We start from the raw sequence: 72,089 nt of genomic DNA, 5'->3' as shown, positions 1-72,089 counted from the left end.
GGAGGACGGCAGCGATGGATGGGGTGGCGGACGGAGGCTGGTGTGGGGATGGGGTGTTCTAGCGCGGATGGTGTATGAATGGGAAAATGGAGGGAGAGGTACAGGGAACCATGTTTTTGGGACGCGCCTGTCTGAAATATGGGAAAGTTACGAACTTAGCCCCCGTTTAAAATTTGGACGTCTTGTCGGTTGGGGATAGGACGGTAATCTCACATCTCGCCAATATTTGCCCAGAGCGATTTCGGGCGAGGAGAGGGTGGTTGGCGCCCATGGTTGGCGCCCATGGTGTATGAATGGGGCTGACAGGTAGGGCGGTTGTGTCACGTCTGAGTGAAGTTACAAACCTGCCCCTATTGAAAATATTTGCCTACATCGATTTCGGCCGAGTCGAGTTTGTTTTGCCGCCCACCGTGTATGAATGGGGAATGGAGGGAGAAACAGAGGTCTTTCGGACGAGCTTGAATCAAATGTGTTTTGACGCCCATGTTTGACGCCCACCGTGTCGGAATGGGCTCAGAGGCGGTCGTGTCACGTCTAATTGAAGTTACTAACCTACCCCTATTTAGAGCAGTGGAAATCGGGCCGATGGATTGTCTGTGTAATGGGTAGACAGTAATTTCCATCTCCCAAACACTTGGCTTCGGGCAGCCGACGTGGGAGTGGACCTTTTGCTGCTTCTTTCGAATTTTGGGACAATAAGCATCCATGTTTACCCTGGCAACTAAATTCGAATCCACTTTGTATTCCTATATGAATCTTTATAAATCATTCTATGTGTTTTTATATATCTTCAAAAGGACGACAAAGATGTATTCCACTGTCATATATGAATATGGTTTACAAATGCCGATACTCAAATTCAGAAACTAGAATCCAGTTTAAGGTGAATTCGAATATTTGGAACACTTCATGTCCAACTCAAATGTCACACGCAACATAATGTGTACTCCCATTTAGATATGTACGCAAGCGATGTATCAAGATTCAAATACTGAGTCAATCAACCAAGAATGTACAGAACTAACAGACATATAAACACTTATAGAGTATATGGATCAATAATATCAACTAACATACATAAGCCAGGCCGCTGTACTTTTTTTTGGCTACAACAGCATCCTTTTTTTTAGCTAGCATCTTGGTCCTTTCTGATGCATGCCACTTATGGTCCATCTATACTACTACTATTGCTGAATGCACATTCAGCCCGATTGGCATATTTGTAGGCCTGGCACAGCAATCCAAATGAAATGTCTCCGAGTCTTATCAATTAATACAGACTTGTGCTCAAATAAAATTACAAACCAAAAAACAAAAAAACAATTATTACATGATCTCTAAAACAAATGGTTTGATTGATTACATGAACAGACAACACAAAGGTTATTCAACTATGGAAAGAACATTTCACCTATGATTTACCAAGTAGGAATTTAATTTCCTTTTTTCCTTCAGGACCTTAACAATCTGGTCAGTCTCAGCTTGCTTCGTTTTGAAATACACCAAATATTTAATGGTTGTCTTGAGTACTGCTTGTGATTGTGCTGTTTGCTTCCTCAACATGTCAACTTCATCTCTAAGTGCAGAAGCAGAATCTCTTTCTACCACTAGTTTAGCCTCTAGAGCATCAGCAGTTGGCAACTCATAATGCATGATTGGGCCGGTGCCACTGCTGTGGGATGATGCAACGTCCATGGGGACCTCGCTCTTTGATCTTGGGCTAACCTGTTTTGCCATTAAAGTTCTGATTGGATTCAGAAAAGTTGAAGTTAGCAAAACATCTCAACTGGGAGTTATAACAGCAAACCAGTTAAACAAACAAGGAATTAAAGAGTTTCAATTGGATGCTGAAAAGTACAGTAGTTATTAACATCATTGTAACCCGCTGTTGCAGCAGCAAAGCAGTTAAACAAACAAGTAGATATTTAAATTAAGGCAAACAGGTAATTATTAACAGTAAGTATCAAACACATAGATAGGCGCAATCTACAATATGATTAACAGGCTGTGCCATTATGTAATCAGTAGCAAACTAAATTAAGCCAAGCAACATAATTGAACAATTTTGCAATAAGTGGCTAACTAAAATTCCGAGAAGCAGGTAACTGAACTTACGCTAGTTCTTTGTACAGGCACACTGCAACTTCTTTTTCGCTTACAAGGTTGTACAAAGGAGTCCATGGCATCAATTGCTTGGATACGCAGTCCCAATACTTCTTTCTTCCCACACTGCATGGGTAAGTCGAATGGTTAATCTGGTAAGATGGTGCGTCCTTGATATGTTTTATGAGGACGTGTAGTCAGACTAGTTGTAGTCAAACACATCACACTGGCTTTTACTGTATATTTCATGCGATTACTTTTGGCATATCGAGATCTAAGCAATCTACAATAGGATGAAAAGACTGGCATCCTTCACATTATTGGCGAACTCAGTTCATAGAAACAAGCAATTCAACCATTCTGTGGGTAAATCAAAAGCGCCACTGGAATATTTTTCACTATCCAATTATACACGCAAAAAGGGGCGACGCCACCATAGGGGCTGGTATGGGCGGCCGCCTCAGGTGGCTGGAAAGTGTGCACCTAGTTTGAGTCGTCCAGGTTGGCCCACGCTAGTTTTGTTCGTCCCAACGCACGAGCAGGCAATGTAAAAAATGAAGAAAAATGTTTCAATTTGGATGTGCCAATAACATAAGTGCAAGGCAGGCCCTATAGCAGGCTCGCGGCCCATATGAGCGCCTCCCATATCGATCGATAGTAGGAAAAATCCCAATTCATTCGCTCCAGCCTCCAGTCTGGTTCGCTCCTAACCTAGCGCCGCTGGACAGACCAACACAACACTTCCTCGCGCCCTCGTTGGAGGGTGGTCGCCGGGCTTCAAGCGAACGGAAGGACAAGAAGATGAAGATCCAACCCTGGGTGTAGCCTGCGTGGGAGGCAGCGGCGGTAGCACGAGCATGGCATCGAGCTTGCGCAAACAGACAGTCACAGCTTGCAAGAGTAGCATGTGCAACGAGCAGGTACATCACATCCCTGATTATATCTAATTCAACTCTTCAATTTCTGGCCAATAGTTAAACCTGACGGTGTTGTAAAACTGCTTGTATGTAGGGAATCTATGAGAGAATGAAACCAATTTCTACTTATTTTATAACTCCCCCAATCAATACTGAACTGACTGAATCTGATGTATCTAATCAAGTTTCCGGTGCAAACATACAAGCTCATGTTGTTCTTGAGCCTGAAGTGTCTAATGAACAGACTGCTAATGAAGGATTTGATGCAAACATTTTACATGCTCCTGGTGATGAACATATAGTGTCTAATGAGGGATCTAATGCAAGCATTTTGCAAGCTCATTGAAGGATTTAGTGTCTAATGATGATCTACTATGTTGAGAGAGACAGAGGTTTGCAGGCATTGATGACAAGCAAATTATAGTGCATTTTCATAGCTTGAGGAAATGTCGAGGCCATCTACCAGAAAGTCCCCGTATCATGACAACATAGCATAAATACTTTTCTAATCTGTTGTTTGAAACTATTGGCATACTTGTGCAGGATAGATTTATTGATATGCAGTTTGCGCACTGGTTATACGTGCAATTACACTTTGATATTTTCAGCCAGAGAACGAATAATTCAAGCAGGTACAGACCATGTTTGTAGTCCTTGTACACCATGTTGCATTTTGTGTTTTTTGGTGCTTGCATCATTTAGTGTTTATAATCTGAACTACTTTGGATCATTAGCTGGTTTTCAAAGTGATTGTAGCTTCACATTTCTCAAGTTATGTTGATTTCTGGAGTGCAAGTGCCTTCGTATTTTTAAGTTAAATGTTCGCCCATGGTAACTTGAATTCATGGATCAGCCACTCCACACAAATCATACATGAATGCCAGTACGAATTAAATGAAATGCATGGACTTACGCTAGCTCGTTGTACAGGCTCACTGCAGCTCTGCTTGCGCTTGGGATGTTCCATGTACAAGTCCATGTTACCACTTGCTTGGATGTGCAGGCCTTGTGCTCCTTGCATCCCCCTCTGCATTTTTGACACGGCGAATGGTTGATCAAATAAGAGGAATCGACCTTGATGTTGTACCGGAGGACATATACTTGCAAGGTTATACGGGTGTGCAGGATGTGTACCAGATCCCGTAGCGCCGTCATGCTTCGCTAAAAAATGGATTTGCTTGTTTCAGGTGATATCTCCAAAAGAAATAAGAGTTAAAGTCAGAGTTGCATAGGCGTGTAATCTAAGAGACCAGTGAAAGGATATCCAAACATCGTCGGAACAATGCACAAGGGAGTGATGTGTGGATACCTAGTTCGGGCCGGCGTTTGGGCATGCTCGCCTAGCTAGAGTGCAGGTCACTTCAGAGCCGTTGAGGGTGATGCGCTGGCTGGCCGCGCACAGATGCAGATCTTGAGTGGCAGCGGAGCACTACGATGCGGTGGACGAGACCATTGGTGAAGCCCCAACGGCCTCGGGGGGCGGAGGTGTGATGATGTGCTCGGTGAAGTAGCCCCGGTGAGCTGGGAGACAGCGTCGGTGAAGCGCACCTGATGCGGTGGAACTCAGTGTTTGTGAGGCACGTCGGTTGCAGCGGCCGACGTTGTCGGTGGACCACCCGGTGCGGTGGATGAGGGCGTAGATGAGGTAGCTCCGGTGCGGTGGTGAAGCGCGACCGTCGTCTTCGTCGTCGTCGTACGACACAGAGGTGGGGAATGGTGGGGAAAGAGACGAGACGAGGGGCGATTCGAGGGATGGCGGCGAATTAGGGATTTGAGCAATCTGGGCGCGGAAGGGGACGGTGGAGAAGAGAGATTTTGCAGGGCTGGAATTGGGGCCGCCAGATATTTCAATCCGAAACGTGAAAGCGCGAACTTATATTGTCATCGTCCTTGGGGGGTGGGTGGCTGGGTGCTACGTGTCCGTCCGACACACGCGACCACCCCGACAGGACTATGCTTCGGTGCCTTAAGGCACCTGCCTTTGTGTCCATGACATGTGGGCCCAACGGGTGGCTGGCCCACATGTCAGTCACCCAAGGGCAGTTGCCTTTAAGGCACCAAAGCAGCGTCCACCCCGACACGACCCTAGTCTGCCTGGTGCGCCTACATTTGAGAATGCAAACGAAACGAATCTTCTTTCATTTGCAAACGAATCTGTATGTATTACCATGCCCGTGTTTTCCTTGCAATAATTAGTCATTCGAAACGAGATACTCCATCCGTTCACTTCTGTAAGTCGTTTCAGACAACTTAAAATGACTGTTTTGCATATTGTCTGAAATGTCTTCAAGGTCTTATAAAAGTGAACAGAGGGAGTACTATAAATTAATTAATGAGGAGTTATTTGAAAAAAAGTCGAAACGGTACCCACGCTAACGTGGATTAGAGTGTGTCACATAATTAGTTATTTGAATTAGAGTGTGTGTCACGTAGTTAGTTATTTGAATTAGAGTGTGTGTCACGTAGCGATCTCCAATTCTAACGTGGATTTCGCATTTCACTGTATCCATGCTACTTTTTAATACAATTTCATATGTATATGATGAACACCATTTTAGTGAGAAAACTTTTGGATGGATTCAAACATATGACCTACAAAATAGCACAACAAATTGAGTCAATGTCAACATTTCAAAACTTAGTATGGCACGAATTCGAAATAATTACCCGTATGCCTTGTCCTCGGTTCAAATCTTACAATGTACACCGAATTGAAACATTGATATTAAGTCTCGTACTATGTACCTTCAAATGTTGTTTTTAGCCCCCCCCCACCACGCACAAACGCTACATACTTCCTGTATCGGTCAATCTTCCTCTCCTAACCACCTTAGCAAGCTATCGGTTTCCAACACACGTTCATTCTTTTTCTCCATGTTTCGATCTCTAAGTCTCTCAACTACACAACCCCTTTTCCCACTCCTGTTACCAAATGTATTTACCTCACACACCCGCCATTGCAACCCATGCCGAGCTCTCTCTTTCTATCCCCCCTCTCCCTCTCACCCTCTCACGCTAAATACATGCATTGCCTATCTAGCCCCCCAACCTCTCGTGCGCACGCACGCACGTTGTATACTAGGTCACTCCCTCGAGACTGTCTCACTCTTTCTTCCGCACGGCGGGCCACACTCGCTCAATCTCGCTCTCTTTATCTGAGTCTCGTTTAACCTCGTTTTCTTTCACACACAAATGATATATCTCCCTGTTCGGGCCTCGATCGACACACTCTATACTCTCTCACGCAGATTGTCTATCTAGGTCAGTCCATCCAAGCCGCCGCCACTCTTTCAACCTCATGGTGGGCCACGCTCACTCAATCTCTCTCTCTCTCTATATATATATATCCGCATGTCTCGATTGACCTCGCTCTTTCTCGGACAAAAACGATATATCACCATGTTTGAGCCCAATTCGACCTATTCACATTGTATACTCTCTCACACACATCGTCTATCTAGGTCACACTCTCCAACCCATCTCACTCTTTCGATAGCACGGCCCCTATGTGATCGGTTGACCTTGCTTCCTCCCACGCACAAAATATATCTACACGTCTGTGACTGTATCATCTCTCAAGCTCTATCTTACAGCCCTCACCCTTACCAAAAGCTCAATCAGACAATATCTCTCCGGAGCATATATATTTGTTCAATGAATGTCGGATTACACTCACTTTGTCTCTCTATCTATATGTCTCTCGATTGACCTCGCTTTCTCACACCGTATCTTCCACGCGTTGAAGCTACTACCTCTCCATCCCTCGCAAAGCCATAGCTATTTACATTGCGAGGGGCACTCCAACCTTGGATAAATTTGTGTAGGCATTTATTCCGGTCGGTTTAGATTATATTTTCGTAGCATTAGGCCCACAACTACTCCAAATACCGTTGCAACCACGCAACTCCCCTAGTTGATTTCCCTCTGGCTCGGTCATCGCTCTCTCGCACGTCCTTTCTCGCCTTCAACATTGCACCATGGTATTATTGAAAAAACTATGTTGTTCTCTTTAATTATTATAAATAAGCTACAAAACTACACACCGATAGTCCACTTGGAATGGAACAAATTTTGACCCACAAATTAAAGTGCTACAAACTACACACCGAGGGGCCCACATGTCATGAACCAAATTTGGACCCATATACAAATTAAAAAATAAAGGACGAGGATCGAACATGCGACCGGGCCTTCAAGTCGCACGTCAATAGGCAACATACATAGAATAGCAATGTTTGTTGTACCCCCTTTGTTCACATAATGTTTTTATATTACCACAACCTAATTAATGGATAACATGTAATATTATTCTTAGTACTATTCGCTTTCACTTACTGGTGGGTTCCATGTGTGCTCTCTCTCTCTCTCCTCCCCTTCTGCGTTTAGACGCACGGGCAAACAGGAAGAACTCGCGGGCGATGTTGCCGTTGACCATATCTGGACGCGTTCACAAGTCACGGCACCGGTTTCACGTACTAGCCGTACTAGTCAGTGTGTACGTGCAATGCACGTTAATTTGGAAGTATATTAAGTGCATGCGGATATTAGCTACTAGGATATTATTTGCATGTTGTCATGTGATTAGCACTATTTTTGGCATGAAATTAACTGCACACTAAACGTGTTGAGCGCTCGACATTGAAGCAGTCTAGGTCGTTGGATGACAAGGAATACATGTGGCTTGATGACGTTTTATATTTAATTTGATACGGCTCTAGCAGAACATTCAATCGATCAAACCATACATTTCGTTCAGTCTGACTCCGACTTTAAATTATACGACGATCGATATAAAATAGACGGAAATGATAAACATTCGGATTTTAAGCATGGAATTCCGAACGTTTTTCATGGCAAAATTAGATTACGTGGCGGCGGCGGGGGCGTCTCGCGGTGGGAAGCGGCTCCTCTGCCGTGCTCTGTGTGTCATCGGGCCACTGACCAACGGCGGCGTCTTGCACTGTTGTTGGCGTACTCCTGGACATTGGCGTAGCTTCAAGGAAGGCCAAAATGTTCTGGACTTTGGAGCGAGTCAACCGGCGGGAGGAGGCGACTGGCGTTGGTGCAAGGAAGCGGTCGACGGCGGCCATCCATGCCGCTAAGGGGGGCACTGGCACCCGCGCGGGGACAGGCACTGTCAACGGCACGGTGGAGACATTCGTGTGCACGGGCACCGGCACGGGCGCACACGTCAGTGCACGCACAGGCGCATGCACTGGCAGGTGCACGGGCACCGGCACGGGCGTGCGCGTTAGTGCACGCGCAGGCGCATGCGCTGGCAGGTGCACGGGCGCGTGAAAGTCGGCGGGGACCTCGTGGAACCCCGTGGCATCAAGCTCGGCGACAAATGTGCGGCTCCCAGCCCATCAATGCCACGGGTATGGGCGCTGGCGCAGTTGGGGCGACGGGAGCCGAAACGGGAGCGGGGACAGGCGCGGCGTCTTCCCGCAAGGCCAGTTCAAGCTCGTCCCAAAGCGCCTTATGTTCTTGAGACTCCAGCTGGGTGTCTTCCTCATGAAACTGGAACACTAAGGGCAGACCATCGTGATGCGGCATGGCGTACGTTTAGGTCAGGCTAGTTGGAGGTAGACGACAGGAGAATCGGAGAGGAAGAGAGAGGATTGTAGCGATACCGGGTAGTGCGGGGTTGACTTTAAACTGCGGCGCTGGAGACATTAAAAGTGGGAGCAGTTGGGACGACGGTGGGCGGCGAAGCCTGGTTAAAGGGCTCGCCTCCCGGTGAGTCTGCACAGCGGTCTGCTCGCACGCCTCCCTAACAGCCGGCATAGCGGTCTGCTCGCACGCCTCCCGTCGACTCACACGCTTGCTGGGACGGCACCTGCCGATGAGAAGAGGGGACTCGTGGCGGCACGTAAACGCCCATGGTTTCAATAGTGAAAGCGATCGCCTTAACGTGACAGGTCTTTGTTCCAAAATACCTTGGCTCTTCATTTGTGCAACTTGTCATAAGCAGCTTGTCTCGAATTGAAGAAAAATCTTACGAATTAATATTTGTGCCATATCACGTGACCATGCTCAGTTTCAAGAATTTATGCTCACTTTTGGATTTTCCGAAATTTAAGATCCATGATTCGAAACAATATCATAACCTGCATCATGCAATAAATTTTCAAGCCGTACATCTGTCCTGTTGTATTTCTTAAGAATGGATTTGGTCAAACATTTTGCTTAGTTAAACCTCCTTTCCCGTTTATTGGGCTCAATTCAAAAATCTCACAAACCAAGGTAGATGGTGAGTGGTGGAACAATTATTGTAGTTTGCAAAACCACTCAATTAATGCGCTTGTTTTCCTCAAAAATTGTGTTTACGAATGCATTAATTGCAATGCATGCATGCATAAAGTACATGCATTGGTCAATTTTCTCTTAATTCTTGCATGTAATGATTTATTGCACCTTGAAATCTGAACATGTGATGGGGAACAACCAAATTGAGACTTATAAAATGGGAAAATTAAAATTTTGAGATAAGCCCTATAAACCGTAAAAGGATAATCCCTGCGTACCAGTGCATTGCCTGATATATTAACTCAAGTACTAGGCATGAACAAACGGGCTCAATTCTATGCTCATCCTGGTGTAGCAGTAGTAGTACTAGGCAATGCAGTTGACGGGTGACCTTGACGAGCGGCGACCGAGGGAATTGAACTGTGCTCGGCACGGTAGGTAACGTTGTCTAGTTACTAAAGCATCCCTCCATTGTTCATCAGTAGTCATTATGGACCGGGGACATGAGGGGAATTTCCTAGGGATGGAATTCTGGCCGCCAGATATTTCGACTTGAAACGGTGAGGCTCGACTGGTTGGGGTTGCCTAATGTGCGTACCACGCACGCCACTGAAGGACACGAGCCAGTTTTTTTTAGGATCAACACGAGCCAAGGTCTGGCTGGTACGTTGTTGGGTCCTACCATTCGAGAATACAAAAGGAACCTTTTAAATTGCCGAACAAATCTATGTGTATTACAATACCCGTATTTTCCTTGCAAAGACTAATCTCATCATGGTAATTGATTTATGACGAGTTGTTGAATTAGAGTGAGTTTGTGATATAGTGATCTCAACGTGGGTTTCACATTTCATGGTATCCCTAGTAAGTTTTCCAATGCAAATTCAAATTTAAAAGATGAATCATATGGAGGTGAGAAAACTTTGTATGTATCAAGCATATGACCACACACACACGCGCGCGCGCACACACAGAGACACACACGCACGAACACAACAACAATCCAATAAGTATAGTGCATCTATTTTTCCAACCCGTGCATGTATGACACGAATTCAAAAATACTCCTTCTATTCCTAAATATTAGTCTTTTAGAGAGTTCAACAAGTGACTACATACGAAGCAAAATGAGTGAATCTAGACTCTAAAATATGTCTATATACATCCGTATGTGCCAGTCCATTTGAAGCCTCTAAAAAGACTAATATTTAGGAACGAAGGGAGTAAAATGTAAGACATCCATGGTGCTCAGTTCAATATTTAAAATGAACATGAATATTAAGTCTAGTACTATAGTACATGCAAATATTGTGTTTAGGCGGAGCTATGATTGTCGGGGGTCAACCCCTCGACCTTAGATAAAATTGTGGAGCTCTGTTTAGGGTTGTTTAGATTATATTTGTCCCCACCCTCCCAACCACCGATTGGTTGTGCACGCCCCACCCCTCCTCCCCGGGAGAATATCATGTGCCCCCATACCTTAGATGCTATATGTCGATACGATTTGCTTGGAGCTTGTAGATCTGAGATATAGCAGCTCACATAATGTGTCTTAATTTTTTTGTAGGAAACCTTGATGAGTTTGAGAATTGCACACAATTTTTACAAAAACTACTTAGATGCCCTTTGATCCCATATCCAACGACCTCGAAGCTCGTATCACCGTAGCATCTAAGATGAAGGAGGACATCATATTCTCCTGTATGTAAGAATATCATGTGCTACCACACCTTAGATGCTTTGGTGATACAAGCTCTTCCGAGGCGTTGGATTTGTGACCCAACACCTCCTCGGTGGTTCGAATGGTTTTTTGCAGAAAAGCCCCAAAAGAGTTCGGCCACTGCTTATAAGCACAAAGACTGCACATATGCCATTGGATCTCAGATCAAACGACCTCCAAGCTCGTATCACCGTAGCATCCAAGCTACGATAGCACCTTATGTTTTCTCGCACGGGAGAGTATGAGGTGCTCCCGCACCATAGATTCTATGGTGATACGAGTTCACTGAGATCTAACGGCCCACAGTAGGAGGTTTGAATGTTTTTGCAATATACGGCTGATAGAGTTTGGGAAATGCGCAGAAAGTACAAGTACTATGCATGTGCCATTTGATCACTGATCATACGACCTAGATGCTCATATCACCGTAGCGGGTAATTAAGCTACGGGGAGCACCTAATATGAGCACCGGGGAGCCGTTGGATCGAAGATGCAGCGGCACACACGAGGCCTGAATGTTTTATTTGCAAAAAAAAACTTTGGAGAGTTTGTAAATTGCGCATAATCACAAAGACTACTCCCAAGCCATTGGATCTCACTTCCAACGGTGTAAAAACTCGTATCACCATAGTATCTAAGCTGCAGGGTGGATGTGATATTCTATGCCGCTATCATTCTTGTTTGTAAACTTGCAAAATACGTGTAACTCATGCCGTTACTTGTCTAACCGCGCAAAGTGTTTGTTCAAAAAAACCATCCTACACTGAAATATCGGAACAACACACGGGGGTCCCACTTGTCATTAATCAAATTTGGACCTAAAACTAACAAATCTGAAAGATGAGATTCGAACTGGCAACCTGGACTACAAAGCGTAAGTCGATAGCCTGAAAAAATGAACGGTTGTTGGCTTTGTCCCATAACTAGATTTTATACAGTACTTGCGTTGAGTAGAGTAGAGGGAGTGCCTCGTCAACACGTGCATGACTGTTGTCTCACTTACTGGTGGGTCCCAGGTCTGCAATCTCAATCTCTCTTCTCTGCATCGTCTAACCTTTGCACGAGCACACACGAAGAGCGGCGCTAGCTTGCCGTGGTGTTATTACAACTAAAAAAAAGCTTGGAAAATAGAAGAATCGCCTAGAACAAGAGACGTTGTGACTGGTCGAGACAGACCTAACCGTGCCACGTTTGCATGATGAAGCTGTGTGGCTAGTGGGGTGTTTTCGACCGACTGGCTGGGTCCCAAGGTCGAACCATAGGTACTACGTCTGGTACAATATATTTTTACACGCACATTTTTCCTTCGTGCCGAGACGTGGCACACCCTATCGTGCGGTTTCTGGGTCCTCCTGGGTGGTGCACGCATATATTCTTCCTGACGTGGGATGCCCTACCGTGCATTTTCTGGGTCCTCCTCGGTCGTAGCGCCGAAGCAAGTAAATGAGTCGTCAAATCATGAAAGACCACCTTTCCCGCCGAGTACATCAGTGAAGCACGGTGGCTAGCTAGTTGGGCTAGTTTGACCGATTAGCTAGGCCGCCGCCACATTTGTTTTTTCACCCCTTTTTTTATCTATTTGCCGGCAGGTAAATTTAAATATCCACCGCGGCGTTGCTCTGGTCGGGTGCGGCAGGATTTTTAATTTTTTGATTGACATGAGCAGGCGTGGCAGGATTTTTAATTTTTTGATTGACGGGAGCAGGCGCGGCAAGATTTTTATTTTTTTGATTGACGGGAGCAGGCGTGGTAGCAATTAGTCACGATGACTCCGCCTGTAAAAACCCACTGCTCCATGATGTGAGAAGTCGTCGACTGGTGTTTTACCGTGGTGAAAACCAAAATATTCCCCGCTCCTCGGCTGGCTCTCTCCGCCTTCCCGTAGATTGCATTGCCTTTCAGCCGTTTCGCCCCCTTTGCTTCCTTCCCCATTGCTTCTACCTGGTGCCATGGCGGCGCAGCAGATCACGGAGTCCGAGGTGAGGCTCCTGACACAGGAGCTCCATGCCAAGGATGCGGAGCTCAGAGCCAAGGACGTGGAGCTCCGTGAGCTCAAGGAGGAGAGGAGTGCCATGCTCCTCCATTATGTGCGGGAGTTCACGGAGCTTCAAAAGCGGCAGGCGTCCACCACAAAGATGCTCGAGGCGTCGACGGCGTTGCTGCAGAAAGCGGGAGATACGATAGGCCGTCGGGGAGCCGGCTGGAGCGCGAGCGGGCCGATCGTGACGAGGTCCAGGATCGCCTCAGCCACTTGGTGAACCAAGTTGCCACGCACGTATTGCGGCTGCGCGATGCCTACCGTTGTGCCAGCGCGACGATGCCAGCCGTCGGGTTAAGCCCGTTCGACCACCCGGTCGACTTCAATGAGCTGCAGCTTCCTGACCTGGTCTCCTTCTTCACCTATATCTCTGAGGAGCTGAGCCGTCTCCGCGCGATGGTGGGGGCTGAGCTGGACAAGGAGGGGTTGCGGGCTGCCATCGTTGTTGCCGGGAAAATCCTTTCAGGGCTCCATCACCGGAATCCATTCGTGCCATTGGACGCCGTCTTTGATGAGCTGGCTCCCGTTGTCGGGGAAACTGATCCACGAGCACCTATGGGGCCGGCGGACCGGGCCCCTTTCGGTTCGGCGGGGGGCGGAGATCGCACGAAGAGCAGATCGAGGCGGAGCACACGAGCAGTTTACCCAGCTTCGGAGCTCTCCGGAGAGATAATACTCCTACTGCTGCTTGTTTGATTGTCTTGTGTTCTTGCTCCAGAGAGCTAAGTGTTTCTCTGGCTTCGAAATGATCCGAACCCCCTCTACGTTGCGCATGGGCCTCCTTTTATATGCTCAAGGGGTCACCGACAGGTGGCAATGCAGAGAAGGGTAAAAATGTAAAAAGAGAGGTGGTTGGTGCAGCTACCTGCATAGTGCATCATACCTAACCCTGACGGCAGGGGACAAAGGCATTTAATGCCCGTCTGCGTCGCCCAAACAGTGTAGAAAAGGACCGTCAGGGACGCCACCGTTCGCCACCACGGCAATCTTGTCAGCTTAGCATGCCACCACGCACCGCTGGCTGCACAGCCTCCCGCCACGCGCGCCTGGAAAGGCCCCCAGAGCGACAAGTTGGTGGATGTGCTGGAGCGTGGGTACAGAGTGGTAGCCTGCCGCGGCAAGCACCTTGCCGCGGCCGTTGTCTTGTCGGTCCCGGAAGCTTGTGGCTCACCGGGCCTTGCCGCGACGCGCGGCGCGTCACGGCAAGTTCCTTGAAATGCCTTGGTTGGCCTTCGCGGAAAGCTCCTCTTGCCGGGGCCTTGTCTCCTTGGCCAGAATACTTTGCTCTTGAATGGCTCCAAGGGAACCACGGAGGACCTTGGCGGTCGCCCGGCAAGCCTTGCCACGGGGTGCTGCAACTGCCCGTGCACAAGTTCGGGATACTAGGGTACCCCTACTCTAGTGCACCGACAGGAGCCCCCGGGCCTGGGCTACACACGGTGCCGAGCGCTGTTGGGCCAGGCCCAAAACAGGGCACGGGCACGCGCGGCCTGGGGTACGCCGAATCTTGCTCCGGATCCACCGCGCCCTCCCCGAACGGCACGCGTTGAATGCGGCATCGTGGGAGAGATCGTGGGTGGTTTCTTTATTCGGAAGGGCGAGACGTCCGCCCCCTCCCTCTTTATAAGCAGGGGAAACAGGGGCAATTTCCCCACTTCGCCGGTTGCTGCTTCATTCCCGAAAAATCTCCGCCGCTCCCCCCTTCTTCCCGAAACCGAAAGAGAGCAGCGCTCCGCCCCCCATTGCCACCAGCTCCACCGACGCCGCCGACCTCCCTCACCACCTCCGCCATGGCTCCGAAAGCCGACAAGGGGAAGGGCGTGAAGTCAGCCGAGGCGCAGCGGCTCGCGACGCTGCGGAAGGAGCGGGCCATCTCCCCCCCCTCAGCTTGACGCGAAGGAGCTGAGGGAGTACTACTACCTCTTCTGGTCGACGGAGACGCGAGCGCATCCGCGTACGAGGGTACTCCTGGCCACCGCTTCGAGACTGGCTCCGAACGGGTACCCCTTTTTCGTGCTGTTCTTCTACTGCGGGCTCTGCCCGCCTTTCTCTGAATTCTTTTGCGACATCATGAACACCTACGGGTTCCGCCTCCTTGACTTCACCCCCAATGCCGTTCTGACCATGGCAGTTTTCGCACAGTTGTGCAAAAACTTTGTCGGAGTCCACCCAAACGTAGCCCTCTTCCGCCACTTCTTCATGCCCTGGGTCGAGAGAGGAGAGCCCCTTGCCGGAGGAATCGCTTGGATCTCGAGAACTGGCAAAAAGGACGCCTATCTGGATGGAGAGCTCCGCAGAAAATGGGAAGAGTGGAGGGCAGAGTGGTGCTGGATCGTCGAGGAGAACCCACAGCCTTTCACCACCCTGCGCCAAGCCCCAGTAGTGCGTGGCAATGATTGGATCAATGTGGCCCCGGAGGACGACAGGCTGAAGATTGCCCTCACCCGGATCCTTCGCCTTAGGCTTGCCGGGCTCACTGTAGGCGCAGTTGGCGCAGACTTTCTTCACCGCCGCATCGCCCTCCTACAGGAAAGGGGGAGACCCGCCTGGGAGTTCAAGAACTTGGCGGATATCATGAGGCTGCGCCCGGGCCTCAACTTCAACTTCACGGTCTTGGAATTGGACGCAATGCTTCTGGAGCTGTTCAAGCGCGACCCTCAGCACCCATTCATGTTGCCGCGGAATGTCGTTCCGCTGTGCAACAATTCTTCACTTGACCGCATCCGCGCGATGATGCCGTTGTGCGACTCGCACGGAATCGCCCCAACCTGGCAAGAACCTGCGGATGACGTCGTGCGGGCATTCTTCGACGACTTGGTAGAAGTGCCGATCCGCGCTGATGAGCAGAAGAGCCTCACCCGCGACACCACCGATGCGGAGATGCAGCGCATCGCCACCAGGCTGGAAGAGGCGGCAGCAGCCGCTGCCGCGGGCGTGTTCGGGTTCACCGTGGAGGAGGCAGAGGCAGCAGAGGCGGCAAGCCTTGTCGAGCGCGAGGAGTTTGCCGGCGAGGAAGATCTTGCCGGTCCTGAAGCCGAGCCGAGCGAGCCCGGCGAGGAAGAGCCCGAACCTTCAGACAGCTTGCCGCAGGCGGAGCCCCCGGCCCCGCCAAGAAGGCGTCTCCGCAAGGCCGCAGACGTAGCGGGGCAACAGACGGGTCAACAGCCGCCGAGCCGCGCGACACGCTCTACCGCGGCAAGCACCGTTGCCGCGGGAGCGCCTCACGCCGCTGCGGCAACTGGAGCGGGGTCTTCCCGGTCCACCACCACTGCTCCTGCCAAGCGGGCGAGGGAGCCTACTCCTCCGCCTCGCCGCACCGGAGGCGAGCTGGACTTCGATCTCTCCGCGCTCAGCTCCGACGACGAAGAAGAAGAGTAAGATTCCCTTGCTGTCCTTGTAGTTCTTCAATCTTATTGCTTTCGTCTTGTATCTGACTTGTTTTGATCTGAATCCATTCCTTTTCAGGACATTGGCCCAGAGAGCGGCGAAGAGAGCCAAGGCCCCGGTGATCGTCATCGAAGACGATCCCACCGCGTCAGCAGGGGGTGTGTCTGAGACCACCTTGACGGACCCGGCAACTACTCCCCAAAGCAGCCCCCAGCGTAGGTTTATAGTTTACTTCCTGCCTTCAGGCGTGCGTGGGTGCTCTTCTTTCTACTGATATCTTGACTGTTGGATTTGTGTAGGAGCAGAGCAGCCTCACCAAGAGTGCCCGGAAGCTGCTCCCGAAGTGCCATCTGCTTCAACTACGCCGCCAAGGGAGAATTCCCCGGCAAGGGAGCGTTCCCCGGCAAGGGAGAATTTTCCGGCAAGGGAGAATTCTCCAGCAAGGGGCAGTTCTCCGGCAAGGGACAGCGCCAGCGATCCTCTGGTGGTGGAGGCCACGACTGCAGATCCCAGCGCAGGTACCCCTTTTGCCCGAGAACTTCCCTCGGGTTCTTCTTCTTCAGATTTTCTTCTTGAGCATTTGCTTGATCTTTCTCCCTTCTTCGGTTGTCAGATCCACCTGCCGCGGACCCAATGGAGACAGAGGCCGCCGGCGAGGAGGACGCGCGCGGCAACAATGACGACGCCGCCGCCACCTAAGAAGAGGCCGGTGCTGATGATCCCGCCGGCGAAGAGGCCGCCAAGGCTGCCGCCGCAGAAGCGGGCGAGGGATCCGGCGATCGCATTGACGGCCCCGAGGCCGCAGGAGTGCCAGGCGCTACGCCGACCGCCGATCCCTCCGCCGACGCTGTAGCGCCAGGCCCCGAAGAGCCCCAGCCCGGCGCCTACTTGAAGGCCGGCGACGGTATCTTCATCAAGCTCCCCTGGGCGTCAAGCTCCAGGGCGCCGGTCGAGGGAGAAATCCTGGACGGAGAGGTGCTCGCCTCTGCTGGGCCGACGGTGGTCGACACGCCAAGCAGCAGCGGCGACGAGCCTGAGGAGGAGCGGCTGCTGCGGAAGCTGACGTCGCTTTACCGCGCCCGCCCAGCCAAACTGGCGTCAGAGGCGCTTGTCGCGAAGGCGGGGGTGGATATTGAGAAGCGCGCAGAGGAGCTCCGGGGTCTCAAGCAGGAGGCTCTCTGGTCCCTGGCGGAGGAGCGGGAGCAGCTTCTCGAAGAGCGGAAAGCCTTCCTCCTCGAGAAGGCTGAAGCTGAAGAGAAGCAACGGCTTGTCGTTGAGAATTTATTTGCGCAAGAAGGAGAGTTAGCTCAGCGCAAGGTGAATCTTGACAGCCACGAGGAGGAGCTCGCCGCGCGCGAGCAAGCGATTGGCGGGGCTCTCAAGGAGGCAAAGGATGCTGCCGCAGCCGCCGAGGCCGCCAAGAAGGAGCTGGAGACAAAGGTGGCACAACTGGAGGCTAATCTCAGGGCGAGTGGCGAGGAGCTTGCCGCTCTCAAGCGTGAGCGCGAGAAGGATGCTGCCGCGCATGGTGAACTGCAGGGCCTTCTCGCAGAGAGGGGCAAGGAGCTTAGCGCCGCCAAGGACTCCAATGCGGACCTCGAGTTGAAGCTGGCCACTTTGACTCAGACGCTGGACGGCGCCAGGGAGCGGGAGGTGGCCTTGTCGGAGAAGATCAGGGCCGACGAGGCGCTGCTGGCGAATGCTGCTGCCGCCCACGACGCCTTCAAGGAGACTGTGGAGCACTGGACTGAGGGTCTGGTGAATATTGCTGCCGCCATCGACGGGGAGCTGGTGTAGCTGGGGATGGAGGAGCTCGGGTACTCCTCCGACGAGCACCTCCAACCCAGCGCCAAGCTCAGCCTATTCTTCAAGGGCGTGGCGACGGCTCTCCAGCGACTCCGGGAGAAGATCCCAAAGCAGCTGGCCGACGAGTCACGCAGAATCTGCATGGGGTTCTTCAGAAGGTGCTGGTGAAGGTGGCCTTCCGCAATCTAGGCCTCAACCTTACCAACGTCCTCAAATCCTTGCCGCCGGATGCTGATCTGGATGCGCTCAAGGCCCTTGTCGCACCCATTGTGGACAAGGTGAGCGAGATTAAGAGGGTTGAGGGCGATCGCGTAGATTAGGCCGCCCGTTTCCTTTTTCTCTTTGTCGCTGCTGGTTATATCACGAGAACAATCTATTAGAGCTGCGACAAGCTATCTTGTAATATAACTTTATTTTGGGTAGAGATTGCTATGTTATTTCCTTTACTTGCTCCCTTCCTTTGTATGTTTTTACCCTACGCTTTTAGGGAACTTGACGGCGCAGGCACCTTTGCCGCGAGCGCTGAGTGCGGGACATCAGCAGCCTGCTGGCGGTGCCGCTTCCGTCAAGAAACCTGGTCGCAACTAGTCGCAGCTCACTTAAGTTGTTGAGCGGACTCGAAACAAAGTAAGGGCGCAACTAGCTACGAGTTGGTTCCTCCGCGCACAGGTTTTCCATACAAAGCACGATCATTCAAGGAAGATAACTTTAAAAATTTAAAAACCAATTGCTCAAACTTTGGCAACTTAGCTTTTCTGTCGTTTGCTTCCCGGCAAGGCGAAACTTGCTTGAACGATGTCTGGTCCACATCATAATCTTCTCCTCCCCCCCGGCAAACTTGTGTGCGAGGGAACCTTCCTTTCCTTTTTGAAAAAAAAGAAAGAAGAGAAAATAAAGGCATGGAGCCTTATAGCTCGTTATTGCTTACCGGGGGCAGGTGGTGCACAAAGTGTCAGATAACGCATGCAAATATAAAGTAAAAAGCATGAAATTGACAAGATGTGCGGAGCACATGAGCTTTACTTTATGCACGGGATCTGCGCCCGGCTTTGTACAAAGGATTACATGCAACATCGGCAAGACTTGTACAAAAGGTGGTTGTCGGAACGGGTTCCGGCAACCGCGCCCTACGGGTAAAACTTACGAAGATGCTCAATGTTCCAGGAGTTGCTCACCGGTACGCCATCTTCGGTCTCAAGGCGGACAGCGCCAGGCCTAGTGACTCGTTTCACCCGATAAGGGCCTTCCCACTTCGGCGTCAACTTGTTGGAATTCTTGGCAAACTGAACGGGCCGAAGAACAAGGTCGCCTTCCTCGAAGCTTCTGGCTTTAACTTTGCGGCTATGGTAGCGGCACAAAGCTTGCTGGTATCGAGCAGCTCGTACAGCAGCCTGAAGACGGTCTTCCTCAAGGAGCAGCGCGTCATCTTGTCGCAGCTGCTCTTGCTCAAGCTCATCATAAGCGAGCACTCGAGGTGAGCCATATACGAGTTCCGTGGGGAGAACTGCCTCTGCTCCATAGACTAGAGCGAAAGGTGTTTGGCCAGTGGCTCGATTTGGCGTCATCCTGATCGACCAAAGAACCACCGGCAGCTCCTCGATCTAGTTCCTTCCGCACTTGCGCAGCCTGTCGAAAGTTCTGGTCTTGAGCCCACGCAGCACTTCAGCATTTGCCCTCTCCGCTTGACCGTTGCTTCTTGGATGAGCAACAGAAGCGAAGCAGACCTTGGCGCCAAGATCTTGGACGTACTGCATGAAGGTGCGGCTCGTGAATTGCGTGCCGTTGTCGGTGATGATCCTGTTAGGGATCCTGAAACGGCAAACAATCGACCTGAAGAACTTGACCGCTGACTGTGCTGTCACCTTCCTCACTGGTTCCACTTCCGGCCACTTTGTGAACTTGTTGATTGCAACGTACAAGTACTCAAAGCCCCCGACAGCTCGGGGGAAGGGACCGAGGATATCGAGCCCCCAGACCGAAAATGGCTAGGATAAAGGGATCGTCTGGAGAGCTTGAGCTGGCTGGTGTATCTGCTTGGAATGGAACTGTTGGGGAACGTAGCAGAAATTCAAAATTTTCCTACGTGTCACCAAGATCTATCTATGGAGAGACCAGCAACGAGTAGAAAGAGAGTGCATCTACATACCCTTGTAGATCGCTAAGCGGAAGTGTTCAAGTGAACGGGGTTGATGGAGTCGTACTCGTCGTGATTCAAATCACCGATGATCCTAGTGCCGAACGGACGGCACCTCCGCGTTCAACACACGTACAGCCCGGTGACGTCTCCCACGCCTTGATCCAGCAAGGAGAGAGGGAGAGGTTGAGGAAGACTCCATCCAACAGCAGCACAACGGCGTGGTGGTGGTGGAGGAGCGTGGCAATCCAGCAGGGCTTCGCCAAGCACCATGGGAGAGGAGGAGTAGGAAGAGAGGTAGGGCTGTGCCAGAACTTCGTGTATAGCTCCCATGTGCCTCCCCACTATATATAGGGGTGGAGGGGCTGGTTTCTTGCCCTCCAAGTCCATTTGGGCGTTGGCCAAGGTGGGAGGAAAGAAATCTCATTATTTCCTTCCCCACCGATTGTTACCCCCCCTTTTTAGGGATCTTGATCTTATCCCTTCGGGATATGATCTTATTCCTTCTAAGGGGGGATCTTGGTGCGCCTTGACCAGGGGTGTGGGGCCTTGCCCCCACTACCCACGTCCATGTGGGTCCCCCCATGCAGGTGGACCCCACTTCAGAACCTTCTAGAACCTTCCCGGTACAATACCGAAAAATCCCGAACATTTTCCGGTGGCCAAAATAGGACTTCCCATATATAAATCTTTACCTCCGGACCATTTCGGAACTCCTCGTGACGTCCGGGATCTCATCCGGGACTCCGAACAACATTCGGTAACCACATACAAACTTCCTTTATAACCCTAGTGTCATCGAACCTTAAGTGTGTAGACCCTACGGGTTCGGGAGACATGTAGACATGACCGAGACGTTCTCCGGTCAATAACCAACAGCGGGATCTGGATACCCATGATGTCTCCCACATGTTCCATGATGATCTCATCGGATGAACCACGATGTCAAGGACTTAATCAATCCCGTATTCAATTCCCTTTGTCTATCGGTATGTTACTTGCCCGAGATTCGATCGTCGGTATCCAATACCTTGTTCAATCTCGTTACCGGAAAGTCACTTTACTCGTTCCGTAACACATCATCCCGTGATCAACTCCTTGGTCATATTGCGCATATGATGATGTCCTACCGAGTGGGCCCAGAGATACCTCTCCGTTTACACGGAGTGACAAATCCCAGTCTCGATCCGCATAAAACAATAGATACTTTCGGAGATACCTGTAGTGCACCTTTATAGTCACCCAGTTACATTGTGACGTTTGATACACCCAAAGCACTCCTACGGTATCCAGGAGTTACACGCTCTCATGGTCGAAGGAAGAGATACTTGACATTGGCAAAGCTCTAGCAAATGAACTACACGATCTTTTGTGCTAGTCTTAGGATTGGGTCTTGTCCATCACATCATTCTCCTAATGATGTGATCCCGTTATCAACGACATCCAATGTCCATAGCCAGGAAACCATGACTATCTATTGATCACAACGAGCTAGTCAACTAGAGGCTCACTAGGGACATATTGTGGTCTATGTATTCACACGTGTATTACGATTTCCGGATAATACAGTTATAGCATGAATAAAAGACAATTATCATGAACAAGGAAATATAATAATAATACTTTTATTATTGCCTCTAGGGCATATTTCCAACAGTCTCCCACTTGCACTAGAGTCAATAATCTAGTTCACATCGCCATGTGATTAACACTCACAGGTCATATCGCCATGTGACTAATACCCAAGAGTTTACTAGAGTCAGTAGTCTAGTTCACATCACTATGTGATTAACACTCAATGAGTTTTATGTTTGATCATGTTGCTTGTGAGAGAGGTTTTAGTCAACGGGTCTGAACCTTTCAGATCCGTGTGTGCTTTACAAATCTCTATGTCATCTCCTAGATGCAGCTACCACGCTCTATTTGGAGCTATTCCAAACAACTGTTCTACTTGGAGCTATTCTAAATTATTGCTCCATTATATGTATCCGGTCTCTCTACTCAGAGCTATCCGGATAGGTGTCAAGCTTGCATCGTCGTAACCTTTACGACGAACTCTTTTACCACCTCCATAATCGAGAAAATTCCTTAGTCCACTAGTTACTAAGGATAACTTTGACCGCTGTCCTGTGAGCCATTCTTGGAACACTCTTGTACCCCTTGACTAACTCATGGCAAGGCACACTTCAGGTGCGGTACACAGCATAGCATACTGAAGAGCCTACGTCTTAAGCATAGGGGACGACCTTCGTCCTTTCTCTCTATTCTGCCGTGGTCGAGCTTTAAGTCTTAACTTCGTACCTTACAACTCAGGCAAGAACTCCTTCTTTGACTGGTCCATCTTGAACACCTTCAAGATCATGTCAAGGTATGTGCTCATTTGAAAGTATTATTAAGCATTTTGATCTATCCTTATAGATCTTGATGCTCAATGTTCAAGTAGCTTAATCCAGGCTTTCCATTGAAAAACACTTTCAAAATAACCCTATATGCTTTCCAAAAATTCTACGTCATTTCTGATCAACAATATGTCAACAACATATACTCATCAGAAATTCTATAGTGCTCCCACTCACTTCTTTGGAAATACAAGTTTCTCATAAACTTTGTACAAACCCAAAATTTTTGATCATCATCAAAGCATACATTCCAACTCCGAGATGCTCACTCCAGTCCTTAGAAGGATCGCTGGAGCTTTGCATACTTATTAGCATCTTTCGGGATTGACAAAACCTTCCGGTTGTATCACATACAACCTTTCCTCATTAAAATCGTCGAGGAAACAATGTTTTGACATCCTATCTGCAAGATTTCATAAATAATGCAGTAATCGCTAATATAATTCCAACAGACTCTTAGCATCGCTATGAGTGAGAAAATCTCATCGTAGTCAACTCCTTGAACTTGTCGGAAAACATCTTAACGACAAGTCGAGCATTCTTAATGGTGACATTTACCATCATTGTCCGTCTTCCTTTTGAAATCCATCTGTACTCATTAGCCTTACGACCATCGAGCCGTTCTGCCAAAGTCTACACTTTGTTTTCATACATGGATCCTCTCTCGGATTTTATGGCCTCAAGCCATTTATCGGAATCCGGGCCCACCATCGCTTCTCCATAGCTCGTAGGTTCATTGTTGTCTAGCAACATGACCTTCAAGACAGGATTACGTACCACTCTGAAGTAGTACGCATCCTTGTCATCCTACGAGGTTTGGGAGTGACTTGATCCGAAGTTTCATGATCAATATCATAAGCTTCCACTTCAATTGGTGTAGGTGCCACAGGAACAACTCCCTGTGCCCTATCACACACTAGTTGAAGAGACGGTTCAATAACCTCATCAAGTCTCCACCATCCTCCCACTCAATTCTTTCGAGAGAAACTTTTCCTCGAGAAAGGACCCGATTCTAGAAACAATCCATATTGCTTTCGGATCTGAATTAGGAGGTATACCCAACTGTTTTGGGTTTCCTATGAAGATGCATTTTATCCGCTTTGGGTTCGAGCTTATCAACCTGAAACTTTTTCATATAAGCGTCGCAGCCCCAAACTTTTAAGAAACGACAACTTAGGTTTCTCTAAACCATAATTCATACGTTGTCATCTCATCGGAATTACGTGGTGCCCTATTTTAAAGTGAATGTGGTTGTCTCTAATGCCTAACCCATGAACGATAGTGGTAATTCGATAAGAGACATCATGGTACGCACCATATCCAATAGGGTGCAACTATGATGTTCGGACACACCATCACATTATGGTGTTCCAGGCGGTATTAATTGCGAAACAATTTCCACAATGTCTTAATTGTGTGCCAAAACTCGTAACTCAGATATTCATCTCTATGATCATATCATAGACATTTTATCCTCTTGTCACAATGATCTGCTACTTCACTCTGAAATTACTTGAACCATTCAATAATTCAGACTTGTGTTTCATCGAGTAAATATACTCAACATTTACTCGAATCATCTGTGAAGTAAGAACATAATGATATTCACTGCATGCCTCAGCACTCAATCGACTGCACACATCAAAATGTGTTACTTCCAACAAGTTGCTATCTTGTTCCATCTTACTGAAAATGAGGCTTTTCAGTCATCTTGCCCATGTGGTATGATTTGCATATCTCAAGTGATTCAAAATCAAGTGAGTCCGAACGATCCATTTGCATGGAGTTTCTTCATGCATATACACCAATAGACATGGTTCGCATGTCTCAAACTTTTCAAAAACGAGTGAGTCCAAAGATCCATCAACATGGAGCTTCTTCATGCGTTTTATACCATTATGACTTACATGGCAGTGCCACAAGTAAGTGGTACTATCATTACTATCTTATATCTTTTGGCATGAAAATGTGTATCACTACGACCGAGATTCAATAAACCATTCCTTTAGGTGCAAGACCATTGAAGGTATTATTCAAAAATAGAGTAACCATTATTCTCCTTAAATGAATAACCGTATTGCGATAGACATAATCCAATCATGTCTATGCTCAACGCAAACACCAATCTCGGTGGTAGAGGGAGCGTGCGATGCTTGATCATATAAACCTTGGAAACACTTCCAACATATATCGTCAGCTCACCTTTAGCTAGTCTCCGTTTATTCCGTAGCTTTTATTTCGAGTTACTAACACTTGGCAACCGAACCGGTATCCAATACCCTGGTGCTACTAGGAGTACTAGTAAAGTACACATTAACATAATGTATATCCAATATACTTCTATCGACCTTGCCAGCCTTCTCATCTACCAAGTATCTAGGGTAATGCTGCTCCAGTGGTTGTTCCCCTTATTACAGAAGCACTTAGTCTCGGGTTTGGGTTCAACCTTGGGTTTCTTCACTAGAGCAGCAGCTGAATTGCCGTTTCATGAAGTATCCCTTTGTTCCCTTGCCCTTCTTGAAACTAGTGGTTTCACCAACCATCAACAATTGATGCTCCTTCTTGATTTCTACTTTCGCGGTGTCAAACATCATGAATATTTCAAGGATCATCATTTCTATCCCTGATATGTTATAGTTAATCACGAAGCTCTAGCAGCTTGGTGGCAATGACTTTGGGGAAACATCACTATCTCATCTGGAGGATCAACTCCCACTCGATTCAAGTGATTGTTGTGCTCAGACAATCTGAGCACAAGCTCAACGATTGAGCTTTTCTCCCTTAGTTTGCAGGCTAAGAAAATCGTCGGAGGTCTTATACCTCTTGACGTGGGCACGAGCCTGAAATCCCAATTTCAGCCCTCGAAACATCTCATATGTTCCGCGACGTTTCGAAAACGTCTTTGGTGCCTCTACTTAAACCATTTAATTGAACTATCACGTAGTTATCAAAACGTGTATGTCCGATGTTCGTAACATCGACAAACGACGTTGGGGTTCAGCACACTGAGCGGTGCATTAAGGACATAAGCTTTCTACTGATCGCATAATCGCTACTATCAACTTTCAACTATATTTTCTCTAGGAACATATCTAAACAGTGGAACTAAAGCGCGAGCTTACGACATAATTTGCAAAAGGTCTTCTGACTATGTTCAGGATAATTAAGTTCATCTTATGAACTCCCACTTAGATAGACATCCCTCTGGTCATCTAAGTGATCACATGATCCGAGTCAACTAGGCCGTGTCCGATCATCACGTGAGACGGACTAGTCATCATCGGTGAACATCTTCATGTTGATCGTATCTACCATACGACTCATGCTCGACCTTTCGGTCTCCGTGTTCCGAGGCCATGTCTGCACATGCTAGGCTCGTCAAGTTAACCCTAAGTGTTTTCACTGTGTAAAACTGTCTTACACCCGTTGTATGTGAACGTAAGAATCCATCACACCCGATCATCACGTGGTGCTTAGAAGCGACGAACTGTAGCAACGGTGCACAGTTAGGGGAGAACACTTCTTGAAATTTTGTAAGGGATCATCTTATTTACTACCGTCGTCCTAAGTAAACAAGATGCATAATCATAATAAACATCACATGCAATTATATAGTTGTGACATGATATGGCCAATATCATATAGCTCCATTGATCTCCATCTTCGGGGCTCCATGATCATCTTGTCACCGGCTTGACACCATGATCTCCATCATCGTGTCTTCATGAAGTTGTCACGCCAACGACTACTTCTACTTCTATGGCTAACGCGTTTAGCAATAAAGTAAAGTAAGTTACATGGCGTTCTTCAATGACACGCAGGTCATACAATAAATAAAGACAACTCCTATGGCTCCTGCCGGTTGTCATACTCATCGACATGCAAGTCGTGAATCCTATTACAAGAACATGATCAATCTCATACATCACATATCATTCATCACATTCTTCTTGGCCATATCACATCACATAGCATACCCTGCAAAAACAAGTTAGACATCCTCTAATTGTTGTTTGCATGTTTTACGTGGCTGCTATGGGTTTCTAGCAAGAACGTTTCTTACCTACGCAAAACCACAACGTGATATGCCAATTGCTATTTACCCTTCATAAGGACCCTTTTCATCGAATCCGTTCCGACTAAAGTGGGAGAGACTGGCACCCGCTAGCCACCTTATGCACCAAGTGCATGTCAATCGGTGAAACCTGTCTCACGTAAGAGTACGTGTAAGGTCGGTCCGGGCCGCTTCATCCCACAATACCGTCGAAACAAGATTGGACTAGTAACGGTAAGCATATTGAACAACATCAACGCCCACAACTACTTTGTGTTCTACTCGTGCAAAGAATCTACGCAATAGACCTAGCTCATGATGCCACTGTTGGGGAACGTAGCAGAAATTCAAAATTTTCCTACGTGTCACCAAGATCTATCTATGGAGAGACCAGCAACGAGTAGAAAGAGAGTGCATCTACATACCCTTGTAGATCGCTAAGCGGAAGCGTTCAAGTGAACGGGGTTGATGGAGTTGTACTCGTCGTGATTCAAATCACCGATGATCCTAGTGCCGAACGGACGGCACCTCCGCGTTCAACACACGTACAGCCCGGTGACGTCTCCCATGCCTTGATCCAGCAAGGAGAGAGGGAGAGGTTGAGGAAGACTCCATCCAACAGCAGCACAACGGCGTGGTGGTGGTGGAGGAGCGTGGCAATCCAGCAGGGCTTCGCCAAGCACCATGGGAGAGGAGGAGTAGGAAGAGAGGTAGGGATGTGCCAGAACTTCGTGTATAGCTCCCATGCGCCTCCCCACTATATATAGGGGTGGAGGGGCAGGTTTCTTGCCCTCCAAGTCCATTGGGGCGTTGGCCAAGGTGGGAGGAAAGAAATCTCATTATTTCCTTCCCCACCGATTGTTATCCCCCCTTTTTAGGGATCTTGATCTTATCCCTTCGGGATATGATCTTATTCCTTCTAAGGGGGGATCTTGGTGCGCCTTGACCAGGGGTGTGGGGCCTTGCCCCCACTACCCACGTCCATGTGGGTCCCCCCATGCAGGTGGGCCCCACTTCGGAACCTTCTAGAACCTTCCCGGTACAATACCGAAAAATCCCGAACATTTTCCGGTGGCCAAAATAGGACTTCCCATATATAAATCTTTACCTCCGGACCATTCCGGAACTCCTCGTGACGTCCGGGATCTCATCCGGGACCCCGAACAACATTCGGTAACCACATACAAACTTCCTTTATAACCCTAGCGTCATCGAACCTTAAGTGTGTAGACCCTACGGGTTCGGGAGACATGTAGACATGACCGAGACGTTCTCCGGTCAATAACCAACAGCGGGATCTGGATACCCATGATGGCTCCCACATGTTCCACGATGATCTCATCGGATGAACCACGATGTCAAGGACTTAATCAATCCCGTATTCAATTCCCTTTGTCTATCGGTATGTTACTTGCCCGAGATTCGATCGTCGGTATCCAATACCTTGTTCAATCTCGTTACCGGCAAGTCACTTTACTCGTTCCGTAACACATCATCCCGTGATCAACTCCTTGGTCACATTGCGCATATGATGATGTCCTACCGAGTGGGCCCAGAGATACCTCTCCGTTTACACGGAGTGACAAATCCCAGTCTCGATCTGCATAAAACAATAGATACTTTCAGAGATACCTGTAGTGCACCTTTATAGTCACCCAGTTACGTTGTGACGTTTGATACACCCAAAACACTCCTACGGTATCCAGGATTTACACGCTCTCATGGTCGAAGGAAGAGATACTTGACATTGGCAAAGCTCTAGCAAATGAACTACACGATCTTTTGTGCTAGTCTTAGGATTGGGTCTTGTCCATCACATCATTCTCCTAATGATGTGATCCCGTTATCAACGACATCCAATGTCCATAGCCAGGAAACCATGACTATCTGTTGATCACAACGAGCTAGTCAACTAGAGGCTCACTAGGGACATATTGTGGTCTATGTATTCACACGTGTATTACGATTTCCGGATAATACAGTTATAGCATGAATAAAAGACAATTATCATGAACAAGGAAATATAATAATAATACTTTTGTTATTGCCTCTAGGGCATATTTCCAACAGGAACTGGCACGCTTCACACTTGGTTACTTGTGCAGTTGCATCCTGGAGGGCTGTCGGCCAATAGAAACCTTGCCGGAACGCTTTGCCGACAAGTGCTCTTGCGCCAATGTGGTGACCACATATGCCTCCATGTATCTCTGCCAACAGCTTCTGTCCGTCTTCCTGATGAAAACACTTCAATTTCACACCGTTGAGTCTTCTTCTGTACAGTGTGCTGTCGAGAAACTGGTACATACTTGACTGTCGGGCTACTCTTTCCGCTTCTTCTTGCTCTTCGGGAAGTTCTCCTGTCTGAAGGAAATGGACAATCTGCTGTGCCTATGCCGGAGCTTGTGGCTCGACAACAAGGACTAAAGGCACATCTGCTGCTGTGGGAACATCTGCTTCTACGGCACAAACCATCGGCAATGTCATTCTGAGCTCTTGGAACATGCTCCATCTGCAGGCTGTCAAAGTGCTCTTCTAGCTTCCTCACTTCATCAACATATGCCTCCATCAACGGACTCTGATAGTTCTTGTTCACTTGGCGGACGACAAGCTGTGAGTCACCCCTGACAATGAGCTTCTTGATCCCAAGGTCTGCTACGATCCTGAGGCCGGCAAGCAAACCTTCATACTCTGCAGTATTGTTAGTTGCTTGCTCCTTGGGAAAGTGCATCTGGACTACATACTTGAGGTGCTCTCCGGTGGGTGCAACTAGTAGCACGCCCGCACCGGCGCCTTGCAGCGAGAAGGCACCATCAAAGTACATCAGCCACTCTTTGCTCGCTTCCTTGACGGGGATGCTTGTTTCTGGAATTTCTTCATCCTGTGTTGGCGTCCACTCTGCTATGAATTCTGCCAATGCTCTGCTTTGTATAATTGAAGTGCTTTCAAACTTGAGGCTAAAGCTTGACAGTTCCAGTGCCCACTCGACAATCCTGCCCGTCGCTTCCGGATTTTGCAATATCCTCTTCAGCGGAAAACGAGTGACGACTGTGATCTCATGTGCTTGGAAGTAATGGCGCAGCTTTCTCGAGGCCATGAGGAGGCCGAAAAGCAATTTCTGCACACCAGAGTACCTCGACCTTGCCCCCTGCAGGAGGGAACTGACAAAGTAAACTGGGCGCTGCACCATTCTCTTCTGCATCTTCTCATGCTCCTGCGCAGATCCATCCTTGTCGGGACCAGAGCTTGCCGATGAAGTCCTCTGCTTGTCGTTGGATGCATCTGCCGTGGTTGCCGGCTCATCATCAGCCTCCCTCTCCGCCACTAACACAGCACTAACCACTTGATTGGTTGCTGCTATATACAGCAGCAACTTCTCTTGTGGCTTAGGTGCGACAAGTGGAGGAGTGGAGGACAGGTATTTCTTCAAGTCCTGCAGCGCAGCCTCTGCTTCCGGAGTCCATTTCATTGGACCTGCCTTTTTCAGTATTTTGAAAAATGGCAGGGCGCACTCAGTAGATCTAGAGATAAACCTACTGAGAGCAGCTACGCAACCGGCAAGCCTTCGTACATCCTTGACACGCTTTGGTGCTTCAATTTGCTCAATGGCCTTGATCTTGTCGGGATTGGCTTCAATTCCCCGCTGAGACACAAAGAATCCGAGAAGCTTGCCGGAAGGGACTCCAAACACGCACTTCTCGGGGTTAAGCTTGAGGTTGATCTTGCGCAGATTTGTAAAGGTCTCGTCTAAATCTTGAATCAGGGTTGCCTTGTCCTTGCTTTTGACCACTATGTCATCCATGTAGGCTTCCACATTTCTATGCATTTATGGTTCAAAAGCGTGATGGACAAACCTGGCAAATGTTGAACCAGCATTCTTTAAACCGAATGGCATCCGTACGAAACAGTATGTGCCACATGGGGTGATGAATGCGTTCTTCTCCTCATCCTCTTCCGCCATGAAGATCTAATGGTATCCTGAGTATGCATCAAGAAATGAAAGCAGGTCACATCCGGCCGTGGAGTGAACAATCTGGTCAATGCGCGGCAAGGGGAATGGGTCTTTGGGACAAGCTTTATTAACATCGGTAAAGTCAATACAAAGCCTCCATTTCCCATTTGCCTTACGCACGACTACAGGATTGGCCAACCACGTAGGATGGAGCACTCCTCTAACAAGGCCTGCTGCTTCCAATTTCTTGATCTCTTCTGCGATGAATTCTTGGCGCTCCACTGCTTGTTTCCTGACTTTCTGCTTGACGGGTCAGGCATGAGGACAGACGGCAAGATGGTGCTCGATTACTTTCCTGGGAACACCGGGGATGTCAGACGGTTGCCATGCAAACACGTCGACGTTCGCCCGCAGGAAAGCAACGAGCGCGCTTTCCTATTTAGGGTCAAGAGTGGCGCTGATGGTGAAGGTACCACCAGTGCCGTCCTCCTTGGCGGACACCTTCTTGGTCTCTGGTGGAGCTACCATTGTCTTCTTACACTTGCCGGTGGAGCTCGATGGTGCGTTCTCGATGGTAGCGCAGCACTCCGAAGAGGTGCGCTTGCCGGAGTGGGCATCAGAGCTCTTGCCGGACTTGGTCTTCTTCTTCCCCCCGGGAGCTTCAGCGGCAAGTGATTTGCGATCTGTCGCGGCTGCTGCTTCCCGGTAGATCTTGTCGGCGCAGATAAGAGCATCCTTCTTGTCGCCAGGGACAGAGATGACACTTATCAGGCCTGGCATCTTCAGTACGTTGTATGCATAGTGAGAGGCAGTCATGAACTTGGCCAGTGCTGGACGGCCAAGTATCCCATTGTAGGGCAATGGGAAGTCTGCAACGTCAAAAGTGACCCTCTCAGTCCTGAAGTTCAACTCGCTGCCAAATGTTACTGGCAACGTGATCTTTCCCTTTGGCTTGCTCCTTCCCGGATTGATTCCTTGGAATGTGCCGGTCTCTTCGAGCTCGCTGTCAGGGATCTGGAGTTTCTGGAGTACCGCGGAGGAGATCAGGTTCAAGCCAGCCCCGCCGTCAACTAGCACCTTAGTGACCTTGAGGTTGCGGATAGTTGGTGAAACCAACATCGGCAAGCACCCGACCGCAGTTATGCGATCAGGGTGGTCCTCAATATCAAAGATGATAGGCGTGCTGGACCATTTCAGAGGCTTGCGTGACTCGATGGGTGGTTCTGCTGCATTGACTTCCCGCACCCACTGCTTGAGCTGGCGGTGTGAAGTATGCAGAGAAGCACCACCGTCAACGCACAGGACCTTTGTGGCTTTCTGGAACTCCTGCTCATCGGTCTCATCTTCATCCATATCTTCATCGTCGTCGTCATCTTCATCCTTGTCGCGGCTGTGGGGAGGTCTATCTCCTTGCCGCTGCTTGGCCTTGCCGCGGTGTCCTCCTCGGCCGGGACATTTCTTGCTAGCTCCTCCAGCACCTTCCTGAGCTTTCTCCTTGTCGTGCCGCTCGTATTCAGCCTTTTGCTGCTCGACAAGCTGCTCGACCTTCTTGCAGCTCTGGAGGTCATGGCCCTTGGTGCGGTGGATCTTGCAGTATTGCTTGTTGGTGCTGTCCTGCTTGTCGGCGACTGCCACAGCTGCGGTAACCTCCTTGCCGGAGCTACCAGCTTCTCCTTTCTTGCCGGACTGCTCAACGACCAGCACCTCTTTGCCTCTTTTCTTCCTGTTGTTCCGTCGCCGGTTTTTCTTTGCCGGGGCAGTCTCCTCACTATCAGATCCTCCTGCTCCAGCATTCTCTCCAGGGAGTTTCCTCCCTTCCTCAGCACGCGCACACTTGTCGGCCAGGGCATATAGCTCACTGACGTCTCTAATCTTGCACATCGCCATCTCCTCCCGCATCCTGCGGTTTCGCACGTTCTGATGGAACGCGCTGATCACTGCGGCAGGGTGGACGTCTGGGATGTTGTGCTGTACGCGGCTGAATCTTTGAATGTACTTGCGCAGGGGCTCTCCTTCCTTCTGGGCGAGCAGATGAAGATCGCTCTCTTGGCCATGAGGCTTGTGGCCGCCTGTAAAGGCGCCGACAAACTGATGGCACAGATCAGCCCAGGAGGATATGGAGTTGTCCGGCAAGTGCATGAGCCAGGATCTGACATTGGGCTTGAGCACCAGCGGGAAGTAGTTGGCAAGGATCTTGTCGTCCCGTCCTCCGGCAGCATGCACTGCGATGGTGTAGATGCTGAGGAACTCCGACGGATGCGTCTTGCCGTCGTACTTCTCTGGTACATCTGGCTTGAAATTCTTTGTGCTGGGCCACTGGACTTGCCGCAGCTCACGAGTGAACGCGGGGCAACCTACCGCGTACGGCAAGTCGCCTGGTTCCCCTGGCGCATGCATGTCAACAGAGGGCCCAGCGCGCTTGTCGGATTGACGTCACGCTTCTCTTCGGCGCTCGATGCGAGTACGAGCATCTTCTTGCTGTCGTTCGTGAAGAACTTGGCGCTGATCGCGGCGAGCTCGTGGATCTGATGATGCGGTGGAGTCGCTGTCGAGGTGGATCCGACGAGTCGGCGATCTTGGCCTTCGAGGTGGAGAGTGCATGGTAGTTGCACCCCCACCGGTTTCGTCGCCACCGGCTCGTGCCTGGCGGTCCTGCCGCGGCTACGATGCAGTTGGCTGTCGCGGAGTGTCGCTGTTGGCAAAGCCAATGAGACTCTGAATGGTGGCCCTCCATTGGTCGATCTTGTCTTCTGCTGGAGGGTAATCTAGGAGCAGCTGACCTCGCGCCAAAGCTTCTGCTGGAGTGGTGGGCGGCAGTGGCGAACGGTGCGAGGAGCGGGATATGCTCGGACTTCTAACTATGTTAGAAGGAGCAGTATCCTGTCCAGGCGACCGTGCCTCGCTCGTGCCAGCATGTTGGCGTGCATGCTGGTCTTGAGCACCTCGAGATCCACCAGCTCGATCTTGTCCCAACGAATGTATGGTACTGCGTATACCATGACGCTGTCGGTCCTGCGCCTCCTGAGATGGGCGCGGAACGGGCACGAACGCCGAGGTTTGCGTGGCCTTGTCCTTGGACCTGGCAGCATCATGAGCTCCCTCGTCGACGTCCGTCCTTCCGCCGGCGTCCACTCCACCACCCGCTTGCTCCGGTGATGGTGGGAGTGACGCGGACGGAGCAGCTGCCGCGAAGTTTTCTTCTTCGGTGGCATATCGATGAAGAAAATGAAGATCTGACTCGTGTGAACGCCGGATCAGGTTCACACAATCTCGACACCCCCTACCTGGTGCGCCAAAGATGTCGGGGAAACTGATCCACGAGCACCTATGGGGCCGGCGGACCGGGCCCCTTTCGGTTCGGCGGGGGGGGCGGAGATCGCACGAAGAGCAGATCGAGGCGGAGCACACGAGCAGTTTACCCAGCTTCGGAGCTCTCCGGAGAGATAATACTCCTACTGCTGCTTGTTTGATTGTTTTGTGTTCTTGCTCCAGAGAGCTAAGTGTTTCTCTGGCTTCGAAATGATCGGAACCCCCTCTACATTGTGCATGGGCCTCCTTTTATATGCTCAAGGGGTCACCGACAGGTGGCAATGCAGAGAAGGGTAAAAATGTAAAAAGAGAGGTGGTTGGTGCAGCTACCTGCACAGTGCATCATACCTAACCCTGACGGCAGGGGACAAAGGCATTTAATGCCCGTCTGCGTCGCCCAAACAGTGCAGAAAAGGACCGTCAGGGACGCCACCGTTCGCCACGACGGCAATCTTGTCAGCTTCGCATGCCACCGCGCACCGCTGGCTGCACAGCCTCCCGCCACGCGCGCCTGGAAAGGCCCCCAGAGAGACACGTTGGTGGATGTGCTGGAGCGTGGGTACAGAGTGGTAGCCTGCCGCGGCAAGCACCTTGCCGCGGCCGTTGTCTTGTCGGTCCCGGAAGCTTGTCGCTCACCGGGCCTTGCCGCGACGCGCGGCGCGTCGCGGCAAGTTCCTTGAAATGCCTTGGTTGGCCTTCCCGGCAAGCTCCTCTTGCCGAGGCCTTGTCTCCTTGGCCAGAATACTTTGCTCTTGAATGGCTCCAAGGGAACCACGGAGGACCTTGGCGGTCACCCGGCAAGCCTTGCCACGGGGTGCTGCAACTGCCCGTGCACAAGTTCGGGATACTAGGGTACCCCTACTCTAGTACACCGACACCCGTCGACCGGGAGCGGGCTCTCCGGGCGGTTTCACCCTGCATCACCAATGTCGTGCGCCTTGAGAAGCAGAGGGACTTTGGTGGTGTTTAGGCGCCCTCTGCATGGGCATGTCCATGTCTCGGCGCAACATGACCATTGGATCAAACTCAGACGGTGCAGACCAGTCACTGTAGCACAAAGCGTGTGGGTGTGTTTGGTTGCATTCTCATCTCAATATAGTTGTTTCCGCTTCGTGTATTTTTGTCAACCTACTAGTGTGGACTCATGCACCCTTCATGGTTCATGCACTCTGCCAAACACCCAAAAGTGGGTCGAGAAGGGAACTTTTGCTCCCATCCCGTACACCCTTCATACACCCTGTCTAACACTATAGGATGTGCTTCATATGGTTCATGTTTCGTGGAGTACTGTAGCACCGTACTCTCCGTGCACTGTGCACCTAGTTCTGTCAACATTGATCTCACCGTTCATTCTCGACCGGACAGTCGAAAAAGCGGTACTATGTTACATATAGGAGTAGTTGACATGCGCACAACATCATTTGTTATCGGCATATCTTACTACACTAGCAACAAGATTGTGTAGTACTGACGTATGAACCACTACACATGCCTAGTAGTAGGAGCACTGTGTATGTTCAAGTGGCTGCCGTGTTTCACACTCCTCCATCGTAAGAGTGGAAACACTTGCTGTAATCATTTTTTTCTTCAGAATGAAAAACAGTGGACACGCTCTACCGTGCGGATCCTCCTCCAGCCATGCACTAAATTACTCACTTTCACCGACGTGCAGGACAGCCAGCACCGGGGTCCACCAGCCATGCACTAAATTACTCCGTAGTAGAGTGACGGTAGACTACCCTGATCGAACCGCCGCAGTAATGTCCAATGAGCCGTCAAATCACAAAACCCCCTCCTTTCCAGCAGTAAGTTGGACGGACGAAGCAACCATCATTTCACTCTTCTCTCTCAGCTTCCTCTCTTGAAGAAAACCCCCACTCGCTTTGCTTCTCCCTCATCTCGTTCCTCCTTTCACTCTTTTCTCTCAGCTTCCTCTCTTGGATGGACGCCGGAGCACCGGCCAACGTGATGTCTATGGCTCTGGCCAAAACCGTTGAGGCTCATGGTACGAAGAAGCGCAAGCACCCCGCCGAGACTACCGCAGACAAGCTCAAAGCCATCGCCCTGTCCAAGCCCCCCTCTCCGGGATCCCTCATTAAGCAAGTCCAGGTAATGTCTCTTGTTGACGATCTTTTTCTCGATCTTGATCGTGTTTTTTCATCTAACACGCAGTACTAGTACTGGTAGTACAGTACAACTTTCTGGGTGATCTTGCATGTGATTTTAGTGTGCCAAATGACGGTTCTAAATTCCTCTTTTGACCAAAACATGCGAGAGGTTGACACTGATTTCTTATATTTTACTTTCAACTACTCCCTCTATCCCAAATTTCTTGTCTTAGATTTGTCTAGAAACGGATGTATCTAATACTAAAATGTGACTTGATACATCCATATCTAGACAAATCTAAGACAAGAATTTTGGGACGGAGGGAGTAATTTATGAACATCAATGCTACCTTTTAAGAGGGTATATTTGCCTCAGTAACTTATGTTATGGATATTGCATGTAATCCCTCTGCTCTCATGCCTTTGAAGACATGTTCTAGTGTCTTTGTTCACTCATTTCTGTGCGTATATGTAGTCATATATGGAGTATAATATCGAAAAGCATCTTATATTTCTGAACGGAGGTAGTAATAAAATATGGTTTCTATTTGAATTAGAACCAGGTCCGCGGTGGAGATGAAGTTCTCAAAGTCATGCCGTGTGAACTAGAAGACATGATGATGAGTTCTACTGCTGAATTATCCAGCTGCTGTGTCCTTGTCGCCACGTGTCCTGAACTAGTGTTTTCCTGTAGCATTGTTGTCAGGCGTGTTCTCGAGGCTGTACTTGACCACAACAATTTCCTGGCTGTGCCTTCGATTACGAAGGGTGTGGTTCTTGTAAAGCTTCCCAACAAATCTGATGCGTCCTGTCTTCATCATCATGTTTATGAGTGGAAAGACCACTCTGTTAGGTTCTCCAAGGTTGACAAGATGGTGATGGTGCATGTAGACATCTCACACGAAGTCCATGGCCTAGTCAGTTATGCGGGGTTCATCCCGTAGGTCGGTGGCAAGAAATAGTCTGCAGAGTTTAGTTAGTGCAACTTTGCTTGTCTGTAGTAAGTACTATTGTTCAGTACTTGATTTGTGTTTGTGAACCCTGTATTGTTTATTAGTACTGCCGCTTTTGGTGTGTGGTCAGTCCTGAGAACGGTCTATGTTAATGTCTATCCACTCAATTCAGTCTGCACATTTTGAAGTATCCAGATCATATTTTTTGTGAGGACGGTTTATCAATTATGGTTACACTCCAATATCTGTATGCATTGCAGGGTTTATCGCACCCACCAGGATTTCCAGTCCCATGGATGTTCGGTCCATACGATTTGTCACGACCTTTGGACTGTCCTGCTTGTGGGAGTAGGCAGGGCCCCTGCATGCCGCGCGTAGTTGGACGATCAATCTTCTGTTTAGTACTTCAACATAGTGATTTCCTGGTAAGGATTCACTCGTGTCACATCAAGTAAATCTTATTGATTTACTGTCTAAATCTTATTAATTTAATGTCATGTTTTCTTTCTTTTCCTGCAATTTTACGATGCAGGTTTTGCCATGTGACATTCATCACAGAATAAACCATTTGGTTTGCTCTACGATGGCTATTTTTGCAGGTTTCACTTCTTATGTCGTGTCAGTAATGAAGGCACTGTCCATCACTTATATTACTGGAAAAAATTGGATCAGTCTGTTATCTGAGTACAAGCTGAATCCCTATGATGAACTGCAGTTTGGTTTAACAAAAACACCACAATTAGTCCTTCTCGCGTTTAAAAGAAATGAAGAAAAAAATTGGATCACGGTCACGGATCCTAGTCAAGTTAGAAAGCTGATCATAGCAGACCAGACACGATCGCCACTATCTCACACAGATCAAGCACCGACAGTTGCTCTAGCACTGACAGCGGCAGCAGCTCAGTTTGATCCAGCTGAGGATTGGGCACCGACCGCGTCAGTGGATCAGTCTGATCTACCGGAGGATCGGGCATCGACACCGGCACCAGCTCTACAAGGAGCACCATCTCCGGCAGTAGCAGCGGCTTCGGCACCTGCACCAACACTTGCACTTGCATTTGGTCCGGCCGGTGCAGTTGCACCGGCAATGGACTGGGCTGCAGTTCGCACTTCATATACCAAAGTCCTTACAAAAACCGACAGTCCACCTTCTTGGTAAGCATTGGCCGCCCAAGTGCTTCGTTCTTTTTTCTTTCCATGTTGTTTCACATGGTTCACTGTGTTGATCTAACTGTTTGGGTATGTCTTCTTGTTTGCAAACAAAGAATTCCTAGAGCAACGAGGGAGTCGTTCAACAATCCGGGCGACCACGGCCAAGTTTCTCTTACCATGTGCAGCCTTGGTGTGAATGAACCTGCTCAATATACCGTAAGTACAAAGGATGGTCGCATGATAATTGATGCTAAAGGATGGTCAAGGTTCAAATCTAAATCATATCTTGTGGTAGGGGATGATGTCAAAATCGAACTTTCTTGGCAAGGAGAGTTGGTCCAAATCAACTTTGAAATTCTTCAGTAGCAGCACGCAACTGCTGAACTGATCTATCCTCTGAGAGATTTTGATGTAATAATCTGGCATGGTGAAACAAGTGTCCTATGTGTATAAGTAGTACGACAGTATTATTTATCACATGGTATATCATTGATAGAATTGCAACTCTGATTGCTGGTTAGGAACTGTCGTTCGATTTCATTCCAACAGTTGTCGTGCTTTATTCAATTTTGTGTATTTGCCTTGCGACAACATCTAAAACCAGCGCAGTACCGATCACTTGCAATATGAAAAGTGCTGAGGTAGAACACATGGGCCCCCAAACATGCAGGGTCGGCCTGCGGCCCAAAGTCCAGAACCATGAGCCTATCTGAGTATTACATTCTCAGCTGAACCCCCATAAAAAAAGCTGAACCCCCATAATGCCCGTGCCTTGCAGAGGGAGTATATTTCTCGGCAAGGTGAGCCTGTGATATAAAAGATTTGTATATTTCTTTACAGAGGGAGTATCTCTCTGTCAAAATATATATTTATGTGTAACTAGTTACTCCTTTCTTTCTACTTCCTTTCGCTGATATGTGGGGCAACCGGCAACGGGGTCCATGTGCCATATGCACAAATTAGAGTGCACAACTTCACGGTAGACACACCCCGGTCATAGCGCCGCAGTAATGCCCAATGAGCCGTCAAATCACAACCCCCCTTTCCAGCTTTAGCAGTAAGCTGGATGGACGAAGCGGCAATATTTCACTGGGCCTGAACCCCCTTCTCCCTTGTCTGCTTGTTCAGAGAAAACCCCCGCTCGGCGATTGCATAGGGTTTTCTCATGGAGAACCAGGTATGAATTCTTCATCCATCCCCGATAAATCCAAGTCCCTTGGTCGCAGGTAATCCTAGGATGGCAGCCGCCGCGGTTGATGCATTTTTCTTCGTACTGAATCTAGTGTGTTTCAGTTGCAGTGCCCAAAGTGCAAGTACCCTACAGATTTCTGCGCCCTCGGCGAGACGCCACACTTGTTCCTTCTCATCCTACCACAACATTTTGAAACGCGCACAGTATGTTCCTAGAATCCTCTTCTCTATCCGGGAGGGTGGTTTTTTTTTGAACATGCTGTGTTCTCATATTATTTTTCCTGCAGTGTATTATTTGCTCTGCCAGAACACATGTACTCAAGATGCTCGGCCTTGCCATAACTGAATACACTAGTTTAATGGTCACAGTGAAGACAATCCATGGATATTACTTCCGAGTTGGGTTCATGAACCAAGAAGATTGCTGCTTTTTTTATGGCTGAACTTGGATAAACTTTCTCAAGTGTTACGGACTAAAAGTTGGCGCATGAATGTTGATGGAAATAGCAGAACCTGGTCTCATCTTCACTGCGATCTTCCACCCCGACGTCGTTCCAATTGTTCATCCATGTTAGTTTTGTATCTGGTTCTTGCTTGTTGCCTCGATTACTTCTTAATCCACCTATTCTGTCTAACTAATCACAATTTAACTTTAGAAGTAGCAACAAATCTCTCACGAAGATGCTACTTCTAACTAATATTTTCTTATAATTGGTGTCACGTGTAGGTTTTTTCAGAGTTAAGCAGGCTGCCCATTTGTTATTCTATAGTAACTCGGCTATTACTGATTGCACTGAAGTTGACTGGGACGACATCCACATGTTCCTACACTTTATTGATCATCTTGAGGTCCTTGTGGGGCGTTTCAATGGTGGAAGGCCATGTAGGATATGTGTGCCACTGCTGCACTCGTTGAACAGTCCCAACTGTGTTGAGAAACTTATGGTACGAGTTGTTTTCTGTTATATATGTTGTTCATAAACTATTGCTTATACACAGTTTTACAGCTGTGATCTTCTTGAAACAGGAACTGCCGAGTTTTATTTTTCCTATGCAGATGCCTGACCATGGTCGGGTCAGACTTGCGCTTGGTCACAACATGATGTTTATGTTGACCTACTCAATTTCCCTTGGAGGTGAAAAGATACTTATTCGTGGGTGGTCTCAAATAATGAAGGCCCGTCCATCTTGGAGAATAGGACAGAAGATTATGTTCATGCTTTTCCATGGCTCTAAAGTGAATGTCCTATTTATTGACCATGTTGCGAGATGAAGCCACTTTCAGAAGGTTGTGGATGCGTGGGGTGGCGCCTGGGCCTTGTCCAGATTATTTTTTCTGAAGAATACCCAATATTTAATGTAGGCCCAGGCTTATATTTTATGTTCACCATGTGACCAGCCCAACTATTTTTTCTTTGTGAAAATGAGCCCAGATTATTTTTTCTGGTGAACATAAAAATAGCCCAGATTATTTTTTCTGAAGAATACCCAATCCAGGCCTACTTATTTTTCTACGCCCTGATGGGCTACAACTCTTTCAAGACGCCTGCAAATCTTGAAAGTAATATGAAATGGGTTGTAAATATAAAAACAGATGACAAATTGGCAATTACTTTATAATTTCTGATTTTTTTCACATTTTCAGAATCCTATTTCACTGGGCATTAACCTAATTTAAATATATATTCAAAGTACTTTAAATCGGGCTCCACATTTCGGTATTAAAAATAGTTTGGAACCCACAGAAATATGCAAAATTGGCCCTGGCTAACCAAAAAAAAGACTGCAACAAATTGCATAAGAAGTTGCCATGAGCTATATATAAATTATTAAAAAAAGAGGGAGTGGTCTGACTTGTGGGCCTATTTAGTTGACGCTTATGCAATATTTTTTTAGTTATTATATACTACGTCAACAAATGATTCTAGCAGACATAACCGTTGGATGTCAATCCAACGGCCGTCGTGTTTCTTCAATCTCTGATCTTCTTGCTCCAGCCGCCAAAGCAGCGCCAGCGGGACCGCCTCCCGCCTCCCGTGGCCGGATGTGCTGCCGCGCAGGCCTCAGTGCCCCCTACTACTCCCACTGCTGGCCAGGGCATCCCTCTACTCACCCACACCCCTGTTATTCTACGGCGACGGCAGCCTCACACCGCAGCCGAACCGGTGAACCCTCGTACTCCTCTCCGCGCGGGCTTCCACTGTCGCATCTTCCCCGGCTCCGCATCGTCCCCTTCTTAGGCCTCGCCATCGTCCACTGCCGTGGTGCTCTCGGCGCGGCGTGGTCAATGTGGTCAACGACCGACTTCCATCGGAAGAGTACTGTACGTGGAGAGGCTGACAGCTGGGTCCACGGCAGCCGCAAGGAAGTGCCTCCTTATTACGCGGAAAATGATTATTCCTCCACCTGACAGCAGGGACCCACCAGACGGACCACTAGTATTTTGCGAAAAAACATTTCCCCCTGATTGCTGGGACCCACAGGACGGGCCACCGTATTTCGCAAAAAAAACGTTCCCCCTGCTATCAGCTCGGACCCACCGGAAGTGCCTCCTTATTACGCACAAAAAAATGAATACCCCCTGCTAGCTGGGACCAACCTTGGTGGGAGGCTGACTTGTGGGCCTACTAAGTTGACCGGGACAGAGGCCTTTGTCAACTTTAGTCAATATATGAACGATTCTAGCTCCAGTGACCGTACGATCTCGATCCAACGGCCGTAGTGCTTCTTCAACCTCTGCTCTTCTTGCTCCAGCCGCCCAAAGCAGCGCCGGTCGTGCCGCCTTCTCCTGCCGCCCGTGGCCGGCTGTGATGCCGCGGAGGCCTCACCGCCCTCTACTACTCCCACCGCTGGCCAGGCCATCCCTCTACGCACCCACACCCCCTGTTATTCTGCAGCGATGACAACCTCACACCGCAGCCGAACGAGTGAACCCTCATACTCCTCTACGCGTGGGCATCCACTACCGCGTCTTCCCCGGCTCCGCGTCGTCCCCTTCCTAGGCCTCACCATCATCCACCGCCTGGTGCTCTCGACACGGCATGGTCAACGTGGTCAAGGAATGGCTTCCATCGGACGTGGACTGTACGTGGAGAGGCTGACAGCTGGGTCCACGGCCACAGCAAGGAAGTGCCTCCTTATTACGCGCAAAATAATTATTCCTCCACCTGACAGCGGGGACCCACCGGACGGGCCACCGTATTTCGCGAAAAAAATGTTCCCCCCTGTTTGCTGGGACCCACCAGCTACATCTTCGCACGCAAGGAAGTGCGTCCGAAAAAAAACGATTTGCCCCCTGACTGCTAGGACCCACCAGCTACATCTTCGCACGCAAGGAAGTGCGTCCGGGCAAAAAAAAACGATTCGCCCCCCTGACTGCTGGGACCCACTAGCTAAATCTTCGCACGCAAGGAAGTGCGTCTGAAAAAAAATGATTTGCCCCCTGACTGCTGGGACCCACCAGCTACATCTTCGCAGGCAAGGAAGTGCCTGACAGTCGGGACCCACCTGGTCGAAGCGTACATAGAGTTGTCATTCTGGTCGCGAACGTGTACGTACATAATGGTCGATGGAGAGGCGCGCACGTGTCGTAGTAGAGGCGCAAGAAAGAAAATACAGCCACGTACGTACATACGGGCAGGGTCTCGAACGCCTACTCGCGCATACGTACATGGCTGGGTCGGAATGGAGAAACAGCGACGTCGTCGTGTTCATGGGGAGCCAACCGGCTGGGTCGGAACGGAATGCATGGTCATGTTCATCGGGAGGGCTTGGACGGAACAAGCGATGGAAACGAGGCCTGGCGTACCGCACAACGGAGGAAACGGACCTCCTACGTTCGGAACGGGGTCCTGTTGATCGGAAGGGGTGTGGTGTACCGCAAAATGGAGGAAACGGACCTCCTACGGTCGAAATGGGGGTCCTGTTGATCGGGAGGGGTGTGGCGTACCGCAAAACGGATGAAACGGACTTGTGTTGGAGCGCTACGGTCGAAACGGGGGTCCTGTTGATCGGGAGGGGTGTGGCGTACCGCAAAACAGACGAAACGGACTTGTGTTGGAGCGCTACAGTCAAAACGGGGGTCCTGTTCATCGGGAGGGGTGTGGCGTGCCGCAAAACGGGACTCCATGGTGTCGGTGTACTTGAGTAGGGGTACCCTAGTACCCCGAACTTGTGCACGGGCAGTTGCAGCGCCCCGCGGCAAGGGCTTGCCGGGTGGCCGCCAAGATCCTCCGTGGCTCCTTTGGAGCCATTCAAGAACAAAGTGTTCAAGTCAAGGAGACAAGGCCCCGGCAAGAGGAGCTTGCCGGGAAGGCCAACCAAGGCATATCAGGAAACTCGCCGCGACGCGCCACGCGTCCCGGCAAGGTCCGGTGAGCGACAAGCTTCCGGGCGCGACAAGACAACGACCGCGGCAAGGCACTTGCCGCGGCAAGCGGCCACTCTGTGCCCACGCTCCAGCGCATCCACCAACGTGTCGCCCTGGGGGCCTTTCCAGGCGCGCGTGGCGGGAGGCTGTGCAGCCAGCGGTGCGTAGTGGCATGCGATGCTGACAAGATAGCCATCGTGGCAAGCGGTGGCGCTCCTGACGGTCCTTTTCTGCACTGTTTGGGCGACACAGACGGGCATTTAATGCCCTTGTCCCCTGCCGTCAGGGTTAGGTGGGATACACTGTGCAGGCAACTGTACCAACCACCTCTCGTTTTACATTTGTACCCTTCTTTATGTTGCCACCTGTCGGTAACCCCTTAAGCATATAAAAGGAGGCCCATGCGCAACGTAGGGGGGGTTCGGATCATTTCGAAGCCAGAGAAACACTTAGCTCTCTAGAGCAAGAACACAATATAATCAAACAAGCAACAGTAGGAGTATTATCTCTCCAGAGAGCTCCGAAGCTGGGTAAACTGCTCGTGTGCTCCGCCTCGATCTGCTCTTCGTGCGATCTCCGCCCCCCGCCGAACCGAAAGGGGCCCGGTCTGCCGGCCCCATAGGTGCTCGTGGATCAGTTTCCCCGACATCTTTAGCGCGCCAGGTAGGGGGCGTCGAGATTGTGTGAACCTGATCCGGCGTTCACACAAGCCAGATCTTCATTTTCTTCATCGATATGCCACCAAAGAAGAAGACTTCAGCGGCATCTGCTCCGTCCGCGTCACTTCCACCACCACCAGAGCAAGCGGGTGGTGGAGTGGACGCCGGCGGAAGGACGGACGTCGACGAGGAAGCTCACGACGCTGCCAGGTCCAAGGACAAGGCCGCGCAAACCTCGGCGTCCGTGCACGTTCCGCGCCCATCTCAGGAGGCGCAGGACCGACAACGTCATGGTATAGGCAGTACCATACGTTCGTTGGGACAAGATCGAGCTGGTGGATCTCGGGGTGCTCAAGACCAACATGCACGCCAACGTGCTGGCACAAGCGAGACACGGTCGCCTGGACGGGATGTTGCTCCTTCTAACATAGTTAGAAGTCCGAGCATATCCCGCTCCTCGCACCGTTCGCCACTGCCGCCCAGCACTCCAGCAGAAGCTTTGGTGCGAGCTCAGCTGCTCCTGGATTACCCTCCAGCGGAAGACAAGATCGACCAATGGAGGGCCACCATTCAGAGTCTCATCGGCTTTGCCAATGGCGACACTCCGCGGCAGCCAACTGCATCGCAGCCGCGACAGGACCACCAGGCACGAGCCGGTGGCAACGAAACCGGTGGGGGTGCAACCACCATGCACTCTCCACCTCGAAGGCCAAGATCGCCGACTCGTCGGATCCACCTCGACAGCGACTCCACCGCATCATCAGATCCACGAGCTCGCCGCGATCAGCGCCAAGTTCTTCATGAACGACAGCAAGAAGACGCTCGTACTCGCATCGAGCGCCAAAGAGAAGCGCGACGTCAATCCGACAAGCGCGTTGGACCCTCTGTCGACATGCATGCGCCAGGGGAACCAGGTGACTTGCCGTACGCGGTAGGTTGCCCTGCGTTCACTCGTGAGCTGCGGCAAGTCCAGTGGCCTAGCACGAAGAATTTCAAGCCAGATGTACCAGAGAAGTACGACGGCAAGACGCATCCGTCGGAGTTCCTCAGCATCTACACCATCGCAGTGCATGCTGCCGGAGGACGGGACGACAAGATCCTTGCCAACTACTTCCCGCTGGTGCTCAAGCCCAATGTCAGATCCTGGCTCATGCACTTGCCGGACAACTCCATATCCTCCTGGGCTGATCTGTGCCATCAGTTTGTCGGCGCCTTTACAGGCGGCCACAAGCCTCATGTCCAAGAGAGCGATCTTCATCTGCTCGCCCAGAAGGAAGGAGAGCCCCTGCGCAAGTACATTCAAAGATTCAGCAACGTACAGCATAACATCCCAGATGTCCACCCTACCGCGGTAATCAGCGCGTTCCACCAGAACATGCGGAACCGCAGGATGAGGGAGGAGATGGCGATGTGCAAGATCAGAGACGTCAGTGAGCTATATGCCCTGGCCGACAAGTGCGCACGTGCTGAGGAAGGGAGGAGACTCCCCGGAGAGAATATAGGAGCAAGAGGATCTGACAGTGAGGATGCTGCCCCGGCAAGGAAAAACCAGTGGCGGAATAACAGGAAGAAGAAAGGCAAAGAGGTGCTAGTTGTTGAACAGTCCGGCAACGGAGGTGGCGCCAAGAAAGCCAAAGCTGATGGCTCCGTCAAGGAGACTGCCACAGAGGCTGTGGCGGTTGCCGACAAGCAGGACGACAACAACAAGCAGTACGGCAAGATTCACCGCACCAAGGGCCATGACCTCCAGAGCTGCAAGAAGGTCGAGCAGCTTGTTGAGCAACAGAAAGCTGAATACGAGTGGCGCGACAAGGAGAAGGCCCAGGAAGGTGCGGGAGGATCCAGCAAGAAACGCCCCGGCCGAGGGGGACGCCGCGGCAAGGCCAAGCAGCGGCAAGGAGGCAGACCTCCCCGCGGCCGCGACAAGGAAGAAGATGACGAAGACGACGAGGACATAGATGATGATGAGACCGATGAGCAGGAGTTTCAGAAAGCCACAGAGGTCCTGTGCGTTTACGGTAGTGCTTCTTTGCATACTTCGCACCGCCAACTCAAGCAGTGGGTGCGGGAAGTTAATGCAGCGGAACCACCCGTCGATTCACGCAAGCCTCTGAAATGGTCCAGCACGCCTATCATCTTTGATATTGAGGACCACCCTGATCGCATAACTGCGGTCGGGTGCTTGCCGATGTTGGTTTCACCAACTATCTGCAACCTTAAGGTCACTAAGATGCTAGTTGACGGCGGGGCCGGCTTGAACCTGATCTCCTCCGCGGTGCTCCAGAAACTCCAAATCCCTGACAGCGAGCTCGAAGAGACTGGCACATTCCAAGGAATCAATCCGAGAAGGAGCAAGCCGAAGGGAAAGATCACGCTGCCGGTAACGTTTGGCAGCGAGTTAAACTTCAGGACCGAGAGGGTCACTTTTGACGTTGCTGACTTTCCATAGCCTTACAATGGGATACTTGGCCGTCCAGCACTTGCCAAGTTCATGGCAGCCTCTCACTATGCATACAACGTACTGAAGATGCCAGGCCCGATAAGTGTCATCTCTGTCTCTGGCGACAAGAAGGATGCCCTTATCTGCGCCGACAAGATCTACCGGGAAGCAGCAGCCGCAACAGATCGCAAATCACTTGCCGCTGAAGCTCCCGGGGGGAAGAAGAATACCAAGTCCGGCAAGAGCTCTGATGCCCACTCCGGCAAGCGCACCTCTTCGGAGTGCCGCGCTACCGTCGAGGACGCACCATCGAGCTCCACCGGCAAGTGTAAGAAGACAATGGCAGCTCCACCAGAGACCAAGAAGGTGTCCGCCAAGGAGGACGGCACTGGTGGTACCTTCACCATCAGTGCCACTCTCGACCCTAAGTAGGAAAGCGCGCTCGTTGCTTTCCTGCGGGCGAACGTCGACGTGTTTGCATGGCAACCGTCTGACATACCCAGTGTTCCCAGGAAAGTAATTGAGCACCACCTGGCCGTCTGTCCTCATGCGCGGCCCGTCAAGCAGAAAGTCAGGAAGCAGGCAATGGAGCGCCAAGAATTCATCGCAGAAGAAATCAAGAAGTTGGAAGCAGCAGGCCTTGTCAGAGGAGTGCTCCATCCCACGTGGTTGGCCAATCCTGTAGTCGTGCGTAAGGCTAACAGAAAATGGAGGCTTTGTATAGACTTCACTGATGTCAATAAAGCTTGTCCCAAAGACCCATTTCCCCTGCCGCGCATTGACCAGATTGTTGACTCCACGGCCGGATGTGATTTGCTTTCATTTCTTGATGCATACTCAGGATACCATCAGATCTTCATGGCAGAAGAGGATGAAGATAAGACCGCATTCATCACCCCATGTGGCACGTACTGTTTCGTACGGATGCCATTCGGTTTAAAGAATGCTGGTTCAACATTTGCAAGGGTTGTCCATCACGCTTTTGAACCGCAAATGCACAGAAATGTGGAAGCCTACATGGATGACATAGTGGTCAAGAGCAAGTACAAAGCGACTCTGATCCAAGATTTGGATGAAACCTTTGCGAATCTGCGCAAGATCAACCTCAAACTTAACCCCGAGAAGTGCGTGTTTGGAGTCCCTTGCGGCAAGCTTCTCGGGTTCTTTGTGTCTCAGCGGGGAATTGAAGCCAATCCCGACAAGATCAAGGCCATTGAGCAGATTGAAGCACCAAAGCGCGTCAAGGATGTACGAAGACTTGCCGGTTGCGTAGCTGCTCTCAGCAGGTTTATCTCTAGATCTGCTGAGCGCGCCCTGCCATTTTTCAAAATATTGAAAAATGCAAGTCCAATGAAATGGACTCCGGAAGCGGAGGCTGCGCTGCAGGACTTAAAGAGATACCTGTCCTCCACTCCAACACTTGTTGCACCTAAGCCACAAGAGAAGTTGCTGCTATATATAGCGGCAACCAATCAAGTGGTTAGTGCTGCGTTAGTGGTGGAGAGGGAGGTAGATGATGAGCTAGCAACCACGACAGAAGCATCCAGCGACAAGCAGGGGGCTTCACCGGCAAGCCCTGGTCCGGCAAGCTCTGGTCCGGCAAACTCAGATCCGGCAAGCTCTGGTCCCAACAAGGATGGATCTGCGCAGGCGTGTGAGAAGATGTAGAAGAAAATGGTGCAGCGCCCAGTTTACTTTGTCAGTTCCCTTCTGCAGGGGGCTAGGTCAAGGTACTCTGGTGTGCAGAAGTTGCTTTTCAGCCTCCTCATGGCCTCGAGAAAGCTGCGCCATTACTTCCAAGCGCATGAGATCACAATTGTCACTCGCTTTCCGTTGAAGAGAATACTGCAAAATCCAGAAGCAACAGGAAGGATTGTCGAGTGGGCACTGGAACTGTCAAGCTTTGGCCTCAAGTTTGAAAGCACTTCAACTATCCAAAGCAGAGCATTGGCAGAGTTCATAGCAGAGTGGACGCCAACGCCAGATGAAGAAATCCCAGAGACGAGCATCCCCGTCAAGGAAGCAAGCAAAGAGTGGCTGATGTACTTTGACGGTGCCTTCTCGCTGCAAGGCGCCGGTGCGGGCGTGCTACTTATTGCACCCACCGGAGAGCACCTCAAGTACGTAGTCCAAATGCACTTTCCCAAGGAGCAAGCAACGAACAATACTGCAGAGTATGAAGGTTTGCTTGCCGGCCTCAGGATCGTAGCAGACCTTGGGATCAAGAAGCTCATTGTCAGGGGTGACTCACAGCTTGTCGTCCGCCAAGTGAACAAGAACTATCAGAGTCCGTTGATGGAGGCATATGTTCATGAAGTGAGGAAGCTAGAAGAGCACGTTGACGGCCTGCAGATGGAGCATGTTCCAAGAGCTCAGAATGACATTGCCGATGGTTTGTCAAAGTGCGCCGCACTGAAGTTACCTGTGGAACCAGGGATCTTTGTGCTCAAGCTGACTCAGCCATCCGTAACACCGTCAACTGGACAGAGCAAGAAGAGGAAGTTGATTTCTGGTAACTACTTTCCGGCAGAGCTTCCCGAAGCCGCCGCCAAGAAGGTCCACAAGATCAACACCAAGAGTGCTGAGGAGCAGTCTGCTCCGGCAAACCTTAGGGTTTTTTCCGTTGAAGCAGACGCTCCCGACAAGTTTTGCTCCGGCAAGCTTGCCGGGGAACATCAAGCTCCGGCAGAGCCACAAGTTCTTGCCGTAGAAGCGGATGCTCCCGCAGCAGTAGATATGCCTTTAGTCCTCATTGTCGAGCCGCAAGCTCCAGCATGGGCACAACAGATTGTCCATTTCCTTCAGACAGGAGAACTTCCCGAAGAGCAAGAAGAAGCAGAAAGAGTAGCCCGGCAGTCAAGTATGTACCAGTTTGTCAATAGCACACTGTACAGAAGAAGACTCAACGGTGTGAAATTGAAGTGTATTCATCAGGAAGACGGACAGAAGCTGTTGGCAGAGATACATGGAGGCATATGTGGTCACCACATTGGCGCAAGAGCACTTGTCGGCAAAGCGTTCCAGCAAGGTTTCTATTGGCCGACAGCCCTCCAGGATGCAACTGCACAAGTAACCAAGTGTGAAGCGTGCCAGTTCCATTCCAAGCAGATACACCAGCCAGCTCAAGCTCTCCAGACGATCCCTTTATCCTGGCCATTTTCGGTCTGGGGGCTCGATATCCTCGGCCCCTTCCCCCGAACTGTCGGGGGCTTTGAGTACTTGTACGTTGCAATCGACAAGTTCACAAAGTGGCCGGAAGTGGAACCAGTGAGGAAGGTGACAGCACAGTCAGCAGTCAAGTTCTTCAGGTCGATTGTTTGTCGTTTCGGGATCCCTAACAGGATCATCAACGACAACGACACGCAATTTACAAGCCGCACCTTCATGCAGTACGTCCAAGATCTTGGCGCCAAGGTCTGCTTCACTTCTGTTGCTCACCCGAGAAGCAACGGTCAAGCGGAGAGGGCAAATGCTGAAGTGCTGCGCGGGCTCAAGACCAGAACTTTCGACAGGCTGCGCAAGTGCGGAAGGAACTGGATCGAGGAGCTGCCGGTGGTTCTTTGGTCGATCAGGACGACGCCAAATCGAGCCACTGGCCAGACACCTTTCGCTCTAGTCTATGGAGCAGAGGCAGTTCTCCCCACGGAACTCGTATACGGCTCGCCTCGAGTGCTCGCTTATGATGAGCTTGAGCAAGAGCAGCTGCGACAAGATGACGCGCTGCTCCTTGAGGAAGACCGTCTTCAGGCTGCTGTACGAGCTGCTCGATACCAGCAAGCTTTGCGCCGCTACCATAGCCGCAAAGTTAAAGCCAGAAGCTTCGAGGAAGGCGACCTTGTTCTTCGGCACATTCAGTCCGCCAAGAATTCCAACAAGTTGACGCTGAAGTGGGAAGGCCCTTATCGGGTGAAACGAGTCACTAGGCCCGGCGCTGTCCGCCTTGAGACCGAAGATGGCATTCCGGTGAGCAACTCCTGGAACATTGAGCATCTTCGTAAGTTTTACCCGTAGGGCGCGGTTGCCGGAACCTGTTCCGGCAACCACCTTTTGTACAAGTCTTGCCGCTGTTGCATGTAATCCTTTGTACGAAGCCGGGCGCAGATCCCGTGCATAAGTAAAGCTCATGTGCTCCGCGCATCTTGTCATTTCATGCATTATTTTCGTTCTTGCATCCGTTATCTGACACTTTGTGCAGCACCTACCCCCGGTGAGCAATAATGAGCCGAAAGGCTCCATATCTTTATTTTCTTTTCTTTCTTTCTTCTCAACAAAGGAAAGGAAGGTTCCCTCGCACACAAGTTTGCCGGGGGGAAAGGAGAAGATTATGATGTGGACCAGGCATTGTTCAAACAAGTTTCGCCTTGCCGGGAAGCAAACAACAGAAAAACTAAGTTGCCAAAGTTTGAGCAATTGGTTTTTAAATTTTTAAAGTTATCTTCCTTGAACGACCATGCTTTGTATGGAAAACCTGTGCGCGGAGGAACCAACTCGTAGCTAGTTGCGCCCTTACTTTGTTTCGAGTCCGCTCAACAACTTAAGTGAGCTGCGACTAGTTGCGACAAGGTTTCTTGACGGAAGCGGCACCGCCAGTAGGCTGCTGATGTCCCGCACTCAGCGCTCGCGGCAAAGGTGCCTGCGCCGTCAAGTTCCCTAAAAGCATAGGGTAAAAACATACAAAGGAAGGAATCTAGTAAAGGAAATAACGTAGCAATTGATACCAGAAATAGAGTTATATTACAAGATAACTTGTCGCAGCTCTAACAGATTGTTTTCGTGATACAACCAGCAGCGACAAAGAGAAAAAGTAAACGGGCGGCCTAATCTACGCGATCGCCCTCAACCCTCTTAATCTCGCTCACCTTGTCCATAATGGGTGCGACAAGGGCCTTGAGCGTATCCAGATCAGCATCCGGCAGCAAGGATTTGAGGACGTTGGTGAGGTTGAGGCCTGGATTGCGGAAGGCCACCTTCACCAGCACCTTTTGAAGAACCCCCGCGCAGATTCTGTGCGACTCGTCGGCCAGCTGCTTTGGGATCTTCTCCCGGAGTCGCTGGAGAGCCGTCGCCACGCCCTTGAAGAACAGGCTGAGCTTGGCGCTGGGTTGGAGGTGCTCGTCGGAGGAGTACCCGAGCTCCTCCATCCCCAGCTGCGCCAGCTCCCCGTCGATGGCAGCGGCAATATTCACCAGACCCTCAGTCCAGTGCTCCACAGTCTCCTTGAAGGCGTCGTGGGCGGCAGCAGCATTCGCCAGCAGCGCCTCGTTGGCCTTGATCTTCTCCGACAAGGCCACCTCCTACTCCCTGGCGCCGTCCAGCGTCTGAGTCAAGGTGGCCAGCTTCAACTCGAGGTCCGCCTTGGAGTCCTTGGCGGCGCTGAGCTCCTTGCCCCTCTCTGCGAGAAGGCCCTGTAGTTCACCATGCGCGGCAGCATCCTTCTCGTGCTCATGCTTGAGAGCGGCAAGCTCCTCGCCACTCGCCCTGAGATCAGCCTCCAGTTGCGCCACCTTTGTCTCCAGCTCCTTCTTGGCGGCCTCGGCGGCTGCGGCAGCATCCTTTGCCTCCTTGAGAGCCCCGCCAATCGCTTGCTCGCGCGCGGCGAGCTCCTCCTCGTGGCTGTCAAGATTCACCTTGCGCTGAGCCAACTCTCCTTCTTGCGCAGATAAATTCTCAGCGACAAGCCGTTGCTTCTCTTCAGCTTCAGCCTTCTCGAGGAGGAAGGCTTTCCGCTCTTCGAGAAGCTGCTCCCGCTCCTCCGCCAGGGACCGGAGAGCCTCCTGCCTGAGACCCCGGAGCTCCTCTGCGCGCTTCTTAATATCCACCCCCGCCTTCGCGACAAGCGCCTCTCGGGACGCCAGTTTGGCTTGGCAGGCGCGGTAAAGCAACGTCAGCTTCCGCAGCAGCCGCTCCTCCTCAGGCTAGTCGTCGCTGCTGCTTGGCGTGTCGACCATCGTCAGCCCAGCAGAGGGGAGCACCTCTCCGTCTAGGATTTCTCCCTCGACCGGCGCCCTGGAGCTTGACGCCCAGGGGAGCTTGATGAAGATACCGTCACCGGCCTTCAAGTAGGCGCCGGGATGGGGCTCTTCGGGGCCTGGCGCTGCAGTGTCGGCGGAGGGATCGGCGGTCGGTGCAGCGCCTGGCGCTCCTGCGGCCTCGGGGCCGTCAGTGCGATCACCGAATCCCTCGCCCGCTTCTGCGGCGGCAGCCTTGGCGGCCTCTTCGCCGGCGGGATCATCAGCACCGGCCTCTTCTTCGGTGGTGGCGGCGTCGTCATTGTTGCCGCGCGCGTCCTCCTCGCCGACGGCCTCTGTCTCCATTGGGTCCGCTGCAGGTGGATCTGACAACCGAAGAAGGGAGAAAGATCAAGCAAATGCTCAAGAAGAAAATCTGAAGAAGAAGAACCCAAGGGAAGTTCTTGGGCAAAAGGGGTACCTGTGCTGGGATCTGCAGTCGTGGTCTCCACCACCGGAGGATCGCTGGCGCTGTCCCTTGCCGGAGAACTGCCCCTTGCCGGAGAATTCTCCCTTCCCGGGGAGCGCTCCCTTGCCGGGGAATTCTCCCTTGGCGGTGTGGTCGAAGCAGATCGCACTTCGGGAGCAGCTTCCGGGCACTCCTGGTGAGGCTGCTCTGCTCCTACACAAATCCAACAGTCAGGACGTCAGTAGAAAGAAGAGCACCCACGCACGCCTGAAAGCAGGAAGTAAACTATAAACTTACGCTGGGGGCTGCACTGGGGGCTGCTCTGGGGAGTAGTTGTCGGGTCCGTCAAGGTGGTCTCAGACACCCCCCCTGCTGAGGCAGTGGGATCGTCTTCGATGACAATCACCGAGGCCTTGGCTCTCTTCGCCGCTCTCTGGGCCAACGTCCTGAAAAGGAATGGATTCAGATCAAAACAAGTCAGATACAAGACGAAAGCAACAAGATTGAAGAACTACGAGGACAGCAAGGGGATCTTACTCTTCTTCTTCGTCGTCGGAGCTGAGCGTGGAGAGATCGAAGTCCGGCTCGCCCCTGGTGCGGCGAGGCGGAGGAGTAGGTTCCCTCGCCCGCTTGGCAGGAGCAGTGGTGGCGGACCGGGAAGACCCCGCTCCAGTTGCCGCAGCGGCGTGAGGCGCTCCCGCGGCAATGGTGCTTGCCGCGGTAGAACGTGTCGCACGGCTCGGCGGCTGTTGGCTCGTTTGCCGCCCCGCTACGTCCCCGGTCCTGCGGAGACGCCTTCTTGGCGGGGCTGGGGGCTCCGCTTGCGGCAAGCTATCTGAAGGTTCGGGCTCTTCCTCGCCGGGCTCGCTCGGCTCGGCTTCAGGACCGGCAAGATCTTCCTCGCCGGCAAACTCCTCGCGCTCGGCAAGGCTTGCCGCCTCTGCTGCCTCTGCCTCCTCCACGGTGAAACCGAACACGCCCGCGGCAGCAGTTGCTGCCGCCTCTTCCAGCCTGGTGGCGATGCGCTGCATCTCCGCGTCGGTGGTGTCGCGGGTGAGGCTCTTCTGCTCATCAGCGCGGACCGGCACTTCTACCAAGTCGTCAAAGAACGCCCACACAACGTCATCCGCGGGTTCTTGCCAAGTTGGTGCGATTCCGTGCGAGTCGCACAACGGCATCATCGCGCGGATGCGGTCAAGAGAAGAATTGTTGCACAGCGGAACGACATTCCGCGGCAACATGAATGGGTGCTGAGGGTCGCGCTTGAACAGCTCCAGAAGCATTGCGTCCAATTCCAAGACCGTGAAGTTGAAGTTGAGGCCCGGGCGCAGCCTCATGATGTCCGCCGAGTTCTTGAACTCCCAGGCGGGTCTCCCCCTCTCCTGCAGGGGGGCGATGCGGCGGCGAAGGAAATCTGCGCCAACTGCGCCTACAGTGAGCCCGACAAGCCTGAGGCGAAGGATCCGGGTGACGGCAATCTTCATCATGTCGTCCTCCAGGGCCACATTGCTCCAATCATTGCCGCGCACTACTGGGACTTGGCGCAGGGCGGTGAAAGGCTGCGGGTTCTCCTCGACGATCCAGCACCACTCTGCCCTCCACTCTTCCCATTTACCGCGGAGCTCTCCATCCAGATAGGCGTCCTTCTTGCCAGTTCTCGAGATCCAAGCGATTCCTCCGGCAAGGGGCTCTCCTCTCTCGACCCGGGGCATGAAGAAGTGGCGGAAGAGGGCTACGTTTGGGTGGACTCCGACAAAGTTTTCGCACAAATGTGCGAAAACTGCCATGGTCAGAACAGCGTTGGGGGTGAAGTCAAGGAGGCGGAACCCGTAGGTGTTCATAATGTCGCAGAAGAATTCAGAGAAGGGCGGGCAGAGCCCGCAGTAGAAGAACAGAGCGAAAAAGGGGTACCCGTTCGGAGCCTATCTCGAAGCGCTGGCCGGGATTACCCTCGTACGCGGATGCGCTCGCGTCTCCGTCGACCAGAAGAGGTAGTAGTACTCCCTCAGCTCCTTCGCGTCAAGCTGAGGGGGGAAGAGGGCCCGTTCCTTCCGCAGCGCCGCGAGCCGCTGTGCCTCGGCTGACTTCATGCCCTTCCCCTTGTCGGCTTTCGGAGCCATGGCGGAGGTGGTGAGGGAGGTCGGCGGCGTCAGTGGAGCTGGTGGCAATGGGGGGCGGAGCGCTGCTCTCTTTCTGCTTCGAGAAGAAGGGAGGAGCGGCGGAGATTTTCGGAGTTGGAGCAACAAACGGTGAGATGGGCGAACTGCCCCTGTTTCCCCTGCTTATAAAGAGGGAGGGGGCGGACGTTTCGCTCTTCCTAATAAAGAATCCACCCATGATCTCTCCCACGACGCCGCATTTGACGCGTGCCGTTGGGGAGGGCGCGGTGGATACGGAGTAAGATACGGTGCAGCCCAGGCCGCGTGTGCCCGTGCCCTGTTTTGGGCCTGGCCCAACAGCGCTCGGCATCGTGTGTGGCCCAGGCCCGGGGGCTCCTATCGGTGTACTAGAGTAGGGGTACCCTAGTACCCCGAACTTGTGCACGGGCAGTTGCAGCGCCCTGCGGCAAGGGCTTGTCGGGTGGCCGCCAAGATCCTCCGTGGCTCCTTTGGAGCCATTCAAGAACAAAGTGTTCAAGTCAAGGAGACAAGGCCCCGGCAAGAGGAGCTTGCCGGGAAGGCCAACCAAGGCATATCAGGAAACTCGCCGCGACGCGCCACGCGTCCCGGCAAGGTCCGGTGAGCGACAAGCTTCCGGGCGCGACAAGACAACGACCGCGGCAAGGCACTTGCCGCGGCAAGCGGCCACTCTGTGCCCACGCTCTAGCGCATCCACCAACGTGTCGCCCTGGGGGCCTTTCCAGGCGCGCGTGGCAGGAGGCTGTGCAGCCAGCGGTGCGCAGTGGCATGCGATGCTGACAAGATAGCCATCATGGCAAGCGGTGGCGCTCCTGATGGTCCTTTTCTGCACTGTTTGGGCGAACAGACGGGCATTTAATGCCCTTGTCCCCTGCCGTCAGGGTTAGGTAGGATACACTATGCAGGCAACTATACCAACCACCTCTCTTTTTACATTTGTACCCTTCTTTACGTTGCCACCTGTCGGTAACCCCTTAAGCATATAAAAGGAGGCCCATGCGCAACGTAGGGGGGGTTCGGATCATTTCGAAGCCAGAGAAACACTTAGCTCTCTGGAGCAAGAACACAATATAATCAAACAAGCAGCAGTAGGAGTATTATCTCTCCGGAGAGCTCCAAAGCTGGGTAAACTGCTCGTGTGCTCCGCCTCGATCTGCTCTTCGTGCGATCTCCGCCCCCCGCCGAACCGAAAGGGGCCCGGTCTGCCGGCCCCATAGGTGCTCGTGGATCAGTTTCCCCGACACACGGGATACTGTTCATCTCCACCGTTGACCTCCTCCAGCCTCCACGAGCTACCGTCGACCTCCTCCAGCCTCCACGGGCTCCTGTTCATCCAGCCTCCACCACGCGCTACTCCACCGGCTACTGTTCAACCACCCCTCCATCGTCTACTGTTCATCCAGCCCTCCACACCACGGGGTCCTGTTCATCCAGAGGCAACGCCATCGCTCACTGTTCATCCACCCCCCCCAACGCTCACTGTTCATCCAATCAATCGGCTTCAGTTAGCAGCAGTAGCGAAGGAATCGCTCCATCGGGTTCAGTTAACAGCCATCGATCGATCGCTCGGGTTCAGTAACGTGTAGCGTGTAGTGCAATCGCCCGGGTTCATTTAGAGCCCAACGCCTCGCTCGGGTTCAGTTAGAGCCAACGCCTCGCACACACGTGCGTATGTGTACGAGAGAAACGCGCATCGCTTGGCCCCCGACCTCCCACCGTAACCGGCAACTCCCTGAAATTTTCCTTCCCCTCGCTTCTACCACGGTTTTTTCCGTCATGGACGGCCCAAAGAATGTCATGCAACTGCGTCTCCGGCCCACCCAGGACGAAAAGCCCATTTTCTATCATGATTTTTTTTCATAGAAGTAGGAGCCCACCACATCTATGATGATACCGAGTTTTGTCACAATTATCGTCATAGAAGTGTCATATGGACGAAAAGCCCAAAATGTCACGGATGTGTCTTTTTTTGTAGTGATAGTTATTAGCTAGATGGCTTCTTTTCTCTTTTTGGATCTCAATGCCGTGTTCTCCCCCTCTCTTGTGGAGATCTATTCGATGTAACTCTTTTTGCGGTGTGTTTGTCGAGATCCGATGAATTGTGGGTTTATGTTCAAGTTTATCTATGAGAAATATTTGAATCTCCTCGGAATTCTTTTATGTGTAATTGAGTTATCTTTGTAAGTCTCTTTGAATTATCGGTTTGGTTTGGCCTACTAGATTGATCTTTCTTGCCATGGGAGAAGTGCTTAGCTTTGGGTTCAATCTTGCGGTGTCCTTTCCCAGTGATAGCAGGGGCAGCAAGGCACGTATTGTATTATTGCCAATGAGGATAAAAAGATGGGGTTTATATCATATTGCATGAGTTTATCCCTCTACATCATGTCATCTTTCTTAATGCGTTATTCTATTCTTATGAACTTAATACTCTAGATGCATGCTGGATAGCGGTCGATGTGTGGAGTAATAGTAGTAGATGCTGGCAGGAGTCGGTCTACTTGTCACGGACGTGATGCCTATATACATGATCATGCCTGGATAATCTCATAATTATTTGCTTTTCTATAAATTGCTCGACAGTAATTTGTTCACCCACCGTAATACTTATGCTATCTTGAGAGAAGCCTCTAGTGAAACCTATGGCCCCCGGGTCTATCTTTTATCATATAGGCTTTCAATCTAGTTTTATTTGCATCTTTACTTTTCCAATCTATATCACAAAATACCAAAAATATATTTATCTTATCATATTATCTCTACCAGATCTCACTTTCGCAAGTGGTCGTGAAGGGATTGACAACCCCTTTATCGCGTTGGTTGCAAGTTCTTTATTTGTTTGTGTAGGTTCGTGGGACTTGTGAGGAGCCTCCTACTGGATTGATACCTTGGTTCTCAAAAACTGAGGGAAATACTTACGCTACTGTGCTGCATCACCCTTTCCTCTTCAAGGAAAACGAACGCAAGCTCAAGACGTAGCATACGGTAATCCTGTTCTGGAGGTCATGTTACTTGACCATGGCGAACATACGAACTATGAGGAAGCGATGATGAGCCCTGATTCCGCGAAATGGCTTGAGGCCATGAAATATGAGATGGGAACCATGTATGAGAACAAAGTGTGGACTTTGGTTGACTTGCCCGATGATCGGCAAGCCATCGAGAATAAATGGGTATTCAAGAAGAAGACTGACGCATACGGTAATGTTACTATCTACAAAGCTCGACTTGTTGTGAAAGGTTTTCAATAAGTTCAAGGAGATGACTACGATGAGACTTTCTCACCCGTAGCGGTGCTTAAGCTCGTCCGAATCATGTTAGCAATTGCCGCATTTTATGATTATGAAATTTGGCAAATGGATGTAAAGACTGCATTCCTGAATGGATTTCTGGAAGAAGAGTTGTATATGATGCAACCTGAAGGTTTTATCGATCCAAAGGATGCTAACAAAGTGTGTAAGCTCCAACGATCCATCTATGGACTGGTGCAAGCATCTCGGAGTTGGAATAAACATTTTGATAGTGTGATCAAAGCATATGGTTTTAAACATACTGTTGGAGAAGACTGTATTTACAAGAAAGTGAGTGGGAGCTCTGTAGCATTTCTAATATTATATGTGGATGACATATTGTTGATTGGAAATGATATAGAATTTCTGGATAGCATAAAAGGATACTTGAATAAGAGTTTTTCAACGAAGGACCTCGGTGAAGCTGCTTATATATTGGGCATCAAGATCTATAGAGATAGATCAAGACACTTAATTGGACTTTCACAAAGCACATACCTTGATAAAGTTTTGAAGAAGTTCAAAATGGATCAAGCAAAGAAAGGGTTGTTGCCTGTGTTATAAGGTGTGAAGTTGAGTCAGACTCAATGCCCGACCACTGCGGAAGATAGAGAGAAAATGAAAGGTGTTCCCTATGCTTCAGCCATAGGCTCTATCATGTATGCAATGCTGTGTACCAGACTTGATGTGTGCCTTGCTATTAGTTTAGCAGGGAGGTACCAAAGTAATCTAGGAGTGGATCACTGGACAACAGTCAAGAGCATCCTGAAATACCTGAAAAGGACTAAGGACATGTTTCTCATTTATGGAGGTGACAAAGAGCTCGTCATAAATGGTTACGTCGATGCAAGCTTTGACACTGATCCGGATGACTCTAAGTCACAAACCAGATACGTGTTTATATTGAACAGTGGAGCTGTCAGTTGTTGCAGTTCTAAACAAAGCATCCTGGCGGGATCTACGTGTGAAGTGGAGTACATAACTGCTTCGGAAGCAGCAAATGAAGGAGTCTGGATGAAGGAGTTCATATCCGATCTAGGTGTCATACCTAGTGCATCGGGTCTAATGAAAATCTTTTGTGACAATACTGGTGCAATTGCCTTGGCAAAGGAATCCAGATTTCATAAAAGAACCAAGCACATCAAAAGACGCTTAAATTCCATCCGCAATCAAGTCAAGGAGGGAGACATAGAGATTTTCAAGATACATACGGATCTGAATGTTGCAGACCCGTTGACTAAGCCTCTCTCATGAGCAACACATGATCAACACCAAGACTCCATGGGTGTTAGAATCATTACTATGTAATCTAGATTATTGACTCTAGTGCAAGTGGGAGACTGAAGGAAATATGCCCTCGAGGAAATAATAAAGTTGTTATTTATATTTCCTTATATCATGATAAATGTTTATTATTCATGCTAGAATTGTATTAACCGGAAACTTAGTACATGTGTGAATACATAGACGAACAAAGTGTCACTAGTATGCCTCTACTTGACTAGCTCGTTGAATCAAAGATGGTTGTGTTTCCTAACCATAGATATGAGTTGTCATTTGATTAACGGGATCACATCATTAGAGAATGATGTGATTGACTTGACCCATTCCGTTAGCTTAGAACTTGATCGTTTAGTTTGTTGCTATTGCTTTCTTCATGACTTATACATGTTCCTATGACTATGAGATTATGCAACTCCCGAATACCGGAGGAACACTTTGTGTGCTACCAAATGTCACAACGTAACTGGGTGATTATAAAGGTGCTCTACATGTGTCTCTGATGGTACTTGTTGAGTTGTCATAGATCAAGATTAGGATTTGTCACTCCGATTGTCGGAGAGGTATCCCTGGGCCTTCTCGGTAATGCACATCACTATAAGCCTTGCAAGCAATGTGACAATGAGTTAGTTGCGGGATGATGCACTACGGAACGAGTAAAGAGACTTGCCGGTAACGAGATTGAACTAGGTATTGAGATACCGACAATCGAATCTCGGGAAAGTAACATACCGATGACAAAGGGAACAACTTATGTTGTTATGCAGTTTGACCGATAAAGATCTTTGTAGAATATGTAGGAGCCAATATGAGCATCCAGATTCCGCTATTGGTTATTGATCGGAGACGTGTCTCGGTCATGTCTACATAGTTCTCAAACCCGTAGGGTTCGCACACTAAATGTTCGGTGATGATCGCTAATATGAGTTTATGTGTTTTGATGTACCGGAGGTAGTTCGGATTCCTGGATATGATCACAGACATGACGAGGAGTCTCGAAATGGTCGAGACATAAAGATCGATATATTGGATGGCTATATTTGGACATCGGAATAGTTCCAGGTGAAATTGGGATTTTACCGGAGTACCGGGAGGTTACCGGACCCCCCCGGTAAGTGTATGGGCCTTATTGGGCCATAGTGGAGAGAGAGAGAGGAGACCAGGGCAGGCCGCGCACCCCCTCTCCCTCTGGTCCGAATTGGACTAGTAGGGGGGGCGCCCCCTTTCCTTCCTCCCTCTCTCCCCCTTCCTTCTCTCCTAGTCCAACTAGGGAAGGGGGGAATCCTACTCCCGGTGGGAGTAGGACTCCTCCAGGGCACGTCATAGGAGGGCCGGCCCTCCCCCCTCCACTCCTTTATATACGGGGGAGGGGGGCACCCCATAGACACACAAGTTGATCATTGATCTTTAGCCGTGTGTGGTGCCCCCCTCCACCATAATCCACCTCGGTCATATCGTAGCGGTGCTTAGGCGAAGCCCTGCATCGATAGCTTCATCAACACCGTCATCATGCCATCGTGCTGACGGAACTCTCCCTCAAAGCTCTACTGGATCGTGAGTTCGTGGGACGTCACTGAGCTGAAGTGTGCAGATCGCTGAGGTGTCGTACGTTCAGTACTAGGATCGGTCGATCGTGAAGACGTACGACTACATCAACCACATTGTCATAACGCTTCTTACGGTCTACGAGGGTACGTGGACGACACTCTCCCCTCTTGTTGCTATGCATCACCATGATCTTGCGTGTGTGTAGGATTTTTTTGAAATTACTACATTTCCCAACAAGAAGTATATTGGATATACATTATATTAATGTGTACTTTAGTAGTACTCCTAGTAGCACGAGGGTATTAGATACTGGTTCGGTTGCTAAGTGTTAGTATCTCAAAATAAAAGGTTAAGGAATAAACGGAGACTAGCTAAAGGCAAGGTGACGATATGTGTTGGAAGTGTTTCTAAGGTTGATGTGATCAATCATCGCACGCTCCCTCTGACATCAGGATTGGTGTTAAACCTAAATAATTGTTATTTGGTGTTTGCATTGAGCATAGACATGATTGGATTATGTTTATCGCAGTACGGTCATTCATTTAAGGAGAATAATGGTTACTCTGTTTATTTGAATAATGCCTTCAATGGTCTTGCACCTAAAATGAATGATTTATTAAATCTCGATCGTAGTGATACACATGTTCATGCCAAAAGATATAAGATAGTAATGATAGTACCACCTACTTGTGGCACTGCCATTTGAGTCATATTGGTATAAAATGCATGAAGAAGATCCATGTTGATGTATCTTTGGACTCACTCGTTTTTGAAAAGTTTGAGACATGTGAACCATGTCTATTGGTATATATGCATGAAGAAACTCCATGCAAATGGATCGTTTGGACTCACTTGATTTTGAATCACTTGAGACATGCAAATCATACCACATGGGCAAGATGACTGAAAGGCCTTGTTTTCAGTGAGATGGAACAAGAAAGCAACTTGTTGGAAGTAATACATTTTGATATGTGCAGTCCAATGAGTGCTGAGGCACGCAGTGGATATTGTTATGCTCTTACTTCATAGATGATTTGAGTAGATGCTAAGTATATTTACTTGATGAAACACAAGTCTGAATTATCGAAAGGTTCAAGTAATTTCAGAGTGAAGTTGAAGATCTTCGTGACAAGAGGATAAAATGTCTATGATATGATCATAGAGATGAATATCTGAGTTGCGAGTTTGGTACACAATTAAGACGTTGTGGAAATTGTTTCACAACTAATACTGCCTGGAACACCATAGTGTGATGGTGTGTCCGAACATCATAGCTACACCCTATTGTATATGGTGCATACCATGATGTCTCTTATCGAATTACCACTATCGTTTATGGGTTAGACATTAGAGACAACCGCATTCACTTTAAATAGGGAACCACGTAATTCGTTGAGATGACACCATATGAACTATGGCTTAGAGAAACCTAAGCTGTCGTTTCTTAAAAGTTTGGGGCTGCGATGCTTATGTGATTTTTTTAGCCTGATAAGCTCGAACCCAAAGTGGACAAATGCATCTTCATAGGACACCCAAAACTGTTGGGTATACCTCCTAATTCAGATCTGGAAGCAAAAGTGATTGTTTCTAGAAATGGGTCCTTTCTCGAGGAAAAAGTTTCTCTCGAAAGAATTGAGTGGGAGGATGATGGAGACTTGATGAGGTTATTGAACCATCACTTCAACCAGTGTGTAGCAGGTCACAGGAAGTTATTCCTATGGCGCCTACACCAATTGAAGTGGAAGCTGATGATAGTGATCATGAAACTTCGGATCAAGTCACTACCAAACCTCGTAGGTCAACAAGGATGCGTACTACTTCAGAGTGGTATGGTAGTCCTGTCTTGGAAGTCATGTTGCTAGACAACAATGAACCTACGATCTATGGAGAAGCGATGGTGGGCCTGGATTCCGACAAATGGCTCGAGGCCATAAAATCCGAGAGAGGATCCATGTATGAAAACAAAGTGTAGACTTTGGAGGAACTACTTGATGGTCGTAAGGCTATTGGGTACAAATGGATTTTAAAAGGGAAGACACACAATGATGGTATGTGTCACCATTAAGAAAGCTCGACTTGTTGCTAAGATGTTTTCTGACAAGTTCAAGGAGTTAACTATGATGAGACTTTCTCACTCATAGCGATGCTAAGAGTCTATTGGAATTATATTAGTAGTTACTACATTATTTATGAAATCTTGCAGATAGGATGTCAAAACATTGTTTCCTCGACAATTTTCTTGAGGAAAGGTTGTATGTGATACAACCAGAAGGTTTTGTCAATCCTAAAATATGCTAACAAGTATGCAAAGCTCCAATGATCCTTCTAAGGACTGGAGTAAGCATCTCGAAGTTGGAATATACGTTTTGATGTGTCAAAGATTTTGGGTTCATACAAAGTTTATGAGAAACTTGTATTTTCCAAAGAAGTGAGTGGGAGCACTATAGAATTTCTAGTGAGCATATGTTGTTGACATATTGTTGATCAGAAATGATGTAGAATTTCTGGAAAGCATATAGGGTTGTTTGAAAAGTGTTTTTCAATGGAAAACCTGGATTAAGCTACTTGAACATTGAGCATCAAGATCTATAAGGATAGATAAAAAATGCTTAATAGTACTTTCAAATGAACACATACCGTGACAAGATTTTGAAGTAGTTCAAAATAGATCGGCAAAGAAGGAGTTCTTAGTTGTGTTATAAGGTGTGAGTATTGAGTAAGACTCAAGACCTGACCACGACAGAAGAGAGAGAGAGAGAGAGAGAGAGAAAGGACGAAGGTCGTCCCCTATGCTTTAGACGTAGGCTCTACAGTATGCTGTGCTATGTACCGCACCTGAAGTGTGCCTTGCCATGAGTCAGTCAAGGGGTACAAGAGTGATCCAGGAATGGATGACAGGACATCGGTCATAGTTATCCTTAGTAACTGGTGGACTAAGAAATTTTTCTCGATTATGAAGGTGGTAAAAGAGTTCGTCGTATAGGGTTACGTCGATGCAAACTTTGACACCAATCCGGATGACTCTGAGTAGTAAACCGGATTCGTATAGTAGAGCAGTTATTTGGAATAGCTCCAAATAGCGCGTGGTAGCTGCATCTACAAGATGACGTAGAGATTTGTAAAGCACACACGGATCTGAAAGGTTCAGACCCGTTGACTAAAAACCTCTCTCACAAGCAAGATATGATCAAACCCCATGCGTGTTGGATTCATTACAATCACATAGTGATGTGAACTAGATTATTGACTCTAGTGCAAGTGGGAGACTATTGGAAATATGCCCTAGAGGCAATAATAAAATGGTTATTATTATATTTCCTTGTTCATGATAATTGTCTATTGTCCATGCTATAATTGTATTAACTGGAAACCGTAATACATGTGTGAATACATAGACCACAACATGTCCCTGGTGAGCCTCTAGTTGACTAGCTTGTTGATCAATAGATGGTTATGGTTTCCTAACCATGGACATTGGATGTCATTGATAACGGGATCGCATCATTAGGGGAATGATGTGATGGACAAGACCTAATCCTAAGCATAGCACAAGATCATGTAGTTCGTTTGCTAAGAGCTTTTCTGATGCCAAGTATCATTTCCTTAGACCATGAGATTGTGCAACTCCCGGATACCTTAGGAATGCTTTGGGTGTACCAAATGTCACAACATAACTAGGTGGCTATAAAGGTGCACTATAGGTATCTCCGAAAGTGTCTGTTGGGTTGGCACGAATCGAGACTGGGATTTGTCACTCCGTATGATGGAGAGGTATCTCTAGGCCCACTCGGTAATGCATCATCATAATGAGCTCAATGTGACTAAGGAGTTAGCCAGGGGATCATGCATTACAGAACAAGTAAAGAGACTTGCCGGTAACAAGATTGAACGAGGTATGGGGATACCGACGATCGAATCTTGGGTAAGTAACATACCGATGGATAAAGGGAATTGTATACGGGATTGGTTGAATCCCCGACATCGTGGTTCATCCGATGAGATCATCGTGGAACATGTGGGAGCCAATATGGGTATCCAGATCCCGCTATTGGTTATTGACCGGAGAGGTATCTCGGTCATGTCTGCATGGTTCCCGAACCCGTAGGGTCTACACACTTAAGGTTCGGTGACGCTAGAGTTGTAATGGGAATAGTATGTGGTTACCGAAGGTTGTTCGGAGTCCCGGATGAGATCCCGGAGACGAGGAACTCTGGAATGGTCCGGAGGTGAAGATCGATATATTGTACGAAGGGTATTGGAGTCCGGAATTGTTCCGGGGGTACCGGGTGACGACCAGTGTGACCGAAAGGAGTTTCGGAGGCCTCGGCAAGTGTTGGGGGGGCCTTATGGGCCAAGGGGAGGGGGCACACCAGCCCACTAAGGGTTTGTGCGCCCCTTACACCCCATCTCACGTAACCTGGAGAGGTGGGGGCGCCACTGATGTCTACTACACAACCTTCTTCTTGTAGACGTTGTTGGGCCTGCAAGTGCACATGTTTGTAGGACAGTAGAAAATTTCCCTCAAGTGGATGACCTAAGGTTTATCAATCCGTAGGAGGCGTAGGATGAAGATGGTCTCTCTCAAACAACCCTGCAACCAAATAACAAAGAGTCTCTTGTGTCCCCAACACACCCAATACAATGGCAAATTGTATAGGTGCACTAGTTCGGCGAAGAGATGGTGATACAAGTGCAATATGGATGGTAGATAAAGGTATTTGTAATCTGAAATTATAAAAACAGCAAGGTAGCAAGTGGTAAAAGTGAGCGTAAACGATATTGCAATGATAGGAAATAAGGCCTAGGGTTCATACTTTCACTAGTGCAAGTTCTCTCAACAATAATAACATAGATAGATCATATAACAATCCCTCAACATGCAACAAAGAGTCACTCGAAAGCAACTAATAGCGGAGAACAAATGAAGAGATTATGGTAGGGTACGAAACCACCTCAAAGTTATTCTTTCGGATCAATCTATTCAAGAGTTTGTACTAGAATAACACCTTAAGACACAAATCAACCAAAACCCTAATGTCACCTAGATACTCCATTATCACCTCAAGTATCCGTGGGCATGATTATACGATATGCATCACACAATCTCAGATTCATCTATTCAACCAACACAAAGTACTTCAAAGAGTGCCCCAAAGTTTCTATCGGAGAGTCAAGAACGTGTGCCAACCCCTATGCATAGGTTCATGGGCGGAACCCACAAGTTGGTCACCAAAACATACATCAAGTGCCACATGATATCCCATTGTCACCACAGATAAGCACGACAAGACATACATCAAGTGTTCTCATAAAAGACTCAATCCGATAAGATAACTTCAAAGGGAAAACTCAATTCATCACAAGAGAGTAGAGGAGGAGAAACATCATAAGATCCAACTACAATAGCAAAGCTCGGGATACATCAAGATCGTGCCATAGAGGGAACACGAGAGAGAGAGAGAGAGAGAGAGAGAGAGAGAGAGATCAAACACATAGCTACTGGTACATACCCCCAGCCTCGAGGGTGAACTACTCTCTCCTCGTCATGGATAGCGCTGGGATGATGAAGATGGCCACCGGTGAAGGATCCCCCTCCGGCAGGGTGCCGGGAAGGGCTCCCGAGAGGTTTTTGGTGGCTATAGAGGCTTCCGGCGGAGGAACTCCCGATCTATCTTGATATTCGATGTTTTTAGGGTATGAGGGAATATATAGGCAAAAGAAGTCGGTCGGGGGGGTGCTCGAGGGGCCCACGAGACAGGGGGGCGCGCCCAGTAGGGGGGGGGGGCTCCTATCTCGTGGCCTCCTCGAGGCTCTTTTGACATGAACTCCAAGTCTCCTGGGTGATAATCTTCCCATAAATAACGCTGCCGAAGGTTTCATTCCGTTTGGACTCCGTTTGATATTCCTTTTCTTCGAAATACTGAAACAGGCAATAAAACAGCAATATGGGCTGGGCCTCCGGTTAATAGGTTAGTCCCAAAAGTATTATAAAAGTGTATAATAAAGCCCGTAATCATTCAAAACAGATACTAAAATAGCATGAATGCTTCAAAAATTATAGATACATTGGAGACGTATCAGCATCCCCAAGCTTAATTCCTACTCGTCCTCGAGTAGGTAAATGATAAAAGAAAGAATTTATGAAGTGTGAATGCTAGAGGTGCACAAGTTTGATCAATGATAATTCCAATCACCTTTTCTAGCATGATTATATGTCATAACAGTAGTTCATCTCATAAAACTATTCATAATCAAGTAACAAGTTATTCACATGTTAAAGCATAGACCATAAACTTTCTTGAAAACTAGCAAACTTCATTCTTAGGCATCAAACAATTACAATTCATCTTACTTTCAGGAAAAGTCTATGTCAAAGCTTTGATTTAGCAAACTTCACATAGTCAACTATCATATAGTCTTCTACAATTGCTAACACTCACGCAATACTTGTGGTTATGAAGTTTTAATCAGACACAGAGAAAGATTGGGGCTTATAATGTTGCCTCCAAACGTATTCACCTTTGGGTGATGTCAACAATAATAGTTCATGCTAACGTACATCCAATTGGATATATATATCAGGATCACCCTAACACAAAGTGCTTGCCAAAGGATAAAATGAAAAAGGGAAAGGTGAAGATCACCTTGACTCTTGCATAAAGTAAAAGACATAAAGTAAAAGATAGGCCCTTCGCAGAGGGAAGCAGAGGTTGTCATGCGCTTTTAGGGTTGGATACACAAAATCTTAATGCGAAAGAACGTCACTTTATATTGCCCCTTGTATATGGACCTTTATTATGCAGTCCGTCGCTTTTATTGCTTCCATAACAAGTTCGTACAAAGCTTATTTTCTCCACACTAATAAGTCATGCATATATAGAGAGCAATTTTTATTGCTTGCACCGATGATAAGTTACTTGAAGGATCTTACTCAATCCATAGGTAGGTATGGTGGACTCTCATGGCAAAAACTGGGTTTAAGGGTATTTGGAAGCACAAGTAGTATCTCTACTTGGTGCTAGGAATTTTGGCTAGCATGAGGGGGAAAGGCAAGCTCAACATGTTTGAATGATCCATGACAATATACTTTAACTAAGATGTGAGAAAACATAACCTATTACTATTAATGAGTGCTCACAATTATAAAAGATGTCTATGATAATATATTTATATGTGAAATCTCTCTTCCTTCAATATTCTTTTGTGAATTGTTCAAATGACCAATACAATGCTTGCTAACCGTCAATAAATTTACAACATCTACTTCTTAGATGTGAAGTCATTACTCCCCATGGGATAAGCAAAAGAGACATATATAATTTCAGATTTATGACAATCAACTCATTCAACCATTTACTCATAAGATATAAGTGAAGCACATGAGTAAATGACAAACTACTCCAAAAAGATATAAGTGAAGAACAATGAGTAGCTAAATAATTATGCAACTATGTGAAGACTCTCTCCCATTTAAGAATTTCAGATCTTGGTATTGTATTCAAGCAGCAAGAAAAACAAAACAAAATGACTTTGCAAGGATAGCACAACTCATGTGAAGAAGCAAAAACTTAGGCTCAACCGATACTAACCGATGATTGTTGAAGAAGAAAGGTGGGATGCCTACCGGGGCATCCCCAAGCTTAGATGCTTGAGACTTCTTGAAATATTATCTTGGGGTGCCTTGGGCATCCCCAAGCTTGAGCTTTTGTGTCTCCTTAATTCCTTTCATATCATGGTTTCTCTTTTTATCAAAAGCTTCATTCACAACAAACTCAACAAGAACTCGTGAGATAGGTTAGTATAAACCAATGCAAAACCTTATCATCTTCTAATGTAACAAATTACTAAAATTATTATTCAACATTGAATACTAAATGTCTTTGCATATTTAATACTCCTATCCTCAAACAGAATCATTAATTAAACAAGAAAACATATGCAAACAATGCAACCATCAGCAATCTGCCAAAACAGTACAGTCTGTAAAGAATGCAAGAGTATCAATACTTCCCTAACTCCAAAAATTATGAGAGAACATGCCCACTGTAATAAATTTATCAGAGATTAATATTCAAAAAGTTTCAACATTATACCACTCCTTGACTTTTCTAGGGAATTTTTGCAACAGCGGTAAACTTTCTGTTTTCAAACAGCAACATGTATACTAGCAAAACAAGCATGGTAAAGGCTATCCTTGACATTTTTATTGAAAATAAAGATGCAAAACATTATTCTAAATAACAGCAAGCAAATACTAACAAGATAAAATTATGCTCCAAGCAAAACACATATCATGTGGCGAATAAAAATATAGCTCCAAGTAAAGTTACCGATGAACGAAGACGAAAGAGGGGATGCCATCCGGGGCATCCCCAAGCTTAGGCTCTTGGTTGTCCTTGAATATTATCTTGGGGTGACTTGGGCATCCCCAAGCTTAAGCTCTTTCCACTCCTTATTCCATAGTCCATCGAATCTCTACCCAAAACTTGAAAACTTCAACCACACAAAACTCAAACAAAACTCGTAAGCTCCGTTAGTGTAAGAAAACAAACCACCACTTTAAGGTACTGTAATGAAATAATTCTTTCTTTATATTGGTGTTAAACCGACTTTATTCCAACTTCTGTATGGTTCATACCCTTACATACTAGCCATAGATTCATCAAAATAAGCAAACAACGCAATGAAACAGAATCTGTCAAAAACAGAACAGTATGTAGTAATCTGTATCAAACGTATACTTATGGAACACCAAAAATTATGAAATAAACTGGTGGACCTGAGGAATTTGTCTATTGATCATCTTAAAAAAGAATCAACCTCAAATCACTCTCAAGTAAAAATTGACAGCTATTCTCGTGAGCGCAAAAGTTTCTGTTTTGTACAACAAGATCATAAAGAATTCACCCAAGTCTTCCCAAAGGCTCTACTTGGCACTTTATTGAAACAAAAGCTATAAAACATGATTACAACAGTATCATAATCATGTGAACACGCAAAAACAGTAAGGATAAATATTGGGTTGTCTCCCAACAAGCGCTTTTCTTTAATGCCTTTCTAGCTAGGCATGATGATGGCAATGATGCTCACATAAAAGATAAGAATTGAAACATAAAGGGAGCATCATGAAGAACATGACTAGCACATTTAAGTCTAACCCACTTCCTATGCATAGGGATTTTGTGAGCAAACAACTTATGGGACCAATAATCAACTAGCATAGGAAGGTAACACAAGCATAGCTTCAAGATTTTAAGCATATAGAGAGGAAACTTGACATTATTGCAATTCCTACAAGCATATGTTCCTCTCTCATAATAATTTTCAGTAGCATTATGAATGAATTCAACAATATAACCAGCACCTAAAGCATTCTTTTCATGATCTACAAGCATAGAAAATTTACTACTCTCCACACAAGCAAAATTCTTCTCATGAATAGTAGTGAGAGTAAACTTAACAAAATAACTATCATGTGAGGCATAATCCAATTGAAAACTAAAATCACGATGACAAGTTTCATGGTTATAATTATTCTTTATAGTATACAAGTCATCACAATAATCATCATAGATAACAACTTTGTTCTCATAATCAATTGGAACCTCTTCCGAAATAGTGGAATCATCACTAAATAAAGTTGACACTCTTCCAAATCCACTTTCATATTCATCATAATAAGATTCAACATCCTCCAAAATAGTGGGATCAATACTACCTAAAGTTGACACTCTTCCAAATCCACTTTCATATTCATCATAATAAGATTCAACACCTTAAGGCACAAATCAACCAAAACCCTAATGTCACCTAGATACTCCATTGTCACCTCAAGTATCCGTGGGCATGATTATACGATATGCATCATACAATCTCGGATTCATCTACTCAACCAACACAAAGTACTTCAAAGAGTGCCCCAAAGTTTCTACCGGAGAGTCAAGAACGTGTGCCAACCCCTATGCATAGGTTCATGGGCAGAACCCGCAAGTTGGTCACCAAAACATACATCAAGTGGCACATGATATCCCATTGTCACCACAGATAAGCACGGCAAGCCATACATCAAGTGTTCTCATAAAAGACTCAATCCGATAAGATAACTTCAAAGGGAAATCTCAATTCATCACAAGAGAGTAGAGGGGGAGAAACATCATAAGATCCAACTACAATAGCAAAGCTCGGGATACATCAAGATCGTGCCATAGAGGGAACACGAGAGAGAGAGAGATCAAACACATAGCTACTGGTACATACCCTCAGCCTCGAGGGTGAACTATTCCCTCCTCGTCATGGATAGTGTCGGGATGATGAAGATGGCCACCGGTGAAGGATCCCCCCTCCGGCAGGGTGCCGGGAAGGGCTGCCGAGAGGTTTTTGGTGGCTACAGAGGCTTGCGGCGGCGTAACTCCCGATCTATCTTGATATTCGATGTTTCTAGGGTACGAGGGAATATATAGGCGAAAGAAGTCGGTCGGGGG

This window comes from Triticum dicoccoides, chromosome 7B (genome assembly GCF_002162155.2).
Source record: "Triticum dicoccoides isolate Atlit2015 ecotype Zavitan chromosome 7B, WEW_v2.0, whole genome shotgun sequence".
Lineage (NCBI taxonomy): Eukaryota > Viridiplantae > Streptophyta > Magnoliopsida > Poales > Poaceae > Triticum > Triticum dicoccoides.
This window is presented reverse-complemented; position numbering follows the sequence as displayed.